At 47.7% G+C, this 69,307-nt stretch overlaps 4 protein-coding genes and 1 non-coding gene across 11 annotated transcripts in view; 3 read left to right on the forward strand and 2 right to left on the reverse strand.

Annotated features, from left to right (window-relative positions):
- Positions 1-6,166: 6,166 nt before the first annotated feature.
- Positions 6,167-12,562, forward strand: LOC118524724 (UL16-binding protein 1-like). Of its 3 annotated transcripts, XM_078054578.1 has the most exons (6): positions 6,168-6,937; positions 9,031-9,294; positions 9,530-9,805; positions 10,238-10,384; positions 10,475-10,607; positions 11,852-12,562. In XM_078054578.1, exons 1-5 carry the CDS (start codon positions 6,817-6,819, stop codon positions 10,597-10,599), a joined length of 933 nt encoding a protein of 310 aa, XP_077910704.1. In that variant the 5' UTR covers positions 6,168-6,816; the 3' UTR covers positions 10,600-10,607; positions 11,852-12,562. The 3 variants fall into 3 exon arrangements, with proteins under 3 accessions (XP_077910703.1, XP_077910704.1, XP_035930912.2); XM_078054577.1 differs by having other exon boundaries at positions 6,167-6,937; positions 10,475-12,562; XM_036075019.2 differs by lacking the exon at positions 10,238-10,384 and having other exon boundaries at positions 6,171-6,937; positions 10,475-12,562.
- A 2,466-nt stretch (positions 12,563-15,028) lies between these two features.
- Positions 15,029-15,131, forward strand: LOC118524745 (U6 spliceosomal RNA). The gene has a single exon (XR_004911814.1). It is a non-coding gene; the product is annotated as a U6 spliceosomal RNA (small nuclear RNA).
- A 2,369-nt stretch (positions 15,132-17,500) lies between these two features.
- LOC118524725 (UL16-binding protein 2-like) lies at positions 17,501-23,796 on the reverse strand. Of its 3 annotated transcripts, none has more exons than XR_004911804.2 (5): positions 23,310-23,795; positions 20,957-21,220; positions 20,445-20,720; positions 19,610-19,798; positions 17,501-17,908 (listed from the first exon to the last, which is right to left on the reverse strand). XR_004911804.2 is itself a non-coding variant. In XM_036075022.2 (5 exons), the coding sequence occupies exons 1-4, from the start codon at positions 23,428-23,430 to the stop codon at positions 19,864-19,866; spliced, it is 741 nt and encodes a 246-aa protein (XP_035930915.1). In that variant the 5' UTR covers positions 23,431-23,796; the 3' UTR covers positions 17,501-17,908; positions 19,831-19,863. The 3 variants fall into 3 exon arrangements, 2 of the variants coding, with proteins under 2 accessions (XP_035930915.1, XP_035930914.2); XM_036075022.2 differs by lacking the exon at positions 19,610-19,798 and adding an exon at positions 19,831-19,943 and having other exon boundaries at positions 23,310-23,796; XM_036075021.2 differs by having other exon boundaries at positions 19,667-19,798.
- A 3,945-nt stretch (positions 23,797-27,741) lies between these two features.
- On the reverse strand, positions 27,742-34,077 carry LOC118524727 (UL16-binding protein 1-like). The gene is made up of 5 exons (XM_078054579.1): positions 33,981-34,077; positions 30,846-31,109; positions 30,334-30,609; positions 29,524-29,656; positions 27,742-28,279 (listed from the first exon to the last, which is right to left on the reverse strand). The coding sequence occupies exons 1-4, from the start codon at positions 34,063-34,065 to the stop codon at positions 29,532-29,534; spliced, it is 750 nt and encodes a 249-aa protein (XP_077910705.1). The 5' UTR covers positions 34,066-34,077; the 3' UTR covers positions 27,742-28,279; positions 29,524-29,531.
- Positions 34,078-63,291: 29,214 nt separating this feature from the next.
- LRP11 (LDL receptor related protein 11) overlaps positions 63,292-69,307 on the forward strand; it is a 44,475-nt gene continuing 38,459 nt past the window's right edge. For all 3 annotated transcript variants that reach the window (XR_013441054.1, XM_036075029.2, XM_036075030.2), the window contains exon 1: positions 63,292-64,270. Coding sequence is in view for 2 of the 3 variants with exons in the window: in XM_036075029.2 (XP_035930922.2) it covers positions 63,658-64,270 (613 nt within the window). In the remaining variant the exon portion in view is untranslated. The remainder of the gene's footprint in view (positions 64,271-69,307) is intronic.

Genomic DNA, 69,307 nt, shown 5'->3' on the forward strand with positions numbered 1-69,307 from the left:
AGATAGCCAAGCACTGGGGGAAATAAGACAAGAATGAGAACCAGCAGAAACCTACAACAGAAACAGGAAACACACTGAAAATCTAGATCAGCGCTCTAGTGGAACAAATGGGGGCCACATATGCAACTTTAAATTTTCTAGTAACCACGTTGAAAAAGTAAAAAGAAACAAGTGAAATTAATTCTTAAAACTGTTTTATTTAAATCGGTATATTTTAATTCAAATTTTTATTTAACCTAAATTTGTATTTCAACATGTAATCAATATAAAAATTAATAGTGAGATTGTTGACATTTTTTTACTAAATCTCCGAAAGTCTAGTGTGCATTTTACACTTACAAGACATCTCAATTCAGAATAGCCGTATTTCAAGTATTCAGTAGCCAAATGTGGCTAGTAACCACTGTCTTGGATCCTGGAGGTTTTAGAATTATCAGGCAGGAGTGTTGAAATAACTATACTCGCTATGCTTAAAGAGCTTTTAAAAAATGAGATTGAAAAACTTCAATATAGAACTGGAAATTATATAAAAGTGACACAGGCTATTTGAACTATGGAATAATCTGTAACTGTAAAATCCAATAGCTGAAACTAAGAACTCAGTAAATGCCTTTAATAGCAGATTATACATGCCTCAAGAGAGAACTGTCAACTAAAAGGTGAGTCAGAAGAAATTAACTAGAATAAGGCACAGAAAGACCAAAGAATGGAAAAATACAGAAGAGAGAGAGAGAGAGCAGACACCATGAAATGACTCAGCCCACATTTAACTGCCATCCTAAAGGGAGAGGTAAAATAAAAGAGGGAAGAAGTCATATTTGGAGAAATAATAGCTGAGAATTTTTCAAAACTGCTTAGAACTCTGTTGTCAATTTGATTGTCTTTCCTCTGAAGGTAATCGTATCAATAGTTGCTTTTAAATTTTTTCTCCTTTCTCTCTTTGAAGATCTTGAAGATTTTCTGCAATTTCACCATATTGTACCTTTGAGTGAATTTATTTTTCTATATCCTACTTGTAATTTCTTGTCTTTCCAGAAATTGAGGGTTAATGTCATGAGATTCACGTCATGACATGATTTAATGTCCATTAAGTCGTGAGTTTCCTTTGGCAGGGCTTCATCTGTAGGAAATCTCTGCAGCCTATTGGAGGTTGTGTTCTTCTGGAGGAATATTACGTTTGATTTTACTAGACACTCATGGATCTCTGCTAGCCAGAAATTATTTTTAGGTTATTTCATGGCTTGGAGATTCTTGGATTGGCCAGGCAGAGTCAATTCTAAACTGAAAGCCAAATAAGGACAGCTTATAGTTATTAATTCTTAGGGGAGTCTTTTATGTGTTTATTTTATTTTTATACACAGGACGCAGGCCAAGACAGAGAAATGTGCCTGCTTTTAAATTGTCTCTTTGTGCTCCTGAGATTTTTTCCTAATCCACCTTTGTCCTATATCTCAGCTTTATATGCCACCTCAGTTCCAGCTCCTCATAAAAAGCCCATAGCCTAATCTCTGGGTCCCTGAGTAGGAGTAAAATCTAAACCTCTTGCATACCAAGGCCAACAACCTACCTTCCCTACCCTTCCCCCCGACCTCTGGGAAAACCACAGGGTCCACCCTTGGCTTACCACTCAGCTTTTCAGTTCTTTTTTTCATGTTTGGCCCTTATAAATTTCCCTCTCATGTAACCTCAGTTGTGCTTATTAAAAAAGATTTATATATCCCGCTCACTTTGGAGATGGGAGAGCCAAAACTCTAAACCTAAAATGTCATACCTCTCAGTTAAAAATGGATAAATTCATCCTGAATCTTAACCAGTTAGGACACATAGGAATAGCAGTGATGAATGATTTTCATGTGGTCTTATCCAGGTTAAACTTCAAGAGAATAAAATCTAACCTGACCTATGTCAGCTGAGTGGACTCTATTATAGCAACGTAAAGATAAACGTTAGATTTTTCTCTGTATTTCCCCCTTCCCTTCTCCCCACCTAAGCAAGTAGCTTTGGGGGCCCTTTTCCTCAGGGGAGATTCATGGCAGAGTAGAAAATTAAAAAGACCCCTTTCTTTTTTCCAAAATCCTAAGCTCTGAGAGAAAAGCCTAGACAGTGTCTTCAAGAAACATCAAGAGACTTCCCCCATACCTAGAGGGAGCCCAAGGGGATGGTGTTAAATGAGTCAAAGAATTCTTAGAAAAGTGCTCATCATACACACTGCCACCTGATACCTCTGTTTACGATTCATGTAATTCTGCCACAGGTTTCTTCCCTTTTTACCCTCTTCCTCCTCCTTCCACTCCTCTTCCTCTTTTTCCAGGGCATGTCCCTGACCACTCATACTATGGCCCAATCCCTTCTCTTTCCCACCAATGGCTACCAAACAAATGATTAGCCCTGGCTTTGTAAGAAAATGAGCATCAGTTGCAGTAAACTTTGACTCAGTCATGGAGTACCAGTAGCTGGCTTAATGTTTTCTAGGAAGGGAAGCAGAGAGGCTATTAAAATTGCAAAGATGAGGGGTCCCTGGGTGGCTCAGTCAGCTGCGCGTCTGACTCTTGATTTTGGGTGGGGTCATGATCTCAAGATCGTGAGATGGAGCCCCTCGTCAGGCTTAAGATTCTCTCCCTCTGCCCCTCCCCCCCAGCCCGCTCACATGCTCTCTCTCTCTAAAAAAAAAAAAAAAAAAAAAAATGCAAAGATGAATCTTTTTGGCTCAGAATGGAGACCGAGAAGGGTCCTTATAAAAAAAGGGAAAGATAAGGGAGAATTCAAGTAACATCAGATAAGAATGTTCTCCAAGCAGAAACCAAACAGAAAGCAAGCACACAACTTTGAGATAAGGTTTACTGTTACAAAGGGTTAAGAAATATTTTGACAGTTATTAAAATGGACGGCATTCTCTGACAAGAGCAATTTTTTAAAGTATTCAATATTGTGGGAGAAAAAATAAAAGAAAATGTAATACACACCACAAAATCAGAAAAACTGGAGAATAAAATTACCTGATTAGTTAAATAGAGGTTTAATTAAACGTTTAGTACATGCCTGCTAATAAAGCAAAACATCTTCATGAAAAATGTATATTATTAGCTTTTCATTTTATGTCCATATACCTTTTTATTACAGATAAATATTAATTCCCTCTATTGATAATTTTTATCCATTACTGCAGAAATCAGAGACTTAACTGTTGTCATTGTTGCTGCTGTTCTTTGCTTGTTAGTTTGTTGGGAGGAGCAGGGACCTTACCCAGAATGCTTTGCAAAAAGAAAGATTTGAAATCATTTGGTTTCTAATAGAAAATTTTCATGGTTTTCTTGCTCCGCTGTTGCTGTGCCACGTGGTGTCTGCCACCTGGAGCTGAAGAGTCAGTTATGCAGTTTCTAGGCAGAAAAATGCTCACATTGCAAGGAAATGCCTAAGCATCCCATGGTAACTCGGATGATATGTATTTTCATTGCTCACTTGAACCCTTAAGGGTACAATTCTCCTGATCTTACATATTTTCCTATGGTGCCACTCTGCATGTTAAATCCAAAATTAGTGATTTCTCCTCAGATGCAAAGCATTACTACAATTCACACAGTTTAGGTATACTTTTTAAATGTATTTTAAACTATTTAAAGTTATTCATTAAGCTTCTGCAATAGAATTTTTAACCCTTAAAAACCTAAATTTCTGGTGAAAATTAAGAAGCAAATAGGAGTGGACTGTCTCTTATGCTAGGACTCCTAGTGGATTGGCAGATTTATAAATACTTTTTACAATTTTTAGAAATGCATGCTTTCTAATAGCAAATTTTTCAATGTGGCACAGGACATGCTTACCAACAGACCCAAATATCTTGAGTTCCTCTGCAAAAGGAAGCCACAAGTACATAAATCTATGTTCAGTAAATAAAAAAATAAACAAAAAATAAATATTTAAGATAGAATACTTCATTAAGCTTCTGTTAGAGCCCTACAAATATCTGGTAATATCTGATTAAGTCAGCTGAGTTCGGTTTCTCAAGGTGCTATGGTTCTAGAACATGGCTATTTATTTCTCAAAACCTAGAATTAAAATAAGTGTTTCCAATGACTAAAGGGGATTGGATACTTTATTACCTATCATACTTATAATAAATCTAGCATTATGTGGGCTGATTTTATGGAATTTATAGACTAGAAAAATGATCCTGAGTGAAAGTGATATAATCTAGCTCAACGCTCACTTTGTCTCAGAGCTAAACCATGGTCACTAAAAAAAAAAATCACTCATTTTTTTTCCCCCTCTGCAAACCTGAAGATAGTACTGCTTGGAAATAGGATTCTCTGTAGAATTTACGGGTTGCTAGGAGGATGCATAGCTGGAGTAATAGCATTCATCGTTCATATGCTTTTACTTCCAGAGCCTGAGAACACGCCTTAGAATTTGGCCAAATGCCCATATGCTTCTCCTATACTTCCAAAGATAAGGGACTTGAAGCTATGTGCATTCATAAAGAAGGGGAGGATTGCCTATAAATTATATCTCAACAAATTTGATTTTTATAAAAGGTGGAGGGAAGGAAGCCTAGCGGTACCCAAACAAAAGAAATCCAGCGAACGTGTCATACCCATAAGCACATCTATGTGTCTAGTGCTTGAAAAAGTGTTCAAAATCTTCGTCCAACTCCATGAAACTCTGACTGTCACCTTAGCGTAGTACAGGATCAAGCGGATGGAGGTAACAGTGGAGCAGCCTCCTGGCTCCCGCCCGCAAATGAACCCCGAGGAACTCTAAAGGTACGAAGGAAATAGATCAACAGCAATTTTCTCAACAGCCATCCTGGTTGCAGGAGGTCCAAGTGGTATTCCCTCTCAAGTGTTGGAGGAAAAGAGCTCTGGGCCTAGAATTTTATATGCTGTCATATTCTCATTCGAGTAGGAGAGTGTGTGTATTCGCTTTTAATGGCAGCCATAACACAGCGCCACAAACTTAGCTACTTAAATCAAGACATATTTCTTACGTCACAGCTATGTGAAAGAGATGTCTGAACTGGCTCGGTGAGTTTCCTGCTCTGGGCTTCCCAAAGCCGATGTCAAGGCTCCGAGCAGCTGGGCTCTTAGCCAGAGACACTGGGAGGAATCTGCTCATTCAGATTGCTAAGGAAATCCAGTTTCTTGGAGTTTCTGGACTGAGAGCCCCACTTGCTTGCTGGCTGCCAGCTGGAGGCCCTCCTTAACTCCTGTAGGGGCCTCCATCTTGCATATGGCCCCCCTCAACTCAGGGCCAGCAATAGGGCGCCCCATCTCTCTACCTCTCCTTCTGCCACATCTCTCTTGCCTCCAGTCTGAGAAAGTCTTCATTTTGAAGGGCTCATGTGATTCACTGGGCCCCTCAGATGATCTAGGATAATCTCCCTGTCTTAAAGTCAACGGAGTAGCCACTTTAATTACATCTGCAAAGCCCCTTCATAGCAGTACCTAAATTAACATTTGATGAGTGACTAACATGACACTTGGAGGAAATCTTCAGAATTCTGAATACAAACGGGTATTAAAAATATTTTTGAACATATAAAGCCTAAAGAATATTTTTCCCAGAAAGATCCAACTTGAAAATATCTTTTGGATAAAGTATTCCAATAGTAAGAGAAACACATCCAGGAGATGTAACAAGAGAAAAAAAGAGAATGAATAACCAATTTTGCTAAACTTTTTATTTATTAAAGATAGTTAAAATTTTGTTTAAAAACAATTTTTAAATTGTTAATTTGTTACAGATTATTGTTGCCTTAAAAAGGGGGGTGTGGGGCGCCTGGGTGGCTCAGTCATTAAGCATCTGCCTTCAGCTCAGGTCATGATCCCAGGGTCCTGGGATCGAACCCCACATCAGGCTCCCTGCTCCGCGGGAAGCCTGCTTCTCCCTCTCGCACTCCCCCTGCTTGTGTTCTGCTCTTGCTATCTCTCTCTCTGTCAAATAAATAAATAAAATCTTAAAAAAAAAGGGGGGGTGTGTGAAGGGTGAAGGGAGTTTCTATCACAAAAAAGAAAAAGTATAGCAACAACTCAGAAATAAAAATCTGGGTAATATCAGGGAAATGGAGAGGGAGGAAGCACACAAAAGAGATATGAAAACATGCTAAATAACTTTTTAGGAATAACCAAAAACAATGATAAATAAATGTAAATAAACATTAGTATGGATCAAAGTTTAAGGGCAATAATTATGAGAAGAAAAATAGAATGAATAATGTTTAAACCAACAGAAGAAAACTCAGTACAGTAAAAGGAATGCCGGTGCGGAGAGGGAATTTTTTAAAGCATAATAAATGAAAAAGACAATGGCTGAGATAATTCCTACTGTGTTAGCAATCACAATAAAGGTAAACTCCTAAACTTATCTCCAATTAAAGAACTAAAATTTTTAGGTTAGATTTAAAAATAATCCAGGGCACACGCTGTTTTCAAAAGACACCCTGAAAATGAAAGAAAAAAAAACCAGAAAGATTAAAACTAGACCTGCGTCTGAAGCCTCGCTCCGTCCGCCAGCCCGGGCACTTGCGGGTCCAGCCGCCGCCCTGCCGGCCGCTCCTCCTCCCTCTGCCTCCCGCACGCCCCTGCTCGCGCGCTCTCTCCTCTCTCTCTCTCAAATATAAAAAAAAGAAAATTGGAAGAATCACTGCGCACCTTCTCCGGACGCGTGGACGTGCGGAGATCCAGAAACACTCGGATAAAAGAGAAGTGTCCTGCGCAGCCCAGGCCCGGCGACAGGAAGCCCGATCTCCCTTCCGGCACCTGAGTTCCTTCAGAAGCCGCTCCGCGCCTCCACTTGGTCTCCCCCAGACTTAGGGTCGCGATGCAGCCCCCTGCCGCCACCAGGTTCACACTGGGCCTCCCGGTCCTGCTGCTGGTGCCCTGGGTCACGGCGGCCGCGGCCGGATCGGTCGTGGGCGCGGCGAGCAGCGGACGAGAGACACGTGAGTCCCGGGCCTTTGGGAAGCTCGTCGCCCGCTGGGGCCGGCGTCCCGTCCTCAACCCCGCCGCGGGCTCCTTTCCCGCTCTGCGGGATCCGCCGGGACTTTGTCGCCCTCTGGGACGGAAAAGAGGTGACCTGGGCGACCCCGGACTGCCACCTCTGGGCGTGTGGCGCGCGGGGGAGTGGGAGGGGCGGCAAGGAGTCTGCGATCGCCCCCAGCGCCCGCCTGCCCCTCGGGGAGCCGGAGCCCGAGCCCCTGAGCCCGGGGCTATGGGCAGGACAGGGCGATCCCGCAGGGCCTGGACCCCACACAACCCCCCACGCGGCCATGAGTCACCATCCCCACTGCTCTCCACCGGTAGACTTCCCAGGACACTTGAGCCAAGGTTCAAGGCACATGCAGCGCCAGGCCCTCCTTCACCGGCCACATCCCAGCACCACCCAGCTCAGGGTGGGCAGCTCTGATACCCCTGACCAGAGACCTCCTCGCTACAGGTCCCTGGACCACTGCAGCCTCTTCCAGGCTCACTTTCCCTGCGTCGAGTGGCATTGCCTGGCTGGGTCACAAGCTGGTGTCTCTACCTAACGTTCCAATGTTAGGACGTGACAAAGGGCACAGAACATTTTCCTACAGTGTCACAGGGTCCTATGGCCCAAGAAGCAGGTCCAGCCGCTCGTTCATCCATATATTGTCTATGGCTGCTTCACTTTGCTAAGGCCGCAGATTCGAGTAGGTACAACAGAGACCTATGCAATATTCATATATACAGAGAACCTTTGCACCAGGCTGGCATTTCAATGAAAATAGGATAGGGTTCACACCCCTGCATCCTTACAGAGGTTTTAGGGTTGGTACTCAACTCTGTCATTCCATCCAGGGTAGGGCACTGTTTTAACATTGTATTTGGAGAAAAGAGAAGACAGTGTGAGAATATTGTACTTGAATTTCCCTGCCCCCTAGCCCCCAACCCACAAGTAATTCAACTACAAACATTTTTTACTCCTGTAACAAATGTGGGGAACGTGAAAGGACCACTACGTGGGTGCCTGAACCAATGGTGACACTGTGACTTCTCATTCTCTGCAGCACCTCGTGCCTTGCACCATTTCAATAACAGGGGCCATGATAACACTAGGATCCCTGAGGACGATGTCAGCTCACACACTAGGTCCACTGACAATGTCTGCATGGTCTCTGCTCCCCAGTGTAAACCTACCCCTGCGAATGAGCACATGACCCTTTGGGGAAGGCCAGTAGGAAGCATTGCTCTTGCTGTTGACCAGGAGGGTCCCTCCTGATTGGAAGCTGGCTTCTGCTTCTCCTAAAGGCTTCCAGCTCTGAGAAGTGGCTCAGGTCTGGAACCTGGGCAGAGGATCCAGACTCTCTGTTGGGTGTTTGCTTTCAGCCTCCTCCTCATCCATCCTGGGCCTTGGTCTTTGTTTGTTTGTATTGTTTAAATCGAGCAGCCTCTGGGTTGGCTGTCCAGCTATCTTGCCTCTGGGATCACTGTGTTCTGTGAGCCAAAGGGATGGAGAGCTTTCTGTGGGGCAGGCCCTGACCAGCATTCCAACCTCCAGGATTATTTCAATCATGGCTGCCTCCAGGCTCCTGACAGTTGAGCGCCTGTATCTCAACTCTCTTATTTTGGGATTTTTCACCCCATTACTCCTGGGCCCCTATTTCTGCAACACCGTCTCCTACCTCCAAGCTGGGCCATCAGAGAGACGTCATTGAGCTTCTTGACAATGCGGGTACCCTTCTCACGGTGCAGTCTTCATGAGTTTAGTTTTGTTTTACGCATTTCTTGCTATATTTGTTCTGTCAAAGGCTGAGGGATGCTGGTATCAGCCTGGTAGACACAGGGGCCTTTTCAATGGCTATGTGGTTTCCTGCCAGGCCGAGGCATCCTGACCCTCCTCTAACCCGGGAAGGGCGCCACCTCTACCGCTGGGGGGGAGGGGCTGTGCAGGGACAGTCCTGGCTCTGCTAGCTCAGCCTGCCACACGTTCTAGTGCTGTCACGTGCATGGCCGAGGGGTGCCTGCCGGTCATTGTCTTCCAACCCCAACCTCTACCTGTGCTTTCCCTTCGCAGATGCTCTCTCTCTTTCCTACAATTTCAACATCACATCTCGGGCCAGGCCTGGACAACCATGGTGTGAGATTCAAGGCCTGGTCACTGGAAACCAGTTTCTTTCTTACGACTGTCGGAGCAAGGAGGTCAAACCCGTTGGTCCTCTGGGGATGAAGCTGAAGGACACAGCGTTTTGGGAGAGACAAAAGGAAACTCTGGAAGACCTGGTGGAAGAGCTCAGAAAGAAACTGCTGGACATCAAAACAGGGATTTTCACTAAGAGCCGTAAGTCTGAAGGCCCAGGGCAGAAGGAGAAGAGTTTGGTAGGGCTGGGGGCCTAGGGTGTTCACGTAAAACTTAAAAGTGGGCCCCACACACGCGGACCAGCAGCCAGGGCCGACAAGGAGGACAGAGCAGGACCGGGAGGGCCGAAGGGGAGCTGAGGAGCGCACAGCAGCGGGGCAGAGGATTGGTCAACACCAGAGGCTGACTTGTTCCCCATGGTGGGCGCGGGGGGCAGCTCCTCTCACCCTGCAGGGCAGGCTGATGTATGAGTGTGGACCGGACAGACACCCCAGAGGATCCTGGCAGTTTGCCTTCAATGAGCAGATAACCCACCGCTTTGACCCGGAGATCGGAAATTGGACAGTGGTGCCTTCTGGGGACCAGCGGTTCCAGGGCACGTTGGACAGTGACGGCGAGCTGACCGGCTTCCTCATGAGGATCTCAAACGGAGACTGTAAGGGCTGGCTCCGGCAAGTACTGGAGCACTGGGATGAAATGCTGGAGACAACAGGTAACTCAGAAGACTGGATGGAGCGCTGCTTCTCTTGAAATGAGCTCCACCTTCCGCACTGTGTGTGTGTGGGGGGGAGGGTTTGTCTGAGAGAGAGAAATTGTTCCATCCATGGCAAATTCTTTTTGGCAGAAAAATGGTTACAGGAATGTTCTAGCATCCTTCCTTTCCCTTCTCACCTTCTGGAATCACCTCTCGCTGCACACACCTTTGTCCTTGGGTATTTCTTGGATTTCTTGCTGGCCCCAAACAGGGGGGCATCAGACTGTTGCCAGAGATTGTCTTCTTACTGATCCCTTTTTCAGGAATCATTGTCTTTTTCATGTCACCTGGTGGGCTGCTGGAAATCCTTCAGTGCCACCTGGACTGTCAGCTCCTGAGAGGTGGTCGCTGTCACCATCCTTATCCTGCATCACCTTCTGTCTGTCACAGCAGGAGCGACTGGTTACATGGCAACCCCTGCTTCCCAGTTGGCTGTAGGAGCTCCCGGGGGACAGGGCACATCCCTTCCCCTCCCCCCAAGACAGCAGGACTTGTCACAGCAGCTGCCACAGGAGAGTGACAGACCCCGTCTGCCTGGTAGGGTGGACCTGGGCCAGCAGGAGCCAAGGGATCCTCCCCCAGTTTGGGGTCCGGACTGGGGCTCTCACTCTTGTGTTTTCATTTCAGTGCCACCAACCATGAAGCAAGACACGGCCCCGGCCAGGACCACAGCCATCGGACCCGGCACCTGGATCCCCACCCTGCTCCTCAGCTGCACAGTCCTAATTGGCATCCATGTCGGCCTCCTTTAGAGGGACAGGTCCGGAGAGCAGATTGAGAGGGAAGGGAGGGCAAATGGCCTGGGGTGAGCCCAGGGAACGGTGAATTCCCAGCCTGACCCCTGCCCACTCCCTGAACCTTCTCACAGAGCAATGGGACCGGGTGAATGAGAGCTCATATCACGTGTTAGCAACAACTTGGACAAGCTCAGCCCTGAGTTCTGATATGGCCTCACTGTTAAGGCCACTGGGCAAGGGGAGGGGCCCACACCACTGCTTAAGGCCTGTTGGTGCTAAAGGGATGTAGGGAACTCAGGCCTGGCTCTCTGGAGAGAGTCAATTTGGGCCCAGGGTGGGTGGTGTGGGAACAGCAGGGACACACAGCATGGGCCGGACTCACCTTTGAGTGAGCGCAGCATGGCGGCTCCATGTGACGTGTCCAGGAGAAGGGGACTCCATCCGGGCAGTTACAAGGAGAGGGGCCAGCGTCTAACCCCAGGAGGAGGGCGTGGGAAGGCCTCTGCACACCGCTCAAAGGGCTGGAGAGTAGGGCCGTGTCCCCCCAGAACATGGCTTGGGTCTTCCCAGGTAAGGCAGAAAGTGAACAGTAGAGACCGCGCCTGACGGGACTAGAAGGAGGCCGGTTCTCCGTGCAACAGTGGGAATCCTGGCTGAGGCTGGTGCCGTCCCTGGCAGCTAGCTTCCCGCAGACCTCAGATCCTGAGCCACTGAGCAGCCCCTGCTTTGAGCAGAGCTGGCCTGGGAGATGGGGGGAACTGAGTTGCTCTGGGTGCTCCCAGCTGAGCCGGACCAGGAATGGATGGGATGGGGGAAGGGATCATGATACTAAGAGCTCTGTGTGCTGCTCGCTAGGAGGCTGGCAGGGAAGGGGAAAGAAGGATCTCTGGCCACCCTGTTCCCCAAGGTTAGTGGTGTCAAGGGCAGGCCCCTGTCTTCTGTCGGATGCCCCAGCAGGTCCTTTAGGGCCTGCCATGAGAGGGAGCATTAGAACGCGAGTCACGTGAGCACATTGATTTCTTACTCACTTTAGTCCTGAGCCCAGACCCTTGGTAACAGGGCCTGGGGCTGACTCAGTGATTTGGTTCAGGAGGGAGGAGGTTTGTAAAGGTGGCTGGACCCAGGGCTGGGGACATGGCTAGGGGGAAATGCATGCCCCTGGGCGAGGGCTGGGCTCTGGGGTAGGGAGTGTTGGTGAAGGGCAGCCCCAGGACAAGGGACCCAGGATTTCCTCAGCCACGGAGACAAACACCTGTTCTTTTCTTAGGCTGCTGAGGCTACCAAGAAGCCTGTGAGGCGGGGACCAGCTCAGCGACGCTGCCTTTGGGCCGGCTGCCTTTGGATGAGCTGCTGTTCATTTTTAGACCATCAGCGCTCTCGAGTTTACAAATCTAGAGACCTCAGTCGACCACGTGGTGCAGGACAGGGAACCTCCCAGGTCCCCTCTTGCATTTGGTGACGCTCCTGTTCAGCACTTTCCCTTGGCATATTCTATGCCGCTTTCTCTCTTTGGTGCTAGGTGATGGTATTCTTGTACTGAAATGTTTAAATGTTTGACCAAGAAATCTTAATGAAGAAAACGTTTTCCATCTTGTCCTTGGTTATGAAATGTCAGATTTTTCTCTGTAGGATGACCTTGTTCTTGCAGACATTATTGCCAAAAAGATATCCTTGAAGCTATGTAAACTCAGGGATATTTTCTGTGTCCTCACTAACTTTTTAGAATTTTTAACATACTTTATTGAACTATACTTTACATTCCTTAAAATCAACCCATTACCTCATTGACTCTTAAATGGAATACTTTATAATGTGATTGTTTTGGGGGGCCTGGGTGGCTCATTCGGTGGGGTGTCTGCCTTCAGCCCAGGACATGATCTCAGGGTCCTGGGATGGAGTCCTGTTTCTGGTTCCCTGCTCAGTGGGGAGTCTGTTTCTCCCTCTGCCTTTCCCCTGCTTGTTTTCACATGCTCGCTCTCTCTCAAAAATGAATTAAAAAATCTTTAAAAAATATATAATGTGATTATTTTCTTCAGCAATTTATTTCCATATACATATATCTAAAGAAGCATATCTCTTATAAAATATTTAGTTAATCTGGAATTTGTTTTATATCCCATAAGAACTCATGGAATTTTGTTTTTCCTCCACTGTATGGGGTAAATATAAGTGTGATTCTGCTAGATTTCTTGTGGAGACAGAGAATTTAAAGATCACTCAGAAGTCAACTTTCAGGCAGTCATCTGTCAGTGTCAAATATGATCCTGACATGTTGGCATTTAACAGATATTCTGGGAATAAAGCAATTGAGAATCTTCCTGATTTCCCTAGGTCCCCCACCACAGCACTCTCTCCTGTCATCCTCCTTCAGTGCACAGTGAGTCTTCACAGCAGAAACAGATCTGCTTCTAACAGTTGATTTATTCCCCTCTGAACAAAGGATCGGTATCCAATATATACAAAGAGCTCCTGTGAATAAATAAGAAGTGTAGTTCTCCTAAGATTTGTGCAAATGCTTAGAGCAAGCAACAGATGGTAAATCAGCCTATGAAATCATTGAACATATCCCAAATAATCAAGATAAAGAAGAACAACAGGATGCCTTACACACACATCAAACTGACAAAATTTTAAAGATAGCTATAGCAAGTGCTGGCCAGGAAATAGAATAACGAGTTTTCTTACTTGTTGGTAGGAGTTTAAATGTAATCACTCATTTGCCCTATATTTCACCCTATCCAGACAGTGGTTGATGTGTTCATCCTACTGCATGGTAATCCCGGTGTTAGTTTTAGGCTAGAAACACATGGGAACCAAAAAGCAATGGAGATGTATGGTTGTTTACTGTAGGGCTATGTGTCATAGCAAAAACTTAGTAATATATCCAGCTGATGTACAATATATACAATATGTTAGGAGATTTCAATTTCTCTCTACTTAAGACTAAGTAATCTGAACTACTGTCAAAAAATGACACAAAGATGGGTCAAAATACCAGATGAACAAAGCTTTCGAATATATATTTAAGAAATTCTGGACAACATACACTCACCGTGGCCTCCTAAATCTAAATCTCTTCACCTACATTTAAAAATTAAACCAATCAACCAAAACCCTCATCTTCAGCACATCCAGGAAATGGAAAACACCTATGTCCCTTGATCTCTTTGACCGTACTGGGCATTGCTGGAACAACTTGAAGCAGAGTTTGAGGACGAGGAGGCATTCAGGTACCGTGAGACCTACTAGGAGATGATGGTGACCCAGGAGAATGTCCTGGTTTGTGGGAAATACATCCTAAAGTGTGTGGTGTCAGGGGACATCACGGAAACTGGGAGGACATCAGTGTGACAGCTCACTATCATACGGTTCAGGAAGAAAAGTGTTCGGTACGAGACTTACAACGTCTTTAGAAGTTTAGGCTTGTTTCAAAAATTTGTATGGTTCTTAAAAATGGAGACATAAGAAATACTTCAATTTCAGAATTTGATGTAACAAGGTAAATGACTCCAAAAAGCTCCTGGTCATTTTTTTAAAGGCAGGTCCTCCTTCTTTGTTTCCTTCTCCCTCTCTGTGCTCCAGCCTTCGGCAGCCTCTCCCTCCTCTACCTCGTCAGCATGGTCAGCCCAGGCCCTTCTAGAGAGGAGAGCAGCTGAGGACTGGAATTGGGACGTGCGCACACTTAATCTCTACAGACCCCAACCCTCACTTTGGTGGAGATGGCAGGCAACTGAATCACCCTCTAAGCCTTCTGTGGACAATGTGTTCCCATTGATTTTTCTGCTTGAAACTCATGACTGCTAAGGGATTTCCCACACAACCTCCCTGGCCCATTTCACCTCCTGAAATCTCTTCCTCTCCAAAACCCTAAGGTTCTCACCATCAGCCTCCAGGCTTTCTGTTCTAGAGTCTTCCTCTGTCAGGTGTTCTGGATCACACAGGCCAACAGCCCGTGCCCCGTGAAAGCTGGGCACAAATATCACCTGCCATTAATCTTCCTTACCCCTCTTTTTAGTCAGACTTCTCCAGAGAAATAGAACCAGTATGACGTGTAGACAGGCAGAGAGATAATAAGGGATCGACTCATGTGCCTATGGAGGCCATCAACTCGACATCTGCAGTGTGGGCCAGCATACTGATGCCCAGGAGACTCAATGGTGCAGACGGAATCTGAAGGCAGTCTGTGGGAGAATTCCCTCTTTTTGGGGGGAAGTCATTCTTCTTGTTCTCTTTAGGCCTTCAACTGATTTGACAAGGCCCAGCAATGTCCCGGAGGACATTCTCCTTTACTTGAAGCTCACCACTTTAAATGTTAATTTCATCCAAAATACTAAGTGGTCAGACAAAATTAACCATCCCACATCCCCAGACTAAATTAATCATCCTCTCTTCCCTTCTGTGGGTCCTCACAACTGAGTCCAGAGTAAGAATATCAACCTGGTATTTGCTTCAGCAGCACATATACTAAAATTGGAACAATAGAGAGAAGCTTAGCATAGCCCCTGCACAAGGATGACGTGCAAATTCATGAAGAGTTCCATATTTTTGGGTCGTTGTTGCCATTTTAGTACTTTGTTCTCTTGTTCATCTATTCTTCTCTGGACAGAAGGACAAGACGGAAAAACTCACCTCAGAAAAGAGAACGAGAGGCAGTACTGACTGCCAGGGACCTAATCAGCATGGATATAAGTCATATGTCAGAACTAGAGTTCAGAATAAGGATGAAAAAGACACTTAGTTGGGTTTTAAAAAAGCATAGAAGACACTAGAGAATCCCTTTCTGGAGAAATAAAAGAACTAAAATCTAATCAAAGGGGAAGGGAAGGGAAAAATAAAATAAGGGAAATCAGAGAGGGAGACAAACTATTAAGAGACTCTTAATCATAGGAGACTGAGGGTTGCTGGAGGGGATGGTGGTGGGGGATGGGGTAACTGGGTGATGGCCATTAAGGAGGGCATGTGATGTAATGAGAACTGGGTATTATATGCAGCTGATGAATCACTAAATTATGTCTGAAACTAATAATACACTATATGTTAACTAATTGAATTTAAATTAAAAAATGAAGAAAAAATAAAATGACATTAAATACATGTATAATCAAAAAAAAAAAAACAAAAACAAAAACAAAGGAAAGGAAACCTGTTATGTTACCTGCTCCTGAGAGAAATGGCTTTATAAAGAGGAGGTAATATCCTGTCCGGCCCCGGGAGCTTGAGGCGGCGTCTCTGGGGTGTGCCCGGTGCTCTCTGCGGCCCTGGTTTGACTGCTCTCTCCCTCAAGTCAGGCTTCTGCTGAGTTTCTCCTTGCCTGCAGTGGGGAGTGTTTGGACCTTGGCCAGAGTCTGTTTTAACTTTTAACTGCGTGTGCTTGGGTCTACTTGTTAAAGGGACCTCCTGCTATTTCCACTAGAGCTGAAGTTTACAGCCCTCTAGGGTCAGTAGACTTGGTGCGTGTGGGGGTTTGTGCTGGTTCTAGCGGGGGGCCCGCGGCTCTGGTTCTCAGGCACACTTGCCCTAGTGAAGAAGCACCTGCAGAGTGCAGGGGTGGGGCGAGGTGTAAGGGGCTCAGGCCTCCACCGCGCTGCTCCCTGAAGTCAGTCCCCGCTGATGGGTGGGGGGTAAAAATGGCTTCAGCCCACTCCCTCCTCCCCAAAGAGGGGAGTTTGCACTGCCCCTGTCTGGGAAGCCGTCGCGGAAGAGTGAACAATCTCCCCTCGTGTGTCCCCGGCATCCCTCAGACCCCTGCCTTCACGCTGTCAGTGTCCAGGCTGTCTGCCCCCCCCGCCCCCCAGCAGGGCACTGCACCTGTGTTCTACGCCAGGCACACCGGCCAAGTTTCAAAACTACAAACTTTAGGGACCTGGCGTGGCAGCTGATCCCTTGGGGGAGGGTCTCCCATGCTGGGACTGATGAAGCCCATCCCAGAAAGGAAGCCACACCATTGTGCTCCCCTGCCCCTTAGCCTAGTGACAGAGACACCTCCTGAGGGCCACTAACCTTGACGCTGGCTTTTGGCTGCACTTCACTCCAAACTCCAAGCTCTTTTGTCCCCTCAGAGACAATGCCACTTCTCCCAGATGCTAAGAAGCGAGAACCCTCTTTCCCAGTGTGTCCCAGGAGATCCTCAGATTGCACCGTCACCTTCCGGGTTATCTGCCCTCCTTCTCCACGGAACCACCACTATACCTGTCAGGCTCCAGACCAGCCATGCCGCAGGCTTCTAAAACTCCAGTCTTTGAGCTCTGCTGGTTGTAAAAACTCACTATCATCAACTCATCTTGTTTTCCCAGTCAGTGGCTTTGGGGAAGTGTTTTCCTTGTGCGACCCCCTGTGTGCGCCTCTTTCCCTCTGCCTCTCTCTCTCTCTCTCACTTGTCTCCGTAACCAGGGCTCCCTCCCCTCTGCAGCACCTGCAAGGCTTTTTTCCCCCAGATCACACCTCCGCAACTCCTACCTTCCACGATGTGGCCTCTTCTCTCCCTCTCGTTGTGTAGTTTGTTCTGTCAGTCCTCAGATGGCTGTCTTGGGTGTTCAGAATGATTTGATACTTATCTAGCCGTGTTCGAGGGATGAGGGAAGCCTAGGGTCCTCCTACTACTCCACCACCTTAGCTCCCCTCTCTAATATTGTTTTATTTAAAAGACTTGAGGTGGGGCACCTGGGTGGCTCAGTCGTTAAGCGTCTGCCTTCGGCTCAGGTCATGATCCCAGCGTCCTGGGATCGAGCCCCGCATCAGGCTCCCTGCTCCGCAGGAAGCCTGCTTCTCTCTCTCCTGCTCCCCCTGCTTGTGTTTCCTCTCTCGCTGTGTCTCTCCCTGTCAAATAAATAAATAAAATCTTTAAAAAAAATAAAAAATAAAAATAAAAAAAAATAAAAGACTTGAGGTTGTGTCGCAAAGGAAAGAATCCCCGAGGTTCTCTAATGTCATATAGTATTTTTTTAACAATGAACAGGATCATGATACTGACAAGTATCTCATTTCCAATACCAAAGGAGAAGTTTCATAATAGTCTCTTTGTGCAGAATTCTTGTTCAACCAGTTAGAAGGCAAAGTGCAGGAATCCCAACAGTGAGCACCAACAGAAAATAGCATTAATGTTAAGAAAAAGTGCAGAGAAGGATTATCATGACCCGGAATGAAGGCAATGAAATGTTCCATCTCCTCCATAATCATGATGATCTGGAGGATTCTTGCTTTGCCACAGGGATTGAAGCTCCCGTTGGTTGACATGAACAGCAGGTAGAAGAAAGGCCACCCACCAGAGGGGAGAGTGGGTGAATGACAGCACATCCTCAGGGGCTTCTTCTAGCACCTTCAGCCCCTAAAAGAGAAACAGGAGCTTGTTCCAGTGGCTGAGGAAATCCTGGGTCAGTCCTCCTGGGCTTCTCCCTCCGCAGTTACTCCCTGGCTCAAAGCCCAGCTCTTACCGAGGGTCGAGTATCACCTTACAGTTCCCCCAACCCCTGGACCCCCCAATCTGTGGGTCCAGCAGCCTGAACAAACTCTCTCCTCATTACCACAAAACAGTCAGGCCCAGACCCTACTACTGAACACCTGGGCTCAAACTAAAGCCACCAATGATTCATCTGTTCCCATTACATAGATCCTGGCTCCCCTCTGGTGGGAAGGCCTAAGAGAGTGGCTGGGAGCCCTACCCAGAGAGGGATGTGGATCCTGGTTCCTGTAGCCTTGGGGAAGGTTGTAGGCAAAGATCCTTCTTCCCTGTCTTCAGCCTCTCCTCACCCTGGTAGCCTAACACAAGTTCTGAGTGTGACTGTCCTTGCCCTGCCTCATTCTTTCCTGGTCCAGTTCAGGTGACAGCATCCAATTCCAACAGCTGCTCAACCCTACCTACCTCCTGAGGCACCTCTGCTCAAGGCAGGGGCGGTTCAGCTGGCTTGGGCTCTGGGCTCTGCAGGAGACTAGCTGCCAGGTGAGAGCACCAGGCCTGAGCCAGGTATCCCAGGGGTCCAAGGAGCTCTGGCTTTCTAATCTCATCCTGGAGAGTCTCTCCCATTGGCCTCTGTCTTACCTGCCAGCACCCAGGAGAGTCGTGTGGGAGCAGAGCCCCGAAAGCCAGCCTTTGGTTGGGTCTACAAAGGCCTTCCCACCCCTCTTCTTTGGTTCAGACTCTGACCCCTCTCCTGCACGCACCACGGAGAGGTCCCCCATCCCTAGGACACATCGTGTGCAGGCACCTGCCACTCTCACTCAAACCAGAGTGTTGTCCATGCCCCGTGTTCCTCCTGTCCCCACCACCCCTCACATGGGCGCCTCCCCAAGTGCAAAGCTGCTCTGAGCCAGGCCTGATTTTGCTCAATCCCTTTAGCATCGACAGGACATAAAGCTTGGGGTGGGCCCCTGTGCTCTCCCACTGGCCTTTGACAGTGAGGCGCTATCAGAATTCGAGGCTAAGCTTGCCTAGGTAATTGCTATCAAGCAATGTAAGTTCTCGGTCCTGGCTCCTTTTATAGGTCAACTTGACTGGGCTAAGGGGTGCCCCAATAGCTGGGAAAACATTCTTTCTGGGTCTGTCTAGAGGATGTTTCTGGAGGAGATGAGCATTTGAATCAGTAGACTGAGTAAAGAAGACTGTCCTCATCCAATCCATGAGGGCCCGAATGGAACAAAAGGTAGAGGAAAGGTGACTTTGCTCTCAGTTTGGCGGGGCCATCCTTCTCCTGCCCTCAGACATTGGTCATTAGCACTCCTGGTGTTTGGTTCCTCGGACCAGGACCTAGACTCACACCACGGATGCCCTGATTCTCAGACTTTCAGGTGGGCACTGGAACCCCACCACCAGCTTCCTGTTTCTCCAGCTCGCAGACAGCGAATTGTGAGACTGGGTTTTCCTCCATAATCGTGAGCTGATCCCTTGTAATAATTATCTACCTCAACATCTACATCAACAGCTCCTCATGATTCTCTTTCTTGGGAGAAGCTAATGTAGTCCTATGCATCTGGTCTCATTTTCAGGTGAGAAGGTTCACGCAATAGGCCAAGGGGAGGGCTGGCTATTCACCTTTCTCTGTGCTCACCTCGGGCCATCTGCCTCTCACTTCAGTTCTGCCCACAGTACCTGTTACTCAAAGGAGTCTGCCTTAGATGCCAGGGAGGATTGAGCACGTGAGGAGCACGGGGAGGATGGAGGTGATCAGCCTGATGGCTGTGCCTTTGACTCGGACTAGACCTGAGGTTGTGGCTGGTGCTCCTGAAATGGAAACACAATAGTGAAAGCCTTGCCTGGAGCCCCAAACTGGGGGGGGGGGTGAGTCCTTAGCTGCTGCTGCCCCAGGTAATCCTACAGCGCAGATATCCTCCTGCCGCCATGTTTGTGGCAGCCGCTGTGACAGGTCCTGGGGGTGGAAAGGAGAGAGGGGGTGGGTTCACACAGATCATACAGCTAATGGGGCAAGCAAGGGTTTCCATATAGATAGTCACTCTTGCTGTCACAAAAGAGGAGGGATACGTATGGATGGTGACAGAGGCATCTTGTCAGAGGCTGACATTTCAGGTGGCATTGAAGGGTTTCAAGAAAGAGACCAGTCGAGATGAAAAACAACAATGATGCTCAGAAAAGGGAAGAGGAAGAAGTAAATCTCTGGAAACAGAATGATGCCTTCAGGTTTGGGGCCAGCAAGAAGCCCACAGTGAGAGGCCTGAAGGTATGTGCAGTAGGGAGAGGTGCCAGGAGGTCAGAAGGGAAAGGAAGGGTGCTAGAACATTCGAGTGGCCCTTGTACTCCTAAGAACAACTCATCATGTATGTAAGTTACACACATGAACACACACACACACAGTGGGGAAGGTGGAGCTCATTTCAAGAGAAGCAGCGCTCCATCCAGTCTTCTGAGTTACCTGTTGTCTCCAGCATTTCATCCCAGTGCTCCAGTACTTGCCGGAGCCAGCCCTTACAGTCTCCGTTTGAGATCCTCATGAGGAAGCCGGTCAGCTCGCCGTCACTGTCCAACGTGCCCTGGAACCGCTGGTCCCCAGAAGGCACCACTGTCCAATTTCCGATCTCCGGGTCAAAGCGGTGGGTTATCTGCTCATTGAAGGCAAACTGCCAGGATCCTCTGGGGTGTCTGTCCGGTCCACACTCATACATCAGCCTGCCCTGCAGGGTGAGAGGATCTGCCCCCCGCGCCCACCATGGGGAACAAGTCAGCCTCTGGTGTTGACCAATCCTTTGCCCCGCCTGCTGTGCACTCCTCAGCTCCCCTTCGGCCCTCCCGGTCCTGCTCTGTCCTCCTTGTCGGCCCTGGCTGCTGGGCCGCGTGTGTGGGGCCCACTTCTAAGTTTTACATGAACACCCTAGGCCCCCAGCCCTACCAAACTCTTCTCCTTCTGCCCTGGGCCTTCAGACTTACGGCTCTTAGTGAAAATCCCTGTTTTGATGTCCAGCAGTTTCTTTCTGAGCTCTTCCACCAGGTCTTCCAGAGTTTCCTTTTGTCTCTCCCAAAATGCTGTGTCCTTCAGCTTCATCCCCAGAGGACCAACGGGTTTGACCTCCTTGCTCCGACAGTCGTAAGAAAGAAACTGGTTTCCACTGACCAGGCCTTGAATCTCACACCATGGTTGTCCAGGCCTGGCCCGAGATGTGATGTTGAAATCGTAGGAAAGAGAGAGAGCATCTGCGAAGGGAAAGCACAGGTAGAGGTTGGGGTTGGAAGACAATGACCGGCAGGCACCCCTCGGCCATGCACGTGACAGCACTAGAACGTGTGGCAGGCTGAGCTAGCAGAGCCAGGACTGTCCCTGCAGAGCCCCTCCCACCCAGCGGTAGAGGTGGCGCCCTTCCTGGGTTAGAGGAGGGTCAGGATGCCTCGGCCTGGCAGGAAACCACATAGCCATTGAAAAGGCCCCTGTGTCTACCAGGCTGATACCAGCATCCCTCAGCCTTTGACAGAACAAATATAGCAAGAAATGCGTAAAACAAAACTAAACTCATGAAGACTGCACCGTGAGAAGGGTACCCGCATTGTCAAGAAGCTCAATGACGTCTCTCTGATGGCCCAGCTTGGCGGTAGGAGACGGTGTTGCAGAAATAGGGGCCCAGGAGTAATGGGGTGAAAAATCCCAAAATAAGAGAGTTGAGATACAGGCGCTCAACTGTCAGGAGCCTGGAGGCAGCCATGATTGAAATAATCCTGGAGGTTGGAATGCTGGTCAGGGCCTGCCCCACAGAAAGCTCTCCATCCCTTTGGCTCACAGAACACAGTGATCCCAGAGGCAAGATAGCTGGACAGCCAACCCAGAGGCTGCTCGATTTAAACAATACAAACAAAGACCAAGGCCCAGGATGGATGAGGAGGAGGCTGAAAGCAAACACCCAACAGAGTCTGGATCCTCTGCCCAGGTTCCAGACCTGAGCCACTTCTCAGAGCTGGAAGCCTTTAGGAGAAGCAGAAGCCAGCTTCCAATCAGGAGGGACCCTCCTGGTCAACAGCAAGAGCAATGCTTCCTACTGGCCTTCCCCAAAGGGTCATGTGCTCATTCGCAGGGGTAGGTTTACACTGGGGAGCAGAGACCATGCAGACATTGTCAGTGGACCTAGTGTGTGAGCTGACATCGTCCTCAGGGATCCTAGTGTTATCATGGCCCCTGTTATTGAAATGGTGCAAGGCACGAGGTGCTGCAGAGAATGAGAAGTCACAGTGTCACCATTGGTTCAGGCACCCACGTAGTGGTCCTTTCACGTTCCCCACATTTGTTACAGGAGTAAAAAATGTTTGTAGTTGAATTACTTGTGGGTTGGGGGCTAGGGGGCAGGGAAATTCAAGTACAATATTCTCACACTGTCTTCTCTTTTCTCCAAATACAATGTTAAAACAGTGCCCTACCCTGGATGGAATGACAGAGTTGAGTACCAACCCTAAAACCTCTGTAAGGATGCAGGGGTGTGAACCCTATCCTATTTTCATTGAAATGCCAGCCTGGTGCAAAGGTTCTCTGTATATACGAATATTGCATAGGTCTCTGTTGTACCTACTCGAATCTGCGGCCTTAGCAAAGTGAAGCAGCCATAGACAATATATGGATGAACGAGTGGCTGGACCTGCTTCTTGGGCCATAGGACCCTGTGACACTGTAGGAAAATGTTCTGTGCCCTTTGTCACGTCCTAACATTGGAACGTTAGGTAGAGACACCAACTTGTGACCCAGCCAGGCAATGCCACTCGACGCAGGGACAGTGAGCCTGTAAGAGGCTGCAGTGGTCCAGGGACCTGTAGCCAGGAGGTCTCTGGTCAGGGGGTATCAGAGCTGCCCACCCTGAGCTGGGTGGTGCTGGGATGTGGCCGGTGAAGGAGGGCCTGGCGCTGCATGTGCCTTGAACCTTGGCTCAAGTGCCCTGGGAAGTCTACCGGGGGACAGCTGTGGGGATGGTGACTCATGGCCGCGTCGCGGGGTTGTGCGGGGTCCAGGCCCTGCGGGATCGCCCTGTCCTGCCCATAGCCCCGGGCTCAGGGGCTCGGGCTCCGGCTCCCCGAGGGGCAGGCGAGGGCTGGGGGCGATCGCAGACTCCTTGCCGCCCCTCCCACTCCCCCGCGCGCCACACGCCCAGAGGTGGCAGTCCGGGGTCGCCCAGGTCGCCTCCTTTCCGTCCCAGAGGGCGACAAAGTCCCGGCGGATCCCGCAGAGCGGGAAAGGAGCCCGCGGCGGGGTTGAGGACGGGACGCCGGCCCCAGCGGGCGACGAGCTTCCCAAAGGCCCGGGACTCACGTGTCTCTCGCCCGCTGCTCGCCGCGCCCACGACCGATCCGGCCGCGGCCGCCGTGACCCAGGGCACCACCAGCAGGACCGGGAGGCCCAGTGTGAACCTGCTGGCGGCAGGGGGCTGCATCTCGACCCTAAGTCTGGGGCGGCTTCTGAACGAACCCCGCGGCCGGGGAGCGGAGCGTGCTTCCGGGCCTAGGCCGGCGCTGGCTTTCCGCAGGAGCACACTTCTCTTTATACAGGTGTCACTCGACCTCTCTCCGCAGAAACTGCTTCGGGAGTCTTCCAATTTTCTCTTCTTCTATTTGACAGAGCGGCGAGAGAGCACAAGCGGAGGGAGACGGGAGAGGTAAGAGAAAGAGGCTGAGAACGGAGGCGCAGGCTGGGCGGCAGGGTGCCAGCAGGCTTCCGCGCGCGCGGCTGTCCGGAAGCACGCGGCGGGTCCCCCCCCAACAGGCCAGAGACCCCGGGCCTGAGGCGGGGCTGAGGCGGGGCTGAGGCGGGGCTGAGGCGGGGCTGAGGCGGGGCTGACGCTGGACTGAGGCGGGGCTGACGCTGGGCTGACGCTGGACTGAGGCGGGGCTGACGCTGGACTGAGGCGGGGCTTAGTGGGCGGAGCCGGGATCCATCGCAGGACACGGCCCTGACCTGACTCAAAGGCAGGTACTTGAACTACTGAACCATCTAGGTGCCCCTGATTCTTTGAATTTCTGAGAAGGTTCCCACTGCTGTTCTTCTATTTAATAAGCAGAGTCTTCCCGCTGAGCTGCGCTGGACCTTTGGCCCGAGGAAGACAAATGGCATTTAAAAAAATAATTTAAAAAATGGTAAATATGTGCGAACCACATACAATTCATCATCTGCGTCATTTTTAACGTACATTAGTTTTAAGACTCTCAACTTTTCATGTTGTTTCTGCAATAAAGCTAGTGTACCCTGTTAGGTATTTTATTTGTAATCTTTCTGTTTCCTTTCATTTTCAGGGTTTTGTTTTGTTTTGTTTTGTTTTTTAGGGTGTTTTTTGAAATCAACGTGTGTGTTGCATTATTTTATGATCTAACCTGAGAATTTCAGTTCTTTATTTGGAGAGTTTAGCAGGTTACCTTTATTGTGATTACGAGTAGAGTAGGAGATATCCCAGTCATCACATTTTTCATTTATTGTGCTTTAAAAAAATTCCCTCTCCCTATCTGCATTGCTTTTATTGTACTGACTTTTCTTCTGCTGTTTTAAACATTATGCATTCCAGTTTTCTTCTCATAATCATTGCCCTTAAACTTTGATCCATACTAATGTTTATTTACATTTATATATTTATCATTGTTTTTGTTCATACCAAACAAAAATTATTTAGCATGTTTCCATATCTATTTTGTGTGCTTCCTCCCACCCCATTTCCCTGATATTACCCAGATTTTTATTTCTGAGTTGTTGCTGTACTTTTTTTTTCTGTGATAGAAACTCCCTTGACCCTTCACACCACCCTCTTTTTTAAGGCAACAGAAATCTAATAAATTAAGAATTTTAAAATGTTGTTGCTGTCTTTAACAAATAAAAATTTTAGCAAAATTGGTTACTCATTCTCCTTATTTCTCTTGTTACATCTCCTGGATGGGTTTCTCTTACTATTGGAATACTTTATCCAAAAGATATTTTCAAGTTGGAACTTTCTGGGAAAAATATTCTTTAGGCTTTATTTGTTCAAAAATAGTTTTAATACCCAGTGGTATTCAGAATTCTGAGGTTTCCCCGAAAGTGTCAATGTTCCTTGGTCACTCAATCAAGTGTTAATTTGATTAACATTTGTTAATCTGTTATGTACTGTTATGAAGGGGCTTTGCAGAGGTAATTAAAGTGGCTACTCAGTTGACTTTAAGCTAGGGAGATTATCCTTCTCTTTTTAATTTTTAATTTTTAAAGATTTTATTTCTTTATTTTGACTGAGAGACAGAGAGGGAACACAAGCAGGGGAGTGGGAGAGGGAGAAGCAAGTTTCCTGCTGAGCAGATAGCCCAACGCAGGGCTCGATCCCAGGACCCTGGGATCATGACCTGAGCCACCCAGGTGCCCCAAGATACGGCGATTATCCTACATTATCTGGGGGGCCCAGTGAATCACATGAGCCCTTCAAAATGAAGACTTTCTCAGACTGGAGGCAAGAGAGATGTGGCAGAAGGAGAGGTAGAGAGATGGGGCGCCCTATTGCTGGCCCTGAGTTGAGCGGGGCCATATGCAAGATGGAGGCCCCTATAGGAGTTAAGGAGGACCTCCAGCTGGCAGCCAGCAAGCAAGTGGGGCTCTCAGTCCAGAAACTCCAAGAAACTGGATTTCCTTAGCAATCTGAATGAGCAGATTCCTCCCAGTGTCTCTGGCTAAGAGCCCAGCTGCTCGGAGCCTTGACATCGGCTTTGGGAAGCCCAGAGCAGGAAACTCACCGAGCCAGTTCAGACATCTCTTTTACATAGCTGTGACGTAAGAAATATGTCTTGATTTAAGTAGCTAAGTTTGTGGCGCTGTGTTATGGCTGCCATTAAAAGCGAATACATACACTCTCCTACTCGAATGAGAATATGACAGCATATAAAATTCTAGGCCCAGAGCTCTTTGCCTCCAACACTTGAGAGGGAATACCACTTGGACCTCCTGCAACCAGGATGGCTGTTGAGAAAATTGCTGTTGATCTATTTCCTTCGTACCTTTAGAGTTCCTCGGGGTTCATTTGCGGGCGGGAGCCAGGAGGCTGCTCCACTGTTACCTCCATCCGCTTGATCCTGTACTACGCTAAGGTGACAGTCAGAGTTTCATGGAGCTGGACAAAGATTTTGAACACTTTTTCAAGCACTAGACACATAGATGTGCTTATGGGTATGACACGTTCACTGGATTTCTTTTGTTCAGGTACTGCTAGGCTTCCTTCCCTCCACCTTTTATAAAAATCAAATTTGTTGAGATATAATTTATAGGCAATCCTCCCCTTCTTTATGAATGCACACAGCTTCAAGTCCCTTATCTTTGGAAGTATAGGAGAAGCATATGGGCATTTGGCCAAATTCTAAGGCGTGTTCTCAGGCTCTGGAAGTAAAAGCATATGAACGATGAATGCTATTACTCCAGCTATGCATCCTCCTAGCAACCCGTAAATTCTACAGAGAATCCTATTTCCAAGCAGTACTATCTTCAGGTTTGCAGAGGGGGAAAAAATGAGTGATTTTTTTTTTTTAGTGACCACGGTTTAGCTCTGAGACAAAGTGAGCGTTGAGCTAGATTATATCACTTTCACTCAGGATCATTTTTCTATTTTATAAATTGCCTAAAATCAGCCACATAATGCTAGATTTATTATGATAGATAATAAAGTATCCAATCCCCTTTAGTCATTGGAAACACTTATGTTAATTCTAGGATTTGAGAAATAAATAGCCATGTTCTAGAACCATAGCACCTAGAGAACCCGAACTCAGATCTTTTTTTAAATTTTATTTTATTATGTTAATCACCATACATTACATCATTAGTTTTTGATGTAGTGTTCCATGATTCATTGTTTGCATATAACACCCAGTGCTCCATGCGATACGTGCCCTCCTTAATACCCATCACCGGGCTAACCCATCCCCCCACCCCCCTCCCCTCTAAAATCCTGTTCGTTTCTCAGAGTCCATAGTCTCTCCTAAAACCAAACTCGGATCTTAATCATATATTACCAGATATTTGTAGGGTTCGAACAGAAGCTTAATGAACTGTTCTATCTTAAATTTATTTATTTATTTATTTATTTATTTACCAAACATAGATTTATGTACTTTTGGCTTCCTTTTACAGAGGAACTCAAGATATTTGGGTCTGTTGGTAAGCATGGCCTGTGCCAACTGGAAAACTTATTATGAGAAAGCGTGCATTTCTAAAAATTGTGAAAAGTGTTTACAAATCTGCTACTCCACTAGGAATGCTAGGTTAAGAGACAGTCCACTAACGTTTGCTTCTCAATTTTCACCAGAAATTTAGGTTTTTAAGGGTTAAGAATTCTAATATAGAAGCTTAATGAATAATTTTAAATAGTTTAAAATACATTTAAAAAATATACCTAAACTGTGTGAATTGTCCTAATACTTTGCCTGTTAGGAGAAATCACTAATTTTGTTTTCTTTTTCCTATTTTTTTTTTAAATTTACATTCAATTAGGGGCGCCTGGGTGGCTCAGATGGTTAACATCTGCCTTCAGCTCAGGTCACGATCCCAGGGTCCTGGGATGGAGCCCCACAACCAGCTCCCTGCTCAGTGGGGAGTCTGCTTTTCCCTCTCCCATCTGCGCTTCCCCCTGCCTGTGCTCGCTCTCTCTCTCACACTCTCTCTCTCTCAAATAAGTAATATCTTTGAAAAAAATAAAAAAATAAATTAAAAAATTCCAAATTAACTACATTTTTATAGTAGAGGTAGTATTTATTTAAATATATGTACATGGACATAATTCACTGAAGAAAACAATCACAAATATAATGTCATTCCGTTTAAAAGTCAATGAAGTTGTTTCTCAGTACACAGAAAAAATTCCCTGGGGTTCTTTAGCTTCAAACAACATCTTTTTGGTGATACTGTCTGCAAGAACATGGTCATCTTACAGAGAAGATTCTGATATTGCACAAACAAGGACAAGATGGGAAATGTTCTCTTTGTTGACATTTCTTGGTCAAGCATTTAAACATTCCAGCTAGGAATACCATCACCTAGCACAAAAGAGAGAAAGCGGCATAGAATATGCCAAGGGAAAGTGCTGAACAGGAGCGTCACCAAATGCAAGAGGGGACCTGGGAGGTTCCCTGTCCTGCACCACGTGGTCGACTGAGGTCTCTAGATTTGTAAACTCGAGAGCGCTGATGGTCTAAAAATGAACAGCAGCTCATCCAAAGGCAGCAGGCCCAAAGGCAGCGTCGATGAGCTGGTCCCCGCCTCACGGGCTTCTTGGTAGCCTCAGCAGCCTAAGAAAAGAACAGGTGTTTGTCTCCGTGGCTGAGGAAATCCTGGGTCCCTTGTCCTGGGGCTGCCCTAAACCAACACTCCCTACCCCAGAGCCCAGCCCTCGCCCAGGGGCATGCATTTCCCCCCAGCCATGTCCCCAGCCCTGGCTCCAGCCACCTTTACAAATCTCCTCCCTCCTGAACCAAATCACTGAGTCAGCCCCAGGCCCTGTTACCAAGGGTCTGGGCTCAGGACTAAAGTGAGTAAGAAATCAATGTGCTCATGTGACTCACGTTCTAATGTTCCCTCTCATGGCAGGCCCTAAAGGACCTGCTGGGGCATCCGACAGAAGACAGGGGCCTGCCCTTGACACCACTAACCTTGGGGAACAGGGTGGCCAGAGATCCTTCTTTCCCCTTCCCTGCCAGCCTCCTAGCGAGCAGCACACAGAGCTCTTAGTATCATGATCCCTTCCCCCATCCCATCCATTCCTGGTCCGGCTCAGCTGGGAGCACCCAGAGCAACTCAGTTCCCCCCATCTCCCAGGCCAGCTCTGCTCAAAGCAGGGGCTGCTCAGTGGCTCAGGATCTGAGGTCTGCGGGAAGCTAGCTGCCAGGGACGGCACCAGCCTCAGCCAGGATTCCCACTGTTGCACGGAGAACCAGCCTCCTTCTAGTCCCGTCAGGCGCGGTCTCTACTGTTCACTTTCTGCCTTACCTGGGAAGACCCAAGCCACGTTCTGGGGGGACACGGCCCTACTCTCCAGCCCTTTGAGCGGTGTGCAGAGGCCTTCCCACGCCCTCCTCCTGGGGTTAGACGCTGGCCCCTCTCCTTGTAACTGCCCGGATGGAGTCCCCTTCTCCTGGGCACGTCACATGGAGCCGCCATGCTGCGCTCACTCAAAGGTGAGTCCGGCCCATGCTGTGTGTCCCTGCTGTTCCCACACCACCCACCCTGGGCCCAAATTGACTCTCTCCAGAGAGCCAGGCCTGAGTTCCCTACATCCCTTTAGCACCAACAGGCCTTAAGCAGTGGTGTGGGCCCCTCCCCTTACCCAGTGGCCTTAACAGTGAGGCCATATCAGAACTCAGGGCTGAGCTTGTCCAAGTTGTTGCTAACACGTGATATGAGCTCTCATTCACCCGGTCCCATTGCTCTGTGAGAAGGTTCAGGGAGTGGGCAGGGGTCAGGCTGGGAATTCACCGTTCCCTGGGCTCACCCCAGGCCATTTGCCCTCCCTTCCCTCTCAATCTGCTCTCCGGACCTGTCCCTCTAAAGGAGGCCGACATGGATGCCAATTAGGACTGCGCAGCTGAGGAGCAGGGTGGGGATCCAGGTGCCGGGTCCGATGGCTGTGGTCCTGGCCGGGGCCGTGTCTTGCTTCATGGTTGGTGGCACTGAAATGAAAACGCAAGAGTGAGAGCCCCAGTCCGGACCCCAAACTGGGGGAGGATCCCTTGGCTCCTGCTGGCCCAGGTCCACCCTACCAGGCAGACGGGGTCTGTCACTCTCCTTGTGGCAGCTGCTGTGACAAGTCCTGCTGCCTTGGGGGGAGGGGAAGGGATGTGCCCTGTCCCCCGGGGGCTCCTACGGCCAACTGGGAAGCAGGGGTTGCCATGTAACCAGTCGCTCCTGCTGTGACAGACAGGAGGTGATGCAGGATAAGGATGGTGACAGCGACCACCTCTCAGGAGCTGACAGTCCAGGTGGCGCTGAAGGATTTCCAGCAGCCCACCAGGTGACATGAAAAAGACAATGATTCCTGAAAAAGGGATCAGTAAGAAGACAATCTCTGGCAACAGTCTGATGCCCCCCTGTTTGGGGCCAGCAAGAAATCCAAGAAATACCCAAGGACAAAGGTGTGTGCAGCGAGGAAGTGATTCCAGAAGGTGAGAAGGGAAAGGAAGGATGCTAGAACATTCCTGTAACCATTTTTCTACCAAAAAGAATTTGCCATGGATGGAACAATTTCTCTCTCTCAGACAAACCCTCCCCCCTCCACACACACACACACAGTGCGGAAGGTGGAGCTCGTTTCAAGAGAAGCAGCGCTCCATCCAGTCTTCTGAGTTACCTGTTGTCTCCAGCATTTCATCCCAGTGCTCCAGTACTTGCCGGAGCCAGCCCTTACAGTCTCCGTTTGAGATCCTCATGAGGAAGCCGGTCAGCTCGCCGTCACTGTCCAACGTGCCCTGGAACCGCTGGTCCCCAGAAGGCACCACTGTCCAATTTCCGATCTCCGGGTCAAAGCGGTGGGTTATCTGCTCATTGAAGGCAAACTGCCAGGATCCTCTGGGGTGTCTGTCCGGTCCACACTCATACATCAGCCTGCCCTGCAGGGTGAGAGGATCTGCCCCCCGCGCCCACCATGGGGAACAAGTCAGCCTCTGGTGTTGACCAATCCTCTGCCCCGCCTGCTGTGCGCTCCTCAGCTCCCCTTCGGCCCTCCCGGTCCTGCTCTGTCCTCCTTGTCGGCCCTGGCTGCTGGGCCGCGTGTGTGGGGCCCACTTCTAAGTTTTACGTGAACACCCTAGCCCCCCGGCCCTACCAAACTCTTCTCCTTCTGCCCTGGGCCTTCAGACTTACGGCTCTTAGTGAAAATCCCTGTTTTGATGTCCAGCAGTTTCTTTCTGAGCTCTTCCACCAGGTCTTCCAGAGTTTCCTTTTGTCTCTCCCAAAACGCTGTGTCCTTCAGCTTCATCCCCAGAGGACCAACGGGTTTGACCTCCTTGCTCCGACAGTCGTAAGAAAGAAACTGGTTTCCATTGACCAGGCCTTGAATCTCACACCATGGTTGTCCAGGCCTGGCCCGAGATGTGATGTTGAAATCGTAGGAAAGAGAGAGAGCATCTGCAAAGGGAAAGCACAGGTAGAGGTTGGGGTTGGAAGACAATGACCGGCAGGCACCCCTCGGCCATGCACGTGACAGCACTAGAACATGTGGCAGGCTGAGCTAGCAGAGCCAGGACTGTCCCTGCACAGCCCCTCCCCCCCAGCGGTAGAGGTGACGCCCTTCCCGGGTTTGAGGAGGGTCACGATGCCTCGGCCTGGCAGGAAACCACATATCCCCAGATATGACCCCACGCCTAGCAGGGCAAACCCTGCATCAGTCAGTCTCTACCCAATCCAGGCACATGCCAGGCTAGCTATAGAAAGAAGAGGTCTACACGCCAGAGGACTGTGAGGATGTAGGCCAGGGTCCTGTAGGAAGATGAGGGGCAGGGAGGGGGCTGCTCCTGAGGAGCTGGGGCACGGTGGGGGCAGGGTGAGGATGGAATCCAAAGTCAGAGAAGGGAGAGTTCACAGTCATGGGTCACAGGATTTACTACAGCCCTGAAGATGGTGATAATCAGCCATTAGGATGGGTCTTGGAAGCTTGGAAAGGGTGATCCACACTGCACAGACTAGAATATCAGGCATTGCCCAGGCAGATAGCAGAAGAAGGGATTAAAAGGCTCAGAGAAGTGCATATGACAGAACAGATAGAGCAAGAAATACGTAAAACAAAACTAAAAACATGTCCTCCAACTCTGCTCATGGAGAGGTCTGGAGGACTCTTTATCACACTCATGAAGACTGCACCGTGAGAAGGGCACCCGCATTGTCAAGAAGCTCAATGACGTCTCTCTGATGGCCCAGCTTGGAGGTAGGAGACGGTGTTGCAGAAATAGGGGCCCAGGAGTAATGGGGTGAAAAATCCCAAAATAAGAGAGTTGAGATACAGGCGCTCAACTGTCAGGAGCCTGGAGGCCGCCATGATTGAAATAATCCTGGAGGTTGGAATGCTGGTCAGGGCCTGCCCCACAGAAAGCTCTCCATCCCTTTGGCTCACAGAACACAGTGATCCCAGAGGCAAGATAGCTGGACAGCCAACCCAGAGGCTGCTCGATTTAAACAATACAAACAAACAAAGACCAAGGCCCAGGATGGATGAGGAGGAGGCTGAAAGCAAACACCCAACAGAGAGTCTGGATCCTCTGCCCAGGTTCCAGACCTGAGCCACTTCTCAGAGCTGGAAGCCTTTAGGAGAAGCAGAAGCCAGCTTCCAATCAGGAGGGACCCTCCTGGTCAACAGCAAGAGCAATGCTTCCTACTGGCCTTCCCCAAAGGGTCATGTGCTCATTCGCAGGGGTAGGTTTACACTGGGGAGCAGAGACCATGCAGACATTGTCAGTGGACCTAGTGTGTGAGCTGACATCGTCCTCAGGGATCCTAGTGTTATCATGGCCCCTGTTATTGAAATGGTGCAAGGCACGAGGTGCTGCAGATGAGAAGTCACCTGCCCCAGGTCCTGTTCACAGTGACACCATTGGTTCAGGCACCCATGAAGTGGTCCTTTCACATTCCCCACATTTGTTACCGGAATGAAAAATGTTTGTAGTTGAATTACTTGTGGGTTGGGGGCCTGGGGGCAGGGAAATTCAAGTACAATATTCTCACACTGTCTTCTCTTTTCTCCAAATACAATGTTAAAAGAGTATCTTATCCTGGATGCAAAGACAGAGATGAGTACCAACCTTAAAACCTCTCTCAGGATGCAAGGATGTGAATGAACCCTGTTCTATTTTCATCGAAATGCCAGCCTGGTGCAAGATTCTCTGCATGTATTAAATATTGTATAGGTCTCCGTCGTACCTACTCAAGGTGCTGTTGTCGCAGGCAAGCAGCGGTAGAAATTCGAGATGAATGTGTGAGGCTGGACCAGCTCCTTGGGCCACAGAGTACTGTAGGAAAACGGGCTATGTCCCCTTGTGACATCCTGACTGGACTATCAGGAAGGAGCCCTAGTGTCCGAGAGAGGCAATGCCGCTCACAGCAGGGAAAGATACACGGTGTAGAAGCAGCTGCGGGCATGTATGGTCGAGGGACCCGGACTGAGGAGGTCTCTGGCCATAGGATATCAGAGCTGCCCACCCTGAGCTGGAGCGCCTGGCATCCCGGGGTGGGCGGGTGGGGCGGGGCGGGTAATACACGGCCGGGTGTACCGGCAAGTCCAACACACACAACTGGCCCGGTCGAAGGCCGTGTGACTCATGCAGGACAGCAGTGTAAGAGACTTAGAGGCACGGGGTTGTCTGGCCGTCCCCTCCCTGCGGAAGCCTCTGAGTCCTGCCCAGAGCTCGGGGCTCAGCGGCTTGGGCTCCGGCTCAGAGAGAAGGGGAGGCTTAGGGAGCTGGGGAGGACCACAGATTTCCCGCCGGGACAGTCTCTCCCTCCGCTGTGCTCCCCTCCTCCAGCGCCTGGCCGAACCTTCTGAAGAAGTTTCCTCTCTTTTTTTTCTTTTTTTTTTTTTTAAGATTTATTTATTTTAGAGAGAGAGAGTGCGAAGGGGAGGGGCCGAGGGAGAGGGAGAGGGAGAGAGAGAATCTCAAACAGGGCTCAAACTGAGCACAGGGCCCGAGGTAAGACTCCATCTCAGGATCCTGAGATCATGACCTGAGCCCAAATCATGAGTCCCCGAGCTTAACCGACTGAGCCACCCAGGCGCCCAGAAGCTGCCAGTTTTCAGTCCCTCTCCTGGCCCAGGCGACCCCACCCACAACCGCCCACAGACACCCTCCAGGCAGAAAGCAGCCCGCAGAGAAGAATTGAGGAGAGGGGCTCAGCGCCACGGGGCGAGAAGGCCCCAGAACCGCTCCGGGGACACCATTTCCCCTCCCGGTCTTATTGCTCACTCCCGAACACCCCGCTCCTACCCCCAGGTTCCACCTCTGAACTCACGGCTGCAGCCTGCTGTAGAACGAACTGGCAGGAAAAACAAGAGCAGGAGGCCAAGACTGAAGCTGGAGCCCACAGTCCACACCATTCCCGCAGTCCGGCACCGCAAAACTGCTCTCTGCCGCTGCTTCAGGGAATTGGTCGGAACAGGGTTGACTCCGCCCTAGCACCTGCCCCCCGCCGTATTTCCTAAAATAGTTCAATCCTTTCTCATTCTGCCGGTCTGCTCCTCTTCAACCCATTGTCCTGACTACCCTATCTTTTCCATCTTCATTTCTACCATCAGTATCATCCCCTTCTTATGGCCAAAAGCTTCCAATTGTAAAATAAAAAAGTCATGTGGACATAATGTACAGCATGCTCACTGTAGTTAACGGTATTGTATATTTCAAAGTTATTGAGAGAGTGGATCTTAAAACTAGACTTATTGTGGTGACCATTTCACAATATATACAAATATCCCACCATCACGTTGTACATAGAAACTAATATAATGTTGTATGTCAATTATATCTCAATAAAAAATAACTTCGAAAAGAAAAAATAATACAAAACAGGATTTTCTTCTCTTCCAGTTCTGAAGGCTAGAAGATTGAGAGCAAGGCATCGACATCTGGATGTTGCCTGCCATGCTTGGCATTCCTTGGCTCGGGCAGCTACATTCTGATCTCTGTCTCCGTTGTCACAGGGCCGGCTTCCCTCCCTCCCTCTGTGTCTGCACTGACCTCCTCACTGTTTGCCTCTGGTCCGTTCTTACCAGCACAGCAGTCATATTGGATGATGTTTCACCCGAAGGACCTCCTCTTCATGTGGATACAGCTGCAAAGACCCTATTTCCAGGGGCGCCTGGGTGGCTCAGACGGTTAAGCGTCTGCCTTCAGCTCGGGTCCTGATACCAGGGTCCTGGGATCGAGCCCCGCATCAGGCTCCCTGATCAAGTGGGGATCCTGCTTCTCCCTCTCCCTGTGCCCCTCCCCGCCACTCGTTCTCTCTCTCTCTCTCAAATAAATAAATAAAGTCTTTAAAAAAAAAAAAAGACCCTATTTCCAAATAAAATCACATTCTCAAGACCAGGAGTTAGGACTTCAGCATAAGTTTTGGGGGAACACAATTCAACCCATAACAGAAGGCATAGAATGTATCATCCCACCCCTCCACCACCAAAAAAAGAATCATCCCTTCTTTTCATTTTCCTTTAAAGCTTTTTATTGAGATATTACTGACATATAACATATTATTTTGAGGTGTACAACAAGAGTCAATATTTATATATTATTAACTATATTTATGCACCATGTTATACATTACATCCCATGACTTATTTATTTTATAACTGGAAGTTTATACTTTCTGACCACGAGAAGGGATGATTTGGAAAGTGGGAATGAAGACAGAAAAGACAGGGTGGCCAGGAGAACGGGGTGAAGAAGGGAAAATGGGCAGGAGAGAAGACTGAAATATTTCAGGAAATACGGCCTGGCCAGAGTTAGGCGGTGGTTTGGCGCTGGGGCGCCTCCCAGAGTGGGCGGGGACAAGCTTTGGGGACCGCCTCGTAAAATTTCTGGGGAAAGGGTGTACCACACTCCTGCCGGGAAGCGGTTTGGTTAAAACGCGGAGCGGGGTGGGCGGCAGGGGTTAAGACCGGGCTGAACGGGATTGGTTAGAGAACCCTGTTGCTGGGCGCAGCCACCGCCGTCTCCTCAGTCCTCCCAGGCTCCCTTCTGCCTCGGGTCGTTTGTTGGGTGACTGTCGGTCCCTGGGCAAAGAGGAAGATGGAAAAGAGGCAACTTGGTTGAAAAAGTACTGCCAGGAGCTGGGAGCCGGGGGACAGGACAAGGAGAGAGTGCCTGCCTGGTGGGAAGCAAGGTTTAAGACTTCTTGGTGCTGGAGGGTTTTAGAGAAGTCAGCGTGACTTGGCACAGATTCCTCGGGGGCGGGGGAGGGCAGGCACACCTGCGGCGGACATTACTCCCATTTGGGCGAGAGCCGCAAAAGCTCCATGTGAAGTGCCACCTGGAAGAGGAGTCCATCCAGGAGCTAAGAGGAGAGGGCCCAGGGTTTAATCCCAGGGAGAGGAGCAGGTCCCACAGCATATACAGCCTTCTTTCCGGAGGACCTCGCCTCAGCCCTGTAAGGTATTACCGCCTAGCTGGCACTGGCACTGAGTTTTCTGAAGGCCATTCTGCCCGTCTGTCAAGCCAGCAGCTTCAGAATGGCGGGGAACATGGTAAGGCCAGGGAAGTCCGTGAGCATGGGCCCATCGCCACATTTCCTTTCTTGGGAAGTGAGTTCCTTGATCAGAAGCAACAGGGTAGGGAACAGAGGGAGGGTGGATAAGGAATTATGTAAGTCTATGGATGGTAGTTTTGGCAAAAGCATTGCATGCAAAGAAGACAAATCAATATCCACAGTAAGTATCTATTTCAAAAAAGATGAATGCTGCGCCCTACCGTGATGGAAGTGGTCCAGTGTCATCAACATGCCAGCTAGCTGATCACCCCGGGGAATGGTGCCATATCAGAGCACAGCATTGGTCTCTGCAGGCTGGGCACTCAGCAATGGGCACGGCCAGCTCAGCTTCGGTGAATGGAAGTCATAACATCCATTCCTGCCACTTTGTTCATGAGCCCACTGGGCAATGCCCGGGGCGGGGCGGGGGGGGGGGAGGCACGGGGAAACAGGCTGACTGATAGCTACAGAATGGTCATCCTAGTTGCTTGATTCTTAAAATCCTTCTCTTCTGAGGTCACCCTTTTGGTGAGCATTCACATGGGACACAAATATCCTTATGTTCTCAGAGAATTCTATGCACATACCTCCCCCCCAAATTTCTATGTCACCAAGTTTCCAAATGGATTTTCCAAGTCCCTGGTCTTCCAGCCAAACCACTGAAATTGGCATATAATTGCATATCTGTGCATTTCTCCTTTTCAGCAAAGTGTACAACCCAGGGTACTGCCTAAAGTTGTGCCCACTGAGAACATTTCCCTTACCCACTGTCCTTCAGGAATAGTCTGGAGAAGGGCTATAATGCTGAAGTTGTTCCCTTTCAGGTAGTACCTGTGAATCTTACAGAACCATCTGGAAACCAGGCCTGAGTCTTCTCTTCCTCTGTCACTGATAGTCGGGAACTTCCCTTGAGGCCCTAGATACAGACTGGGAGAGAGGAGGCAGTGAAGTAGGGGTGGGGACCTACTCCATTGGGGAGCTCCAATGGGGAGCATTCAGGCAACTTCTTCACATAACTTTCTTGTGCCTCAGGGCCTGATCATGTACCTATCACTTCCATTTGATGATAGAGTGCTGCTGTGCTTGCCCAACTTTATTGCTCAATGGGCAGCTCAGGTCACATGGTGACTCAGGTGGCCCAGGGTCATGTTCAGTCCCCACTAAGGCCCGGGGCAGGCCAAGATTGGTTTTTCAAAAAGAGAGTAGTTATCTGTGGGTGATGGCAGGGCCTTGCTCCAAATCCTAAAAGGCCTCCACTGTGACCTACCTCTAGAGGCTTGCCAAAGGCTCGAATATCATCTCTACTTGGAATAAGATGTGCATTGTATTAATGTCAATATCCTGGTTGTGGTATTGCACCATAGTGTTTGTGATTTGTTACCTGTGGGAGAAACTAGAAAAAGAATACCTGGGACATCTCTATGTTATTTCTAAGAACTGTCTATGAATTTATACACATAATTTATAGTTATCTCAAAATAAAAATTTAATTGAAAAACTTTTAATCTAAATGAAACCTGTTCCAATGTGAAAAATGAAAAAAAAAATCAGCAAAAACAAATAGCATCCCTATCTACTGTTGATACTTCAGACACCATTAGATCTGCTACAATGTGTGTGGATGGCAGACTGGCCCATACAGCACCTGGGATCTGTTGTAGAGCCTTCTCTTGGTCTGGGCCCCACTAAAAACATTCAAGAACTACCCCTTTTGTGCTGTGTTGGGGTGGGGAGAGAGAAAATATATGTCAAGAAATGCAGAAATGGATGGATAGATGGATGGATGGATGGATGGATGGATGGATGGATGATTGGGGGGATGACTTGTGGATTTTCTCTGGGCAGGATCTATGATTCCAGATAGTTCCCACCTATTCTCCTGACACCTCTCTTTGCTATAAGTTCTTCTTCCATAATAACTCAAGGTCCAGTCATCCTGATCTTATTCAATATATTAGAATCATAGATGCCCCTAAACTCTTTAGTTTGTCTTCATCTCTTTCCCCAGAAATCACTTTCCCCATTTTCCCACCTGGCTAAATGTTATTTCCCCCCAGGATTCAACTCCCATGAAATCTTCACTACCCTCCTGGAGAGAATCAAGCATGCCTTCTCTAGTGTTTTAAAATCTCTGACCAGTGTGGTCTAACAAGTTGTACTGTCTGTCTCCCTCAGTAGAAATATTAGTTCCTTTAGGTTTTTGAGAACAAAGTACATCCTACTAAAACAAAGTAAATGTATTCATTCCTTTAAGGTGATTTGTTTTGTTTTGGAACAAAATACAGGGCCAATTACACTGGTTGCCACGAGGAGACAATTGTGATATTGAATTGCATTGAAACAGTGAATTGTGGTCTTCTCTAACTCTGAAAGTGGGGGAAGGTCCGAGGGGTGCAGAGACTGGGGAGAGCCTAGCCCCAGCTGGAGTTTCCCTAGGACCTTCAACAAACACAGGATTCTCTCCTGAAGACCTGAGGATGATGCAAAGACCAGAGGGCTCAACTCAGCTCAGTAATATCAAAACAATGGGCAGCCATTGTTTCACTTTCTTTCTCTCCTGGACCATAGGGAGCTGTCTCTTAGCTGGGACCCTGGCCATTGCCAGCTCTTGGAGTTGACTATTGAAGGCACTCTCTGTTAATCCTCTGTATTATCTTACTGGTTCCGTGTACATGGAAAAAATATTTCCTTATGTTTTCCTCAATCCCAATGCCAATCCAAATGACTCCTGTTTTAGGCATTCCATCTGGATTCTGACTTCCCGCTCTTGTTGTGTACTGTCCCCCTCTGCCCACAGGGCCAGTCCTGTGAAGACAAGGATGACCCAAGTAAAGGAATGGTGGCAGCCTACCTACAAAATGGCTCTCAGTGATTCTGGCCTCCTGGTATTCATGCCCTTGTGTAATCTCTGGTCACACTGAACAGGGATGATGCATGCAACTTTCAGGATATAATGGAAATACTAAAACATGACTTTCAAGTCCACATCACAAAAGACATTGATGTTTCCACCTTTCTCTCTTGGTTCCCTCACTCTAGGGAAAGCCAACTGTCATGTCTCGTTTTTTATTTTTTGTTTTAAAAGATTTTGTTTATTTGAGAGAGAGAGTGAGAGAGCACCAACAGGGGGAGGGGCAGAGGGAGAAGGAGAAGCAGACTCCCTGCTGAACAGGGAGCCCGACAAGGGCTCCTGGAATCCTGGCCTGAGCCTATGGCAGACATTTAACTGACTGAGCCACCCAGGGACCCCCCCCAACTGTCATTTTACTCAAGTAGCCCTATGGAGAATTCCTTGTGATGAGAAGCTGAGATCTCCTGCCAACAGCCATAGGAGAGATCCAGCTTAGAAGCACCAGTCAAACCTATATGCCCTATATCCCTACCTATAGCCCCAGTCAAACCTTCTGATGAGGACAACCTCAGTTAACCTTTGACTGCAGCCTCATGGGAGATCTGAGCCAGAACCTGCCAGCTCTCCTGCTCCTGAATTCTTGACCCACAGAAACTATGTAAGATAATAAATGGTTATTGGTGTTCTAAGCCCCTAACTTTTGGGGAGATCTGTTAAGCAACAACAGATACAAAGAAATATAACATAATATAATAGAATTAATATAAGGAAATAATTTTTCCATGTACCCTGAACCAGTAGGATAATATAGGGGATCAAAAGAGAGGGCCTTCAATAGTCACTCTAAGAGCTCGCAATGGCCAGGGTCCCAGCTAAGAGACAGCTAGCTCCCTGGGTCCAGGAGAGAAAGAGAAAGTGAAACAATGTCTGCCCATTGTTTTGATTATTGCTGAGCTGAGTTGAGCTCTCTGGTCTTTGCATCATCCTCAGGTCTTCAGGAGAGAATCCTGTGTTTGTTGAAGGGCCTAGGGAAACTCCAGTTGGGGCTAGGCTCTCCCCAGTCTCTGCACCCCTCAGACCTTCCCCCACTTTCAGAGTTAGAGAAGACCACAATTCACAGTTTCAATGCAATTCAGCATCACATCAGAGATTTGTGTACTTGGAAGTGGAAAAACTGTGTGGGTGGCTTTGCAAAGGAGCAGTAGGTGGACTCTGGGAGCACAGTGACATAGGAGTCAGGGAAAGCCTGCAGAGCTTTGAAGAAACTGTCAGAGGAGCCTCATGGCATTTGAGGAAGCTGCCAGTAGGGCCTCCAAGGAGAAGTGAACTACTAGGGCTCTTCTCTCCCCTTCAGAGCCAAGGTTGTCCGAGACATGAAATTTCTGAGGAAAGAGCAGGAGCTCTTATATACCTTGTTAGTTATAGATCAAGAGACTCAGTGAGGAAGGGTGGGGGTCGGGGGGCTTAGGCGAATGGAGGCGTGGTTAGGGCCATGGATTGTAGGCCTGAGAGATATACAGTGAATGCTTTTGTCAAGTCCCTAACACTTCAAGGAGATGCTGTCCTCAGCACCTGCTACGTCCAAAGTAATTCAATACATCAATTCCTTAAACCTTCACTGAACATCTAGGATGTTTAAGTTCTTCTCCTAGAGAGTCAAGGCTAACAAGAATGTTCCCTTTCCTAAAAGAACTAATCAACTGAGTGTGAGAGCCAGATAGATGTACACCCACCTAGAACACTGGATGCTATTCTTACAGCAGCCAGAACTTTTAGAACATAGAAGAGAGGAAATTAATTCCATCAGAAATGGTTGGGGAAATTCAGATGACATTCTCTGAGCCCTAGAGGAATTTTACCACTTGTTCAGACAGAAAAAATAATCTAGACAAAGGGATGAGCAGGAGTCAGTACAAAGATGAACACCAGGGTGGGAACCAGCAAGCAGGCTGTACTGGAAGGCCTAGGTATATAATGCAAATGTGTTGATGTGCTGTCCTCCACTGGCTTAACTTTCCCCTCCTCTGTGGGGCACAGAAACCTGGCCTTGCTCCACACAACTTCCCTCCCATAATCTCAGAAGCCAGCAAGAGGGGATTGTGTCTACACAGAAACACTGTGAAGATCAAATTAGAAAGAGCTCAGTAAACTTTGAAAGCATTATACTAGCATTAACTAATATTTTATTAAGGATGAATATGTTGTAGTTAATTGTTGATATTAATGATTTATAATAACCTGGTTACCATAAGGCTCACCAATTCCTTTTGGTCACATTCAAAGGCAGACAAGAACTTTAGTTATTGACATGCATGCTGAAGCATTTGGGACACACTTTGTAATGTCTTCCACTTTGAGATGCATCAAAAATAGGATACCTTGATGAAAGAAGGGAAGAATGAACAGGTGGATAATCTGTGATAAAGCATGTAGAGTGCAATGTTAACTGTAGAATCTTAGGTGATCAGTATATTGGCGTTCACTATAAAATTCTATCAATTTCTCTGTATGTTTACAAATTATCTTACAAATGTTGGGGGGAAAGCAATAACAAAACATACTCCTAAAATTACTCTGGCACCAACATAATTCCCTTAGAGCTCTGAAGAAACAAGGTAATTTCTGCTAAATAAAAGCATAGACACCCATAACAAACAGGGTAACTTTTAGAAGGATGGTTTTTGGTTTTTTTTTTTAAGATTTTATTTATTTATTTGACAGAGAGAGAGAGAGCACAAGCAGGGGGAGTGGCAGGCAAAGGTAGAGGGAGAAGCAGGCTCCCCACTGAGCAGGGAGCCCAATGCGGGACTCGATCCCAGGACCCTGGGATCATGACCTGAGCCAAAGGCAGTCGCTTAACCAACTGAGCCACCCAGGCGCCCCTAGAAGGATGGTTTTGAAATGTAGAAACTTATCATGGATGTTAATAGGAAAGAGAACCCATCTACATCTGTACATACCAATTGTCAAAGCAAAAAGTGCATAAGACAACATTGAACAGGCCAGGAAGATTTTATTGAAGGCTACTGTAATAGGGGAGGGAGGCCAGAACTCAGCCTGAACTCCACTCCACTGAAACAAAGGGCGGGAGTTGTTTAAGAGGTGGGAACACTAGTGGGAAAGTCCTGGAGGTTGATCAACAGGATGTGTTGAGCACATGGAGTTATTTCCTGAGTTTGCAAATGTTGTTCTCTGTAATTAGACCACCTGTGTTCACTAAGTGGCTCCCATCAAAGTTAGTCTCTGTTATGGAATCCAGTGTGTCCCCCCAAAAGTCATAGGTGGAAGCCCTAACCCCCAGGGTAACTGTATTTGGAGACAGGGCCATTAAGGGGGTAATTAAGGATGAATGAGGTCATAAGGATGGGGTCCTGATCCAATAGGACTGGTGCCTTCTAAGAAGGGTAAGGGACATCAGAAGTGGGTGCACACAGAGGAAAGGTCATGTGAGGACACAGCAAGAAGGCAGCCATATGGGAGCCAAAGGAGAGATGTCTCAGGAAAACCAAACTGCCAGCATCTTGATCATGGACTTCCAATCTCTAGAACTGGGAGAAAATGTTTGTTTTGGTCATTGCAGAGACTAGCATTTCCCTGTTCCTTAAAGTGGTTTTTGAGAAAAACAATGGTATTCTAGCCTGGTAGAGTCAGCTATGCAATATGGATTGACTCTAGGAAGAGTTGACTTGATAATGTAAAGAGCCTACTTAGATGTATGTAATTTTTAGTTTTGATAAATGAGAGATATCTATTTCTTGGAATTTCTATGCGTAGACCAATGAAAATGTAGCTACGACCATGCACAGGTAGACAGCCTCGGCATACAAGCGTGGACACGCTGACGTGACTGAAAAAAAATTGATTTAAACATAATAATTTCCTCTTAAGATTGAGTCTAAGCTAGAGAGCTAGTTTCAAAATAATCCTCAGATAAAAATTTGCGTTATCATTATTGAATTAACAACTGATTGTTTCTTTTAGCCTCACTTTTTGTTTTCAAGTAGTTCTGATATCTTAACTAACTTGATTAGACTTGGCCATACACAGTGGCAACGTAGACCTCAACTATTTGATGGTTTCAGTTCAAGAAAGATGAAGGTGGCCTCAGGAGCAGCCCGATCCCAAAACTTGCATAGCCCTTGTTACTTGTGGGCAAACATTAAGCAAAACCACCGAATGTCTCGGTTCGGTCCAACTCTGCTGAATGGGGGCTGGACTCACGTGTTATCTAGACGGACAGGGGGAGCCACAGAAATACACATACACCACAGCTGCTCACCCTCCAACTGAAAGTGTGTTAATCAACTTGCAGATACTCCTATTAGAACTTGCCTTTGTTTAGATGTCCACTAGATTCAGGAATGTATCATTTGCAGTGTTTGTATTGGTTTAGAATATAGGATTTTAAGATCGTCCAACACTGTACTAAAACATTTCAATAAAATCATGCTACTTCTTTCAAAAAAAAAAAAAGAAAGAAAGAAAGAAAACGTTTCGGGCGCCTGGGTGGCTCAGATGGTTAAGCGTCTGCCTTCGGCTCAGGTCATGATCTCAGGGTCCTGGGATCGAGTCCCGCATCGGGCTCCCTGCTCCTTGGGAGCCTGCTTCTCCCTCTGCTTCTCTCTCTCTGTCTCTAATGAATAAATAAAAAAAATCTTTAAAAAAAAAAAAAAAGAAAGAAAACGTTTCTATTGCTTTAGCCTCCCAGTTGATGGTCTTCTTGTCAAACATAGGCTCCTTTCCTCCTGCAGAGACCAGGAGGTAAGGACCCTATCTCCTTTGATGTTCACATTTGAAAGAGATTGCTCCCAGGGCCTTGAGAAAGATACTCATGGGCTATAAGGCTGGTAAGAGGAGAAAGAATTTACAATTACAAGTTTAAAAAAAAAGTGTTCTAGGGGCTCCTGGGTGGTTCAGTCGGTTAAGCTAAGCATCTGACTCCTGATTGCAGCTCAGGTCTTGATCTCAGGGTCATGAGTTCAAGCCCCCACATTGGGCTCCACGCTGGGCATGGGGCCTACTTAAAGAGTAAAAATAAAAAATAAAATTAAATAAAATGTTCTAAGAAAAGGGAGATCAGGAGCCTGGAGCCAGGAAGGAGATTATTTTAAGATTAGTCCAGCTGGGAACTAGAACATTAAGGCCATCTTGGTCATGGCCGCCATTGAACTGAGAGCTTAAAATACAGACAATGGTAACCTCACAGGAGCATGCATGAGGAGGTAGAAGTTTTCTTCAGCCAAGATAAAAGGAAGTCAGGTGAGTTAGTCCCAAGCCAGTCTCCAGAATGTCAACAGATACATAGGCTAGCAAATGATGACGATGATGGTGATAAAAGGTGAGTTTATTTGTATGACATTTGCATGTGAAACATGTGGGTGGAGGGGCACCTGGGTGGCTCAGTCGGTTTAGCCTCTGACTCTTGGTTTTGGCTCAGGTCCTGGGATGGAGACCCGAGTCAGGCTCTGTGCTCAGCGGGGAGTCTGCTTCTCTCCCTCTTCCCTCCCCCCACTCATGCACGCGCATGCTCTCGCTCTGAAATAAATGAAGAAATCTTCTTTTAAAAATATGGGTTGAAATTTATTCTCTATGTGAATATCCTGTTCCCCAAAAACCTTTCAGCCCATGGTTTTAGCCTCTATGGATGATCCTGGACTGATACCCTTTTCATTAATACTAGAAAAGGGACATTTACTGAATATACGTGTATTTAATAAATATCCACTAGAAAGTGTGGCAGAGCTGAGAACAGGGAACTGCGTAGGCAGGGAAATAGTGGCAGCCCTTGCTGACCCTCTAACCTCCTCATTCAATGTGGCCCAGGCCTCTGTGCCAACTGCAGTTCCTCATCTGAACCACAGATCACAGGAAGTGACTTCAGTGACTATTTCTTCCATGCTCCCACAGAGGACACAGAGCCCGATGCATAGATGCCTAGCAGTTATTCAGTACATAGAATGGATTCATTACATACCAGGGTTTTCTCCAATGAATTAGATTGATAAAGGCAGGTAGAAAGGCAATCAGTCTCCTTAAGAAAGTATTTTCAAAGCGTTACGTGCAGACCATAGGAAATTCTATGCAACTGTTAAAAAAAGATGAAGTAGACATGCGTGGGACCAGGAAGAAGATCCATGATTCACTGGTGAGTGAACCAAGGTGCTGAATAGCAGGATAGCCCTCTATGCAAGTAGTAAAATGGAAAACCAAGTTTGGTCGGCTATACGCCAAATTGGAGAAAGAGGTTGCCCTTGGTGAGTAAGAACAGAAGAGAAAAATGGGTGAGCAAGGATGAATTTTCTTTGTGTTCCTGCCGACTTTTCAATCTGCATTTGCTTCCTTGGCAGTTGAGAACGCCGTGGAGAAAGGTTCAGGGCCCTTGCATCCTATCCTGTAGGCCAACAGACAATCCCGGAGTCCCAAACTGCCCAGAAACATTTCAACAGCCTGCATGTGACCACTCCAGGGGGAGTGCCTCTGCCCTCCGGAACTGTTAAATTCCCAGTCCCTGGTGTCACCACAGAAGTCCACACAAGCTGTGCTACTCCGAAACATGACGGGGATGAGTCCCAAGCCCAGAATCCCCCCTTTTCCTCCTATTTCTGCTGCTGCTGGGGGTCTCACCCCTCAAAGAGGAGCAAAACCTCGAAGGTCAAGAGTAGGAAATGGCTTCAGGCCTGGCCTCACACACTGCCTCCCTCTGACCCCTAGAAGCTACTATTCTTTTTTTTTTTTTTTTTAATATTCCTTTTTTTTTTTTTTTTAAGTAGGCCCCTAATGAAGGGCTGGAGCTCCCAACTCTGAGATCAAGGCCTGAGCTGATACTCACAGTCAGATGCTTAACCCTCTGAGGCACCCAGGTGCGCCTGGATGATACCATCCTTGCTATGGCTTCGGCTTGCAAGCATTGCTGTGGGATGCTTCTTGGAAGGCACAGTCTTTTCTCTCTCACTGAATTCATCATCGTCCTGCAGCGCTGTGTCCTGTCAGTCCTGGAGTGAAAGTTCCTGTGTTGGTGAAGGAAGACAGACAGGTCCTTTTCATCCTTTTCTAAATCTGGTGAACCAGATGCTTAGGGCTTTGCCTCTTTCTTTGTTCAGGCGTGTTTGTCTGTCTGTCTTCCACGTGTGTTTTAGTGGGGCTTGGATTCCCAGAGCGGTGACCACTCAGGTCCTGGAGAGCACAGCCTACGCTCTACTTTCGACTCTTATCACCCCAAAGTGGCAATCCTTCCTCGCACTGCTCCCCTCATTCTCTGGACATTCCAGAAAGCAGAGCCTTCATTTAGGACTCCTCCTCTGAAGCCTCCTGCTCTTCACCCCCCCGTTGCTAAGTCCTGCCTTCTTCACAGACCGCCTCTGACCAGCCCACAGTCGGTATTCATCAACCACATGCCCAGAAGGTTTGCCTGTTCACTTTCTGCTAACCATCCTGGGGATCTGGGTAGGCTGTAAGGGCCTGGAGGGTAGAAACTGTCTTGTACTGTTGCAGCTTGCCCTCTACCCAGCCCCACACTCTGCTCATAGTAGCTGCTCCCCAAAATGCTTGTCAAATGAATGTACCCAGCAGCAGTGGACACACTCAGCAGTCTAGAGAATTTGCCATTCTCCCTGAACCTCAGACAGCTGGAGGGGAGATCAGGTTTGGATTCAGGAGCTGAGGATGGAGGGATGGAGAAGGGAGTCTCCTCCCTCTCACGGCCCAGCCCTTCAGAGGCTTCCTTGTGGTGTCACGGAGACTGGGGGACTTAAAAGGATCTTTTCTCCCCATCCAGCCCCCACCTGTTTCCCTCAGCAGTGCTCACTCTCTTTGCTACGAGTCCATGCTCATGACTCAGTCCAGACCTGGACAGCCTGCTTTCATTTTTATGCTCCACCTTCTTATTTTTCTCCTTGTACTTAATGTATTGAAGAAACAAGATTGTCCTATAGAACTTTCATATCTTGGACTTGGCTGATTGCATCCCTGTCCCTGTTTATATTGTTCTGCTGACAATATTTTCTATAAACCAGCTGTTAAATCCAGAGACTTGATTAGTTTTTGATTCGATTTTGGTTTTGCAAAGCTACTTGTTAGTTGGCGTTGTAAATCAATATCCTATTATATTACATCAAAAGATCGGGCTGGCCCTTCAGGTGGGACCCTAGCACCCATGAGAGCCTGTGGACCTGTGGGCCTGGGGACTGTGAGGAGCTATTCAGCTGCTATGACATTGACAGAATCCACTTCAAGGATGTCGTGGTGCTCTTGAGAAGCAGGAAGCTCGGGACCATCTTCCGTGCGGACTGAGAAATTTACTCAAGAGCGGGTCTACAAAAGAAGCTTTAACTTTGGTTTATTGATAGTTTTACCTCCCTACACCTTGCAGATCAGAGTCGGTGCTTTCTACTTTTTTATGGATTCCTGTGCCAACTGAAACAAAGCATCAGAATTACCCTAAAGATGTGAAATTTTTCAAGACTTGACAAGTGAATAACATTTTCATGCAATTTCTATTTTCGAGAGCTATGACCGAAAAAAACATGTTATTTTACAGCATTACCCGAATTACTTACAAAGAATGAAAAAGAATTCAACGAGCTGAATTTACAGAAGAATTTAAGAGCCCAAATGACCAAGTAACACAGTATATCACTTTTGATGTATTAGAGGAAATGTGGAGTTAGTTGTTATCAGAACATGAAACATAATGAAATAGAATTTCAGCCAATAAATCCATCAGATGGTCAGTCCTGAGAAGCAGAAACCAAGATGGGATTAACGTGCAGGGATTTCAATGCGGGAAGCCCCTGTGAGAAAAAAGGCGGAAGCCTGGGGGGTCTGGGAGACCATTCAGATCAATGCAGTTCGGACCCCAAGTGAAGGAGGGGCAGAGTTTGGGTGGTGGCATCCTGCACTGCCATCTAGTCTAGGGAAGGTACCACAAGGTCTCAGGACAGTCCTTAAGTAAAAGTGGGCCATCAGAGGAGTCCCGTGTCTTCCAGGAAGAGGCCTGACTTAGTACTCTGTCGGGCTCGGTCACTGGCTGGGAGCAGCGATAGGGAGAGCAGCCTTGGCGCATCCACAGCAACGGACTTCAGAGCTTGGCCCAGGGCGTGTGGTCAAGTGAGCGCCCTGTGGTTGAAAATCTGAGGGCCATGTTCTCACGGCTACCACAGCACAAGCCAGATAAACCCTCAGCTTGGGAAAGAAAGGGTTTTTTTTTAATATTAGTACTGCAGGGGAGAAAAAATAATTTTACCTCTACCTTTCTGAGTTCTTGGCTGAGCCCCCTGTACTAAGACACGTAAGTTTAGGGGCGCCTGGGTGGCTCAGTCGTTAAGCGTCTGCCTTCAGCTCAGGTCATGATCCCAGGGTCCTGGGATCGAGCCCCGCATCGGGCTCCCTGCTCCGCGGGAAGCCTGCTTCTCCCTCTCCCACTCCCCCTGCTTGTGTTCCCTCTCTCACTGTGTCTCTCTCTGTCAAATAAATAAATAAAATCTTAAAAAAAAAAAAAGAAAGAAAGAAACGTAAGTTTATTAATATGTATACCTCATGTGCCCATAGGAGAGGTCCAGGGAAAAAAATAACTCCTGAGGCAGTTTAGATTGTTTAAATACCATCTTAATAGAGAAAGGGGAGCAGGGTATAGGCCTCTTAGGGGAGAGTGAGTACATGATTTTTAGGAAAAATGAACAGGCCCTTAGAAGAACAGATGGGAGGTGTGAGAGTTTGGGACAAAGTTTGTGTGTGGTGTCGACTTTCAGTCTCCTCTCCTATGGCAAGAGTCAATCCTTCCTATGATGCCACTTCACAGATGAAGAAATGGAGGGGCAAAGACTTGTCAAGTGCACATCAAATCAGCAGCTGGATCTGGCTACTCTAAGGTCTTTCAGGGGGACACCTGTGAGAAAATTGACCCCTTTGGCTGCCCTTAGATGCTTCCACCAAAACACCTCTGAGGCCGTGCAGTGACTTGCCTTCCCCTTTGCAACCTTATCAGCCTGGACAAGCAAATCGACCCCTGTGAGCAGGCTGCATGTTCCTACTGAACTGTAGTTTTTCTACAATAGAGCTTTCTGATGGGGGCTGATCTGACTGGGCGCTTTTCTAACCCCGGATGCCCACTGAATACATTCACATGGATTTGTGAAGAAAGCCACAAATTTGGCTTCTTGGAGCATCTAAACTGGCAAGCTTCTCCTATTCAACTCTTTTATTTTATTTTTATTTTTTTAGAGAGAGAGTGAGCGAGCAAGAGAGAGCACACAAGCAGGGATAGAGGGAGAGGGAGAAGCAGATTCCCCTGCTGAGGAGGGAGCCCAATGCAGGGCTCAATCCCAGGACCCTGGGATCATGACCTGAGCCGAAGGCAGACGCCTAACAGACTGAGCCACCCAGGCGCCCCTCAACTCTTTTCTTTTAAGAATCACCTGGTACCCGACCAACACCTTAATCACAGCCTTGTGGGACCCCAAGCAGAGAACCCAACCTCGTCATGCCAGACTTCTGACCTACAGATCTGTGAGCTACTGACTGAGTGCCCTTAAAGCAGATGAGCTGGTGGTCGTCTGTCACACAGCAATAGAAAACTAATCACATACCTTTAGGCTGTGACGAAAGGGGCAAAGAGAATTGTCTGATGATTAAAATAATTTCCCATTGCACTAGGCTCAGCTCCATACTTTCCAAACCATGTTTCTCTTTTTCTACCCACATTTCCAAGCAGGTAGCATAGGACAGATAAACATTGCAATGCAGACTGTGGTTCTGTACCTTTGTGTGTGACTTCCAGAGGTTCCCCACAGCAGGCTGGTCCCACTTTGAAAGACTCGCAGTTGGGGCACCTGGCTGGCCCAGTTGGTGGAGCATCTGACTCTTGATCCCAGGGTGGTATGTTCAAGCCCCGGGTTGGGTGTGGAGCCTATATAAAAAACAGATTTATAAATAAATAAATAAGTACCTAAATAAATAAGTAAATAAAATTTAAAAAGGAAAGACTAGCAATTACTTCATAATATATGAACCTATAGGAAAATAAAACTGCCTCAGATTTGCCAGTGTTTTTATAAAAAGCCCTAGCCTCCTGAGACACAGAAATGTATACAAGATAAAGATAGGAATTGCTGGATGATATTTCCCCTGGAAGCATTTTACTCATCAAATACTATGAGAATTAGAAATGAAGCCATTCATCTAGCAAATTGCTCTGTTCCCAAAGGCCAAAGGATTACAGGCTGAACTTTGACCTTAGGCTAAGCCCAACGTGGGGTTTGAACTGTGTAGGGGTTACACCTGTGTATGAATTAGAGCGTGGAAATCGGGTGGAGAGAGGGTGGGGGAGAATGCGAGATTAGCGAGGCGGGGAGGTCAGGAGAATAGAAGGGGGGTGTATGCGGGGTGTGGGGGGGGAACAGAGCAGCTGAAGTGAGGCGACTGGGGGGGCGGGGAGGTGTTGGGGGAGTGGGCCACCCCTCCGAGCTGGACTGGAGGAAGGAGCCCGGCCGGCGCCCTCCCCGCGCGCGGCCCCCCCACCCCGCTCGGGGCCCCGGGGTCCTCCCCCGTCTTCCAGCGCCCGGGACCCCTCCCCCACCACACCGCCGCGAGACGCCGTGTCCTGGGGCTGGCCCCCGGGCTTTCGGGCTCTCAGGGAACAAGAGAGAAAACCAGAGAAAACGGCGGAAACCGAAAACCCGCAAGAGGGAACTTTTAGAAAGTTCCACGGCGCCCACGGTGGCATCACACCCACCACGCCGGTGGGGGAGTCTTGTAGCAATTTCCGAGTTCTTAGCCCACCAGCGCGCCCTGTCGGCGGGCACGGGCGCTGCAGCCTCCACTGCGGCCGCGGCTTTGGCCCTGGCGGCGGTCCTTGCGCCATAGCCTCCTGGGGGGGGTGAGAGTGAGAAGGGGAACTAGTGGGCAGGAAATCCCATCATCCTGGAAGCCACCAACCCTGATGATGAAGTTTGGGAATGTAGGTGAAGTCTGGAGTCCAAGACCAAGAAAGAATTCTTGAGACTTTGGTGCAAGATGGTGGTTTTATTAAAGCCCGAGGACAGGACCCTTGGGCAGAAAGAGCTGCTGCAGGGCGGGTGGAAGGGGTGGCTGATTATATCCTTGGGTAAGGAAAAAGGGAGGTTTTCAAAAGAACTTTCCTATGCTAGAGAGGACCTACAAGGTACTGGAGGCCTTGCCATTGTCAAGTTAAGGTTGTTTTTCCCTCTAGAAAGGGGTTAACAGTAAGTTATTTGTCAATGAGCTGCAGGTTATAAGAATATTTAATTTTACCTACATTTCCTTCTGGAAGTTAGGTTATTGATAAGAATGCTTTTTTCTTGTAAATCACTAAGACATTTGTAAATTGAGTGAGATGCCTGTCCTGCAGGCCTGTAATCTCTGTAAGTTAACCACTTGTTTTTCCTTCCCTTAGCTTTACGGCAGCCAAGAGTGCCGGATCCTACCAGGTGTTGGGGGTGGAAGGGGTTGCAGGGTGTCAGCTTGTGCTTTGCCTTGGCTTTGTCCTCATCACTGAGACCTGGGGGGGGTGGCAGTTGCCCCCCAGGGGAGGGGACCGCACTTGATAACGAAAGGGAGGAAATACCTAGATCTTTGCTTTGACCTTGCTCCTCCATCCCCTTAGAGTTCACCGCAGGCAGGTGAAGAGAGAATAGCTGATGAGGAGAAAGAAGGCAAAAGAAATGTACACAAAATTAAACGTCCTTACAGCTTGCAGCCCATTGGCAAATACTTGAGACAAGCAGAGTATGACCTTCCCAAAACTCACAACTGCCTTAACGTTAATGCTTTGCTAGAGGTGAAAAGCAACCTTAGCTCGACATTAGCACTTCAACATCAACGGGCACACAGCCCTCCTCTTTGATGTGATGAACATGGCCTGGACAGTCATGAATCCTGGAGCCAGAGGCCTCGAGGACGAGTGGGAGAACAAGGGACTGGCAGACTATTTCAGGAGGATCTCAGTGGGAGACTGCAGTCACTGGCTCAGGGAATTCTTAGAACACGGGAGAGAGTGCTGGAGCCCCCAGGTAACTGAGCAGGGTGAGGAGGTTGCAAGTAGTTCTCTTTAAAGGTCGAATGCCTTCCTTCCCCATGTGGATAGGAGTATGTGTGTGCAATTGAAGATTTCATGAATCAGTTAGCTGACTGAGCTCTTGGTGGACTGGAGAGGCACTGACCACCATAGGCCCTCTCATCATGCTCCTTTCCATCCCCCTCCCTCCTCACAGGGGCCCCTTTCCCCGCTAACCAATGATCCAGTCACCCTGGACTGCTAGGTGGTCCCCAAATCTGCAAGCTACATTGTGCTTCCAGCCTTCTCTTCTTCCTCTGTTTTACTTATCCTTTAACCAGCACAAATGTCTCGTCCAAGGAAGCCCTCCCACCTCCCCCAGACAGAATGAAGCACCCCCAGTTCTGTCACCCTCAAAAAGCTCTGCCCACAGTGACCACATCAAACTGAATGATAATCAGATGGACATCAGCTGTCTCCGTCAGTAGAAATATGAGCTCCATGAGGACAGGGCACGACCCCCATTCCTCCTTAGACCCCAGGATCTGATAGAGTGGCTGCCACATCATGAATCAATAAATTTGGGGGTGACATGGGCTGCCTGGGGAAAGTGGGTGCTCAGGAAGGTATTTTATTATTTTTATTGAAATATAATTAACATACAGAACATATTAATTTCACGTGTACAATATAATGACTCAACAATTCTATACATTACTCAGCGCTCATCAGGATTCTTAAACCCCTTTAGCTTTTTCACCCCACCACCCCCCCTTCCCTGCAAGCATCCCATCTGGCAATCATCAGGAAGGTATTTTTTTAGGATTGACAGGGCTTTCACTTTTTGTTTACTTTAGCATCATCAATAAATGTTCCAGATGCCAACCAGCCTTCATCCATCCTGAAAATTCTATGGAGCATCACAGCAATCTTCAGCTTCATCCTAATTTGCATCTGCATCTACATCTGCATCTCTAACAAATCAGGTGAGTGTGTGGCAGGCTAGCCTCCGGCTGTGGGGGAGGACGTTGTCTGCTAAGGACTCGGGAGAGGTGAGCCATGGGTCTCACCCAAGCCCTTGTCCACTGATCCATCGCTACGCAGAAATGACGCCCTTTCTTGGTGTCGAGCCCCCACACTCCGCACTAGGGCTGGGGTTCCTCTGATGTTGGGATGGTGGAGGCTGGTACAGGCAGCACGATAATGCAGTGAGGGGAGGGGCGACCCGAGTATCTACTGCTGAGGTGGGGCAGGGTCTCAGACCTACGTGTGGAGAACGGGTGTTATCTTGTCATAGTCTAACCCAGGGTTCCCCTAGACCTTTGATGCTCTCTGAGGATAGCATGAGGTAGCTCACCCATTTTTGTAATGTTGTAACAGCTGTTCCATTATCTGGCGTTTCTATCTAGACCATGAAAAAGTGATGATGTTAAACCAACCCTCGGTGGCAAGAATAGATATTGATGACTATCTGGCTGCCAATCTAATCCATGATCTTCTACCGCAGATGGGTTTGCTAAGAAGCTAGTGAGGCTTCAGCTTCAGAACACTCCCTTTGCACTGGCTCCTCCTATGGCTCTTGAAGGGGCCCTTGCAATGTGTTGACTTGGTCATTTTTTTAAATTTGCAAAAGTAATCCATTTGCTCACGATCAGTTAGGCCTGTCGGTTTTACTCTGACGCTCTTGGCATCAGACTTCCCTCCGTGTCAGGTGGAACTGGAATGGCGCCTGGCATTTTTTACAAATTCAGTTGAGAGGAAAATGAACTAGGGATATATTTATTTTGGTTTAATGAGATATATTTATGTGTTCTCACACACTTCCCTGTGCAGATGAATTATTGCTATGCGGAAACCATAGGTCCATCATGCTGACTGACTAGATGTCATAACACAAAGGTACAGGGCCACACGGCAAAGTGACATGTGAATTAACTTATCTGTTTACATATTAATATGCCCTAGTTGCAAGGATAAATAATAATGTGATATATTTACAAATGAAACACTATATTGTAATCAATAAGGAGTAAGCTGCTACACAAAATATGAATGATTCCCATAGATAGGAATTTAAGAGGAAAATGTCAGACACAGAAGAGTATATACTCTATGATTCTATTCATATAAATTTCAAAATAGACAAAATTGATCCTTGGTAATAGAAGTTAGAATAGTGGATCCTGATTGGGAAATGATCTATAACTGGATCTGACAGGTGATTATGAAGGTGCATTTCACCTTTAAAAAGACATCAAGCTGACCATTAAAGATTTATACACTTTACTGTATAAGAATATTACATTTCAACAAAAAAAGTTTTAAAAAAAATTTTAAGTAGATATTTCAGTTTTCATTAATGTCTTGACAAACTGGTAGTTCTCTTGTCAGGAATATCCTCAATGGTGAATTAAATTATAAATACATTATACATTTTTTCTGAATAGAATCAGATACATATAACAGTGAGAGACAGGGACACAGATGGACAGAGAGAACTATTACATGACAGACAGCACCAGACTCCACTAACTAGTCCTTTATCTATATCACTGCTCTAGCCTTACAAATTTATTGCTTTCTCCCATTGCTGTCATCATCCTTATAATGTCCTCATCCTTATAATGTCCTCCCCAGGTTCACCCAGACCTCACAAACTGAAATGTAACAATTTAGATAAAGTTGGCAGTTCTGGGGTTAAAGTCACAGTTCCTGGGGCTCTCTGTGGAGTCCAAAGTTAAGATTCTTTTTTTTTTTTTTAAGATTTTATTTATTTATTTGAGAGAGAGAGAGCATGTGTGTGTGTGAGAGAGAGAGAGAGAGAAAGAGAACGGGAGCAGAAGGAAGGGCAGATGGAGAAACAGACTCCGCACTGAGCTCGGAGCCCGACACGGGGCTCAATTCCAGGACTCTGGGATCATGACCTGAGCCGAAGGCAGACGTTTAACCTACTGAGCCACCCAGGCGCTCCCAAAGTTAAGACTCTGATGACAAAAATAACCCACTCCATAATTCAACGAGGAGCAATGTTACTGATGGGAAAATGATTCAACTCTTTAGCTGTTCAAAAGAATACTAATGTTCAGCCTTCTCTGTTTTAAGTATGGGCCCTGGCATGAAAAGTAAGCTTACAGAATAATAGTGTCCAAGCATGCTGGGCACATATAAGTGGTCAGACAGGGGCCACTGTCCAGAAAGGGCTCGTGTTGTGAATGGTACGGTAGCAGACAGAATCCGGGGTATGTTTATACCGAGACTTGGAGTGAGGGCAGTAGCATGGTGGGCCCAGCTGATCTCTTCACAGGGTAGGGGATGCCATGCACAGAGCTGCAGGTACACAGGTCTGCCTTTAACCCCTGGTGGAATGTGCCTGAGGACAACTTACCTGCCTCAACCCAGCAGGCTGGAGTTTAGGCTGCATGCCCAGCCATGAAGGGGATTGGTGAATAAGGAGGAAGGCAGAAGACCCATTTTAAAAACTAGGTTTCAGCAGTGAGGGCTTATGGGCCTCCATGGACACTTGGGGTTTTGAACTCAGCCAGCTTGTTTCTGCCTGCATGAACCTGCTGTTGAAGGGCTACAGGTCTGGACAGGGACAGGGCAGGGTTCAGCTGGTGAACGTCATTGCCCAAGCTGAGCCTTAGGGGAGGTGGGAGGCAGGGCCGGCCCAGGAAAGCATGTGTTAGAGATAAGGAGTATAAGTGTATCCTCCCTGCTTCCTCCACCTTTGGGGAGTGCCTCCCTGCTCATCAATCCCCTTTGTGGCTGGGACTGCAGGACCAGAGGGAGGGAGGGAGGTCTTCCCATCAGAGGGAAGAGGATCAGCACCTGAGATCAAAGAGAGCTTTGTGTGCCCCTGACTTCCTACTTTGGTGTCTTTGGCATTTCTTGGCATTACTTTTGCTGATGAGACAGAAGAGAGAGGAGATTAGCCAAAACTAAATGATGAAGAAAAGAGCTGATGGGAAGTGTCTTAAGTCAGGAGACATTAGGCAGGGGGTAGACCCAAGATAATCTGATGCAGAGTCTAGCATAAATACTTTTCTCTTTTTCCTCTTTAGTCCGAAGACAATTCCAGTGCCAGGAAGCGAGGCTCCGCTCTCCAGAGCTCCTTAGCATCTGACAGTAGCTGTCTTGCCTGTTCTTTCATGCCCGTTGTGGCTCCAGAGTGTCAAGAGAGTCAGAGAGAATTTGATGCCCTATGACTGTCCCAACATCTTTTCATGCTCATCAACCATTTCAAGGATTTGTGAATTTCAGGATAAAAGTTCTCCCTAATATCCCTTCCCAGGTAAACCCTCTTTCTGCTAGTGGTCCACCCTGGACATAGGCCTACCGGAGGGGACTGTAGGGCCACGCTGTAAGGATGGGGACTGGACTCTGGGAAACAGTATGGAGGTTCCTCAAAAAGTTGAAAATAGAGCTACCCTACGACCCAGCAATTGCACTACTGGGGATTTACCCCAAAGATACAAATGTAGGGATCCGAAGGGGTACGTGCACCCCGATGTTTACAGCAGCAATGTCCACAATTGCCAAACTATGGAGAGAGCCAGATGTCCATCAACAGACGAATGGATAAAGAAGATGTGGTGATATATATGCAATGGAATATTAGTCAGCCATCAAAAAAATGAAATCTTGCCATTTGCAATGACATGGATAGAACTAGAGGGTATTCAGCTAAGCAAAATAAGTCAATCAGAGAAAGACAAGTATCATATGATCTCACTGATATGTGAAATTTAAGAAACAAAACAGAGGATCACAGGGGAAGAGAGGAAAAAATAAAACAAGATGAAACCAGAGAGGGAGACAAACCGTAAGAGACTCTTAATCATAGGAAACAAACTGAGGGTTGCTAGAGGGGAGGGGGGTAGAGGGATGGGGTAACTGGGTGATGTAATGAGCACTGGGTATTATATAAGACTGATGAATCACAGACCTGTACCTCTGAAACCAATAAAACATCATATGTTAATTAATTGAATTTAAATTAAAAAATGTTTTAAAAAAAAGGATGGGGGCTGGGCAGCAAAGGAACCATCCATGTAATTAGGGGGTTGGAACTTTCAGTCCCACATCCTGTCAGTCCTGACATCCAGGAAGGGAGCACCAGTTGGTGGTTGAATCGATCACCAATAGCCAATGATTTAATTAATCATACCTATGTAATGAAGCCTTCATAGAAACCCAAGAGGGGTACAGAGAACTTCTGGGTTGGTAGACTTGTTGGGAGACTGGTGTTCTGGAAGAGGGTATGGAAGCTCAGTGCCCTTCCCCATACCTTGCCCTGTGCATCTCTTCCCTCTGGCTGCTCGTAAGTTTTATCCACTTAAACTGGTGGTGTAATGAGTAAAATGTTTTTCTGAGTTCTGTGAACTGCTCTCACAAATTAATGAAAGCCAAGGAAGGAATTATTGGTCGGTCAGAAGCACGGGTGACAGCCTGGACTTGCAGATGGCATCTGAAGGGTGGTGAGGCAGGGAGCCTTGTAGGACTGACCCCTTGACCGGTGGGATCTAACACTATCTCCACATAGACAGTGTCAGAATTGAATTAAATTGTAGGATACCCGGCTGGTGTCTGGAGAATTGCTTGTTGGTGCGGGGACCCCCTTTCCTCCTCCATCACTGGGATTGAGTGCAGAACCCTTTCAGGGGAACTTTGTTACAGCAAGCCTAACAAATGAACACTCATGACATACAAAAATTAAAGGCACAGGTATCACTATGGTCTCAAAAGATGATTGCAAATAATAGCCTGGGAATTCTGGGTCAACGGGAGAAAATGGTAGAGCTGACAGGTAAATGGATGTGTGCAAAAGGGAGGGTGAGGGAGTGAGCAATGGAGGGGCTTTGCTGGTGGTTTCTCCCTGGGAACCAGGCAATTCCCACCCACTGTCCCTGTCCCTTCCCCATCACACCCCCCAGACATTCCCTCCCCCTACCATTACTCGCCACCAACCTGATACCTAACTACCTCACCACAAGTGTGGGAGATAAGGTAATGCAATTGTTTCTGTATTATAGATGAGCAATCTGGGGTTTAAAGAGAGTAGGTGGCTTGCCCCAAGCCTCCACAACCAGTAAGTGTCGGCCCGGGTGCTGCCGTCCATGACTTTAAGACTGCACTATATTTAGCAGGTTGAGTTGCATGAGAGATGTTGTGCCAGTTTTTAAATATTTGAAGGACTGCCACTTGGGAGAAAGTACAGATTGCTCTGAGAGACCCCAGAAAATGAACTAGGACAAATACTTGGAAGCTACAAACCGATTATAACTGAATGTAAAGGAAAACATTCTAATGAATAAAGTAGAGTTGCCCTGAGATGGACTAGCTTTGCTGTGTGAAGTAGGATATTCCCACCCACTATAACATGGGGATAGTCATGGTATATGCTGCGTAAGATTGTTGTAAGTCAAGAAGTCAGTGTTTGTGCAGAACTCAGAACAGTTCCTGGCAGTCCTAACACAACACTTCTTATAAGTGTTTCTTAAATCTAAAATAAAAATCAAAAGAAGTGTCCAAGCAAACGCTGGGCATTGCCTTAGTCAGTGTAGAAGACAACTTTTCAGGATTTTCCCCAGCTCCTTACCACTGCCTTTCTCTCACTCCATCCTCAGTGAGGGGAAGGAAGGCAGGGCCTGCAGCCATGTTTGCACTTCATGATATCTGCACCTCCGTAACGGCGCCTGGGGGGACATGGGACCACACTGGACTCAACAGAATCTCCCTCCTGGGACCAACCATCGCTGGTCTCAGTTTCCGTGCATTGCTGGAATTGAGGTGAGGGAAACTTAGGCTTTGCACAAGGAGGGCAGAAAATGCCAGACGGAAAGAAGCAGGAATCGTGGGCGCAGGGCGAGGTGGACATCCAAGACTGCTTGGTCCTAGAAGGGAGAAGTAGCCCCTGGGAGACCAGCTGCCTGGTCGCTCAGAGCTCTCCACCTTTGGGCCCAGGCCCTCTTTCAGGCTCAGCTGCCCATCCTGCCCTGCCTGTGAGTCATCTTATATTTTTATGCACAGTGGCCCTTTTTCCTCAAGCCAGTTTGAAGTGGGTTTTGTTGTTTGCCACCCACAGAGATTTAATCAGGCCAAACCTGGATCACCGGGCTGCAAGGAGTAAAAAGTCCATGCAAAGAACTCCAAGTATAAGGCCAAGGAGGCACGCTCAGGGAAGCCATCTGGGGCTTTAAAGTTGAGAGGCAACTCTTGTCTTCAGTCTGTTCCTCTCCCAGGGCTGTGTGTTCACTGTTCCCTGCTTGCCCCTCCTGGCTGCTCCATTTGTCCCCCTCTGCTGAGCAGTTTCCCTGCTCTGTTCTCCCCTTCCATGGAGCCCTGGAGCCCACATGGCTTTCCAGCTATGCTGTTCTCACTGATTCCATCTGTTTCTCAATTCTATATTGTATATTCCTGGGAGAGAGTATCTGTTGGGCTCAGCTTGAGCCGGGTGCTCATTATTGGTTTCCCTGAGCGGACAGGGTGGGGTACCTGGAAGCTGGGGCTGCCCCTTCCAGGGATGTGGGCAGAGTAGACTCCGAAAGTGGTGTGGACAGAGATGAATCATAGTATAATGACCACCTGGCTCGCTGGTAGGTTGTAGGAGATTCAGGCTTCAGGGGGTCACACACCTTCTAATCCTGGGGAATCTCCATTTCTGTGAGCCCCAGTTTTTGTACCTGTAAAATTAAGAAGTGGAACCAGAAATAATAATAATAACTAGCATTTATTGAGCATCTACCATGTGTCAGATTCTATTCTAAGTACTTTGCATGCACCAGTTTAACTTATTTAATGCCTGTCAAGCATTTATGGTGGTCACTAGGATGACAATCTTGTTCCAACATTCAGTGAATGGACCTACAATGTGCAAATCCCAATTTGCTGGACTTTACCCTTAGTGATCCTATAAAACTGTAATGCATCTCCATCTTTTCAGCCCACAGTCCTGACATATGTATCCTCACATGCAAATTCTTCGTCCATCGATAAGGTTTTGATGTTTAGGTTTTCAAAACAAAGATATTTTATTTCTGATAGAAATGAAAGGAGAAAAACTAGAACTTGGAGATAAATGATTTATCTCCTCTATCACAAATCATAATCAGCCCAAATCTCCCTCCTAATTCACCATGCGATGAAACCTGTTTTGTCACAGTTTTATTAAAGTGTAATTGAAGGGGCACCTGGGTGGCTCAGTCGGTTAAGCATCTGCCTTCGGCTCAGGTCATGATCCCAGGGTCCTGGGATGGAGCCACACATCGGGCTCCCTGATCCGCGGAGAGCCTGCTTCTCCCTCTTCCTCTATCTGCTGCTCTGCCTACTTGTGCTCTTTCTCTCACTGTCAAATAAATAAATAAAATCTTTTTAAAAAAATAAAGTGTAATTGAAGACAATAAACTATATCCACTTAAAGTATATACAATCTGATGAGCTTTCACATATGCAAGCACCAGTGAAACATCACCACAGTCAAAGCAGGAACATCTATCACCTGCTAGTTCAAGTGTCCTTGCACTTCTTTGTAATCCTTCCCTCCCACTGCACCCCGGAATTACAGGTTTCTCCACTCAGGCTGCCCAGAACATCAACTATTCCCAGGCCTGTGCAGCTGGGAAATTGTTCTGCCTGCTTCTTTCCAGTGGTTCTTCCTCTGGCCTTGGATAGTTTCCTCACACGCATGCACTTGACCAGTACTCTGGTGAAGGTCTGGTGATGGAGGGAACCCTCAGCAGACCTCCAGAACTCTTTCTGTACAGGTCTCTCCCCTCTGGTACTCTGTTCTGTGGATTCTAGCCACCTGGCCCCCCTGATTCTCAATTCTGTTTTCTCTGCTCAGAGAGACTGCCAGGCTCCCTTTGGGTTCCCCTCCCAGGCTTGCAGTTTGGAATCCCTCTCCGGGCAGGAAGCCAGCGTAGTCAGAAGGATCACTTCCTTATCTATTTTTTTAAAAGATTTTATTTATTTATTTGACAAACAGAGAGACAGCAAGAGAGGGAACACAAGCAGGGGGCGCGGCAGAGGGAGAGGGAGAAGCGGGCTCCCCGCTGAGTAAGGAGCCCGATGCGGGGCTCAATCCCAGGACCGCGGGGTCATGACCTGAGCTGAAGGCAGATGCTTAACTCACTGAGCCACCCAGGCATCCCTCCACTTTTCTCAAAAGGACCCTGTTGTGAAGTTAGAGAGGGGGGATCTTTAGCAGTGCTGGCAGGATTGGAAATAAATGCTCCTGAGAAACGCCGTCCCTCCCACTCGCCCTCATTATCTCCCCCATGGAACATGTGAGCTGGGTCTCACTCTGTGCCGACTTCCCTTCCACTGTCCCAAAGGCAGGAATGAGGGTCCTGTGTCCATCTTAAAATCTCTGTGAAGGCCAAACGAAATCATGTGCCTGAAAGTGCTTGGCAAACTTTGAAAACAACACAATTGTTAATCAATGCTGTATCCTATTATTATCATACGTGGTTTTTTTCGTATCATTATTTTTATCATAGCTAGTATTTAGAAGATTTGAATGCTACCTTCAGGATCCATTTTTATCACCAGTGACAGTTTCTCCTTATCATAAGCCTACTGGAGCTCTCCGAGGTCTAAGGTGAAAGGAATCCTTATGTTGTCAAGGACATCCTTAAGTGGCTTCAGTTGTGTGGGGTGAAGATCTCAGAGGTGGAAGAACCTGTAACCAAAGTGGGCCACTCCCTATAGGGCTAAGAGGCCAGTATTTCAGCTTCAGAGTCATGCATATACACAACCTCATGAACTCTATCAATTTTCCTTTTCATGGAATAGCAAGAAATATTGGACTTTTTTTCTTTTTTCTTCTTTTGTATTTTTACCTTCTAGTTCTATCCTTCTCTATTCTAGATCTGAAAGCAATGGGTTCCTAAATATAAGCTCTAAAATAATATATATATATGCTATTTTCCTATCCAATTATTTTCTCTTTCCCTCCTAAAAACGACATTGAACCATGTACAAATTACAATGTTCATGCATCCAATCAAAAAAACTTCTGGACATGCCAAAAAGCAAGAAAATGTGATACATAATCAGCAGAAAAACGAATCAATAGAGACTCTGAAATTAAAAGAAAGCGGAAACCACTGGCAGGCAGTTACAACTCTCGGGTGTGGTCTCCACTGGACTGGATTTTCATAAACCTTATTATGCCATTTAAAACACTACTAAAAACAAACAAAAAAACACTACTGCTCTGGGGCACCTAGGTGGCGCAGTCGGCTGAGCCACCCACTCTTGGTTTCCCCTGACGTCATGATCTCCAGGTCATGTGATCCACCTGCGTGAGGTGTGAGATCTAGCCGGTGCTGGGCACTGGGCTCAGTGCAAAGTCAGCTTGAGATTCTCTCTTAGTCTCCCTCTGCCCCTCCGGCTCATGCTCTCTCTCTCTCTCAAATAAATAAATAAAATCTTAAAAAAAAACCAAAACACTGCTGCTCAGTTTTGTAACTGTATGGTGACAGATATTGTGGTGATCCGTCAACAATATATACAAGTGTTGAATCATTATGTACACCTGAAACTAACATGTTATATGTCAAGCGTATCTCAATAAAGGAAAAGGTTATCTGCTAAATTTAATTAAATAAAATACATCTTCACTAGATCTTACATGATCCAAGCTGAAGGCCTCTCTGCATACTATATAGAGATAGCTCATCAGGTCCTCATGATTGGCTGTGTTCAGATTTCCGCTTATGTTTGTGGAAATATGACTGCATGTGACTACTTGATTTTTATGTTTCAACAGCATTGCCCGCCTTGTGCTACCCAAGTACATCTGGGGAATCGAATGTGTCAGGGGACGTTGGAGGTGAAGGAATGGACTGTCTGAATTGGTTCCCCAGTTCAAGTCCCTTTTCTAAAGCAGACCCTCAGGTCACCAAGATTTGAGCTTCCCCTTTGGCCTGACACCCGAGCAGGTCTCCCGTGTTAATAAAGCCGAGCGGGTTTAGACACAAACCCCGCCCAGCCTCGGAGGGCCGCGGTCGTAGATGCACTCTCAGTACAGCACCGCTAGAAACCTACCCTCCAGGTCTCCCTCCCTCGCTCTCCCAGCTTGGGAAGAGCCTGCAGAAGGCGGCGTGTGGGACGGGTCAACGCGAGCAAGGGGCAGGACGGCACGCAGGAGGGGCGGGGCTGGGGAGGCGGGGGCGGGGCCGCCCGCGGGGGTCGGGGGAGATGGGCGGGGCTTGGCGCGCCTCCGCCTCCGCCTCCGCCCCCGCCGCGGCCACTGTTCACAGGCTCGGTGCTGATCCGCGCCGAGGCCGTCTTGCCGCCTCAGAAGGAGCCCCGGGTCCCGGCAGAGAGGCGCGGGCGTTCCCGGAAGCCTCCACAAAGCACGAGCGGCGGTGCCGGGCCGGCTATGCCTCCCGTTGCTGCGGTTCCCGCCGGCGACCGCGCACCCGCGGCCTCGGGGGCGCAGCCGGGCCCCGGGGAGGCCGCGCTGTGAGGCGCCAGGGCCTAGCGCCCGCCGCGGCCGCGCCGGAGGGGCACAGGGCCCGGGCTCGCCCCGCCTTCCTCGCGCTCTGCTGCCCCTCCTAGGCTCGCTGCCTCAGCTGCCGGCCGCCATGGCCTTCGCCGCCCGGGAGGGCGCGGGCTCGGGGCGCGGGCGGCCGCCGCGGCACCGGGCGCTGCGCGGGTTGCTGCTGCTCTGCCTGTGGCTGCCGAGCGGCCGCGCGGCCGGCCCGGCCTCCGCGCCGCTGTCCGAGCTGCACGCGCAGCTCTCGGGAGTGGAGCAGCTGCTGGAGGAGTTCCGCCGGCAGCTGCAGGAGGAGCGGCCGCAGGAGGAGCTGGAGCTGGAGCTGCGCGCGGGCGGCGGCCCCCCCGAGGAGGGCTGCCCGGGCCCCGGCGGCGGCGGCTACAGCGCCATGCCGGACGCCATCATCCGCACCAAGGACTCCCTCGCGGCGGGCGCCAGCTTCCTGACCGCGCCGGCGGCCGTGCGGGACTGGCGGCAGTGCGTGGCGGCCTGCTGCTCCGAGCCGCGCTGCTCGGTGGCCGTGGTGGAGCTGCCCCGGCGGCCCGCGGCCCCCGCCGCCGCGCTCGGCTGCTATCTCTTCAACTGCACCGCCCGCGGCCGCAGCGTCTGCAAGTTCGCGCTGCACCGCGGCTACAGCAGCTACAGCCTCAGCCGCGCGCTGGCCGGCGGGCAGGAAGAGCTGGAAGCCGCGCCTCGCACGGGTGAGCGCTCGCGGGAGGGGGCCGGCCCAGACCTCTGGGTCCTGCTGCCCTGGCGCCTGTTGGGTGGCTGCATCCGGGAGACCACTGAGGCAGTAGAGCCAAGTGGAAGATGGAACAGCCTCGTTCCAAGTTAGTTTAGTTCGGGGGCATCCGGAGGAGTGGCTTTGATTGCTGTTTTATAGATGCTTTCTGAGAAACCTAGAAGACTGGGCAGAGAGGGCACCGTGGCCTGCTTCTGGAATTTTTCTAGCCTTGGGGAGGGAGGCTGATCTGAGAGGATTCGCAGAAATTCGATTTAAAGGAGAAAAGCTCGAAGTAAAAAAAAAAAAAAAAGTTTATTTTAGGCTCAGATTTTTGTAAGTCATGGTTTGTGTCAAGTAATCGCAGGAGCAAAATCTAATTAGGTGCCAGACTGCTCATAGCACAGCCGTTTCTTAGCTTGACTCATGATTCCACCTGCAGCGGCTTTCACCAGACAAAAATGAGAAAGGAAACTTGGTGTCAGGAATTTTGAAGTGGGTCCAGCTGACTCCCATGAACTACGGTCCCTTTTGTAAAGAGGGAAAGGAAGGGATTTGATTTTAGTTGAAAATAAGAAAGTTGAGGGCACGTCTCTTTTTAAAAGAGTTAATAATGAAGTTTTTCATTCTGTGGTTTTACTTCCTGCAGATGCTCTGAATGACAGTCAAGGCACATACACGAGACACAAAAAATGTGGCTGTTGGAGATTAAAGCCATTGAGGGAAAAAACCTTGATTGGGCCCACATGTGGTTGGCTGTGTGTTTGATTGCATTCTGTTGCTCTTTGATTTATGATAACATAAGAATGATATAGCGAGATTGGGGGTGGGGGGAGCCTCAGCCACTTTGGAAATCTGGAGTCTCCAAGACCTGAAGGTCCAAAGAGAAGGGTCTGGGAAACCATATCCACAAGGGCCCATCTCCTCACTCACCTCCACCTGAGAGAAGGCTCAGGACCCTTGTCAGCAGAGCAGACCTCAAAGGTCACCCTGGGACTGCTCAGCCCTGAGGCAGACATTGGGAAGAACCCCAAAGTTTTCTCCCTGAAGCAAAAGCAAGAGACACTTTCTCTTGGACCTCCGCCAGCATCCCTGAGCCTGCCCCATGGCTATTACACACACATCCTTCCTCTTTGCTCAAACATGGACTAAAAAAATCCCAGCAGTGAAGAAACAAAATCCCTTTCTCTTGTTCTCACTGCACATCTGGAAGAAACCAACATCACCAAAGGAAGCTTTCTTATAAGCTAGGGGAAATCAAAAGGAAAATAAGGAAAGAATATGCTCATGGAAATTAAAAAAAAAAGTTAGGTTTACTAGTAGGAGTTTCTGAGTCACTTTTCTTCCGCTTCCTTCACTGCCGTTCCCTTCCCTAGGGGGTGTTTGTCTGGGAATTCAATTATGTAGATGTTAGGGATAAAAATGGGTGACCACAGGGCTTGGTCCTCATTCTGGAAAACACTGTCACACTCACACTTCAGATCCCCAGCAACACATAGAAGGGTGTAGCTCAGGTCCCGAGGTACCCTTATTTGCAGCTAGGGCAAAGGTTACCTGCCCACATGCCCTGTGTTTGCCTTGCCTTGCCTAGGTGCTTAACCTCTTGAAGCTCTTTATGCTTCTGAAACTTACACGTTATTCCTTCTTGCCTTGCCTCTTCTTCCAACTCCTGTGAGTATACAGAGTTGGAGGCTACTGAGCGTGAATATCGTTTAGAAAAGCTCTTGCAGAGAATTAGTCAGGGGGCCATTTGAGGTGAATATAAACATGAAATGATGAGGGGGCAGGTGGAATGGGATGGCACAAATTTATAGCAGAACCCATCAGCCATGTTTGTTGCGGCCACTGACTGAGTTTGGTGCTAGACATTATTATAAGGTGCTTAGACACATGAACTCTCTCTCCTCACAACAGCCAAAGATCTAGGTTCTGTTATAATCCCCAGTGTACTAGAAGGCTCTGTGAGAGAAAGTAAACTGCCCAAAAAAGCCTTGCCACATGTGAGTTGTGGAGCCGTGTCCAAGTGTCTCCCAGGAAATACGTAGCAGAGACCATTAAAATGGTCATTCGTTCTTCTGGGATATTTTTATAGGAAAGTGATCCATGCTAAAGAAAAAGTAGGAGCGAGAAAATTTATTGTGGCATTATTTATAATGGTGAAAAAATTGATAAAGTATATGTCCAATAGCAGAGGTTAAAATTAAAATGGCAACTGTGAAGTTTATGGAGTTACATGGGCAATACTAGAATATATGAATAAATATCAATAAATAGAACATATTAATGAGTTAGTAGGCTAATTCAGGATATAAATTTCTATTTCCTATAACTGGATACACTTTGGGGACTCCCAAAGTATATTTAGAAAGATCTGGGCTGACATCCGAACTGACAAATTTATCATTTGTATCATCTTAGGCAACTAAGCATCTGACTCTCATTCCCTCATGAATCTGATGCAGATGATAACACCTCCCTCCCTCAGAGATTTGTGAAAGTTGAGTGACATTAAGGCTCGTGAGCACTTAGCCTGGTGCCTGGTACAAAGAAATCACCCAATAAATGGCACCTCTTACTTATTATCATCAGCTCATATAGAGAAAAACTATAACGGTACACACCAAAAATGATGATAATCATATTGGGGTTGTGAATAATCTTTTCCTGAAGTGTTACAATTAGGAAGAACACACAATGAAAAAAGAAAACCACAAAAACAAATAAACCAACCGCATAGATTTTGACACATAGTATCTAAGCCTCTCCCCTTAGGCTGGCCCCACTTCTGTGTCCAGACTTTAGGAGTCTCTGCTAATTTCTCAACCACCACTATATCCTCTGTGCCCACACAGTACAGATCCAGATTCCAGAACCTCCTTGTTATTAAGGCTCCATTCACAGCAGTGTGTTGTAAATCAGATTACTTAACAATATTCTTATCTGTATAAAATGTTTTAACTTGATATGCTTCATCAAAATTGGTATGAGTCTTATTTTGCCTCTGTAGATCTGACCAAGTGTGTTTAGTTTTCAAAAGAAATCAGTGTTTCTATAGTACTTAACATTGATTTATTACATTTTTATGATGAAAATTCAAATTTACCTTTTTTTTTTAAAAGATTTTATTTATTTATTTGAAAGAGAGAGAGAGAGCACAAGCAGGGGGAACGGCAGGCAGAGGGAGAAGCAGGCTCTTTGCCGAGCAAGGAGCCCAATGCGGGACTCGATCCCAGGACCTTGGGATCATGACCTGAGCCAAAGGCAGACGATTAACCAACTGAGCCACCCAGGCGTCCCTCAAATTTACCTTTATCTTGTTCTTTATCAGCAAGTCAAGTTTTTTTTTTTAATTAATTAATTAATTTATTTATTTATTTATTTATTTTGAGACAGAGAGAATGGGGGGGAAGGGGCAGAGAGAGAAAATCTCAAGCAGCCTCAACACCTTGTGCAGAGCTCCATGCCAGTCTCCATCTCACAACCCTGAGATCATGACCTGAGCCGAAATCAAGAGTCAGACACTTAACCAGCTGAGCCATCCAGGCGCCCCTTAAAGATTTTAAGTAATCTCCACACCCAACGTGGGGCTCAAACTCACAACCCTGAGATCAAGAGTCCCATGTTCCACCGACTGAGCCAGCCAGGTGCCCCAGCAAGTCAAATATTTTTAAATGATAGCACACTCCTTTCCTCTTGTTGTTGTTTTGTGTTTTTTTTTTTTAAGATTTTATTTATTTATCTGAGAGAGAGAGAATGAGAGACAGAGAGCATGAGAGGGAGGAAGGTCAGACGGAGAAGCAGATTCCCTGCTGAGCAGGGAGCCTGATGCAGGACTCGATCCCGGGACTCCAGGATCATGACCTGAGCCGAAGGTAGTCGCTTAACCAACTGAGCCACCCAGGCGCCCCTTGTTTATTTTTAAGACCTGTTCCTGGGTAGATAAGCTCTGGCTTATTTCAGAATACATTATGCAGCATAATTTACCTGGACTTGAACTGAGGAGGAAATGTATCTCTTTTATTTCGGTTACAACAGTGATCAATGTGGAAGATATGAAGGTTTCGCTATGTTCATAAATCATATCTTAAAGCTTACCTACAGAAAAGTTAACAACCAAAACAATGATTTCTTTCTTCAGGAAAGGCAGGATTAATTAGTTTTGTAATTATGTGGGATATTTCAGAACCTACCTGATTTTTCCATCTTAAGTCTTTGGGGTTACATCTTTGAGAGCTTAAAAATATAGCTTTCATTGTTGTTTATATCATATAGGCATATTTTAGTTTGTTTACCTACAAAAAGTATTTTAAAATAAATTTTCATGCAGATAGTTGCTAACTATAATGTATTACTGTGAATTATAAGATGATTTCCAGAATTATAAAGTGGTAAACCATTGTGTGGAAAGCAATGAAACTTCCAGAGCCAAAAGAAAGTTCTCTGTAACACTCTGCAAAATGGCTTATTAGTAATGAAATTGTCACCTCTTTCCTTACCTGGGAGAAGCAGAATAAAGACCTCAGACACTAGGTCTTTGCTCAGAGATGGAAAAGGCAGAACAAATTTCTTCTTAGGCAAAGGTTGCTTGTGTAGCTTATTTAAATCTGAGTTATTAGTCCTCATTGTTTTAAATAACTATAAAAATGGGACTCGTCTTGGGGCGCCTGGGTGGTGCAGTCAATTAGGCATCCGACTCTTAATTTCGGCTCAGGTCATGATCTCAGGGTCATGGGATCAAGCCCCACATCCAGCTCCATCCAGCTCCGCTCTCAGCACGGAGTCTGCTTAAAGACTCTCCTCTCCCTCTGCCCCTCCCCCAGGCCCCCCTCAAATAAATAAATCTTAAAAAAAACAAAACAGCAACAAATGGGACTCATCTTCTCAATAGACAAATGGAACCATCGGCAATAGCAAGTGTGCTTATTCCCTGTAAATAGGCTCATAAAAAAGTCATCTCTTTTTGAGGCTACCAGCAGCATTCTCATTCAGAAAAGCCACAGCTCTAAGAGCTGCCAGC

This window comes from Halichoerus grypus, chromosome 9 (assembly GCF_964656455.1).
Source record: "Halichoerus grypus chromosome 9, mHalGry1.hap1.1, whole genome shotgun sequence".
NCBI classification, from domain to species: domain Eukaryota; kingdom Metazoa; phylum Chordata; class Mammalia; order Carnivora; family Phocidae; genus Halichoerus; species Halichoerus grypus.

Bases quoted from the DNA above. Each gene is read 5' to 3' on its own strand.
- LOC118524724 (XM_078054577.1), top strand. From the start codon at position 6,817: ATGCAGCCCCCTGCCGCCACCAGGTTCACACTGGGCCTCCCGGTCCTG. The intron at 6,938-9,030 runs GTGAGTCCCGGG...TTCCCTTCGCAG, and splicing joins GAGCAGCGGACGAGAGACAC to ATGCTCTCTCTCTTTCCTAC. The intron at 10,385-10,474 runs GTAGGGTGGACC...TTTTCATTTCAG, and splicing joins TGACAGACCCCGTCTGCCTG to TGCCACCAACCATGAAGCAA.
- LOC118524725 (XM_036075021.2), bottom strand. From the start codon at position 23,430: ATGCAGCCCCCTGCCGCCAGCAGGTTCACACTGGGCCTCCCGGTCCTG. The intron at 21,221-23,309 runs GTGAGTCCCGGG...TTCCCTTCGCAG, and splicing joins GAGCAGCGGGCGAGAGACAC to ATGCTCTCTCTCTTTCCTAC. The intron at 20,721-20,956 runs GTAAGTCTGAAG...CGCGGGGGGCAG, and splicing joins AGGGATTTTCACTAAGAGCC to ATCCTCTCACCCTGCAGGGC.
- LOC118524727 (XM_078054579.1), bottom strand. From the start codon at position 34,065: ATGGTGTGGACTGTGGGCTCCAGCTTCAGTCTTGGCCTCCTGCTCTTG. The intron at 31,110-33,980 runs GTGAGTTCAGAG...TTCCCTTTGCAG, and splicing joins TTCTACAGCAGGCTGCAGCC to ATGCTCTCTCTCTTTCCTAC. The intron at 29,657-30,333 runs GTAACTCAGAAG...TTTTCATTTCAG, and splicing joins TGAAATGCTGGAGACAACAG to TGCCACCAACCATGAAGCAA.